This window comes from Mya arenaria, chromosome 3, assembly GCF_026914265.1.
Source record: "Mya arenaria isolate MELC-2E11 chromosome 3, ASM2691426v1".
NCBI classification, from domain to species: domain Eukaryota; kingdom Metazoa; phylum Mollusca; class Bivalvia; order Myida; family Myidae; genus Mya; species Mya arenaria.
In genome coordinates this window covers 88,435,076-88,507,164 of record NC_069124.1, presented here as the reverse complement: position 1 = coordinate 88,507,164, position 72,089 = coordinate 88,435,076, and the positions used below count along the sequence as shown (strand labels likewise).

Here is a 72,089-nt window from a genome sequence, read left to right as displayed (position 1 = left end):
GGGGGCGTTGTCCTGATGTAGGATGAGGCGTGATAGGTCCAACCCTGGCCGCTTGTGTAGTGCCTGCACAAATCGCGCCGTAACACCTCTTAATAACAAATATTATGATTAAACCTACATGATTGTAAATATTAATTATCATCATCATTATAATTATTATTACTATTATTATTATTATTATTATTATTAAAAGCTGGAGAGTATTAACCTTAGAGTAATAAGCCGCATTTACAGTCTGCCCGTATGGTATTTGATGTTGTAGTATCATGCCGCGCTGGTCCATGAAAAGCACAAACATGTGCTTCCCTTCAGATCGTGAGACACAAGCCTTCTTGGGTTGAGGTTCATCTGTAGTTTTCCAGATAGAAAACTGGAGCTTTGATCCAGATCGTAGTGCCATAGCCAGGTTTCATCTGTCGTAACGATCCTGTCCAGGAATTCCTCTCCTCTATGGTAGCGTCGGAGAAATTCCTGTGATGCTTCCATTCGTCTCCTCTTGTCATCATTAGACAGCAGACGGGGGACCCATCGCGCACTCACTTTACTCATACCAAGATCTTCCCATATTATTCTGTGTACAGTATTAAATGATGCCACGACCTCATTTGAAATTTCTCGTACGGTAACACGACGGTCACAATCCAGCATTTTAATGATTATCTCCTTAGCGTCAACGTAGACAATGTGTGGTTGTCCCGTTCGTTCATTGTCCTCTAATGTTTCGCGTCCATTCCTGAACCTTTCGTGCCACTTGAACACTATTGTACAGCAACATTTTTGTTTCTGACCTTATTGTAGCTTTTTAAATGTTTGCGTTGGTGTTAATCCCAAGTTGACACAAAACTTTATGTTTGATCGCACTTCCACGTCGGCTGTTGACGTCATTATTTTTTTGCAGCTTACGACACTTTTTTTGCTATAACTTGTTATAAACAACGTACAACATTAAAACTCAACGGAAATGACATAATGACGTTGTACATGAGCGTGATATTTTGACGTAATTCTACTTATACGGAATATATATAACATTTAATATTGGTATACTTTTTTAAAAATCGACGTGCTCGGGGTGTTGTTTCCACAGCTGCAATAGAAGCTACGTGTATGCTTAAAAACGACGCTTTATCCTAAGTTGTTGTTTTTTATTTATTACTTGGGACATTTATATTTGTAATGTGTAGCGTTTTCATAACTATACAATTGAAATTACGAATATGACACCACTTGTCCCTAAACTTTTCATACAGCCCTTGTATGTACCGTTATGTCTAATATTTCAAAACCAAATATTGTAAAAAAAAAAGAAAAAGAAAAACAGGATTCATTTCACAACCAAAAAATCCATTTTCTTGTATATTAATATTATGGTACATAGCACTGAATTTAATGTACATGGTATCCTAAGTTCAGTGTGTGTGTTTCAGACAAACAACTCCGATGACGGCTGGTATAACATAAAGACTGGCCAGGGCGACCCAAGCCTGTTTGGTGTGATACAGAAGTGGAACTGGAACAAGTAATCTGTTTATAACACTAACTTCTGTAAGGACAATTGTGGAGACAGATGAAAACTGATATGAATCACTCTCCAGTCCATGACTAGGCAGAAACCATTATAGCTTGTAGATTAAATCACTCTCCAGTCCTTGACTAGGCAGAAACCAGTACGTCTTGTAGATTAAATCACACTCCAGTCCATGACTAGACAGAAACCAGTACGTCTTGTAGATTGAATCACTCTCAAGTCCATGACTAGACAGAAACCAGTACGTCTTGTAGATTGAATCACTCTCAAGTCCATGACTAGACAGAAACCAGTACAGCTTGTAGATTGAATCACTCTCCAGTCCATGACTAGGCAGAAACCAGTACAGCTTGTAGATTGAATCACTCTCCGGTCCGTGACTAGGCAGAAACCAATACAGCTTGTAGATTGAATCACTCTCCGGTCCGTGACTAGGCAGAAACCAGTACAGCTTGTAGATTGAATCACTCTCAGGTCCGTGACTAGGCAGAAACCAGTACATCTTGTAGATTGAATCACTCTCCAGTCAATGACTAGGCAGAAACCAGTACATCTTGTAGATTGAATCACTCTCCTGTCCATGACTAGGCAGACACCAGTACAGCTTGTAGATTGAATCACTCTCCAGTCAATGACTAGGCAGAAACCAGTACAGCTTGTAGATTGAATCACTCTCCAGTCCATGACTAGGCAGAAACCAGTACAGCTTGTAGATTGAATCACTCTCCGGTCCGTGACTAGGCAGAAACCAGTACAGCTTGTAGATTGAATCACTCTCCGGTCCGTGACTAGGCAGAAACCAGTACAGCTTGTAGATTGAATCACTCTCCAGTCCATGACTAGGCAGAAACCAGTACAGCTTGTAGATTGAATCACTCTCCAGTCCATGACTAGGTAGAAACCAGTACAGCTTGTAGATTGAATCACTCTCCAGTCCATGACTAGGCAGAAACCAGTACAGCTTGTAGATTGAATCACTCTCCAGTCCATGACTAGGCAGAAACCAGTACAGCTTGTAGATTGAATCACTCTCCAGTCCATGACTAGGCAGAAACCAGTACAGCTTGTAGATTGAATCACTCTCCAGTCCATGACTAGACAGAAACCAGTACAGCTTGTAGATTGAATCACTCTCCAGTCAATGACTAGGCAGAAACCAGTACAGCTTGTAGATTGAATCACTCTCCAGTCCATGTACAGCTTGTAGATTGAATCACTCTCCAGTCCATGACTAGGCAGAAACCAGTACAGCTTGTAGATTGAATCACTCTCCAGTCCATGACTAGGCAGAAACCAGTACAGCTTGTAGATTGAATCACTCTCCAGTCCATGACTAGGCAGAAACCAGTACAGCTTGTAGATTGAATCACTCTCCGGTCAATGACTAGGCAGAAACCAGTACAGCTTGTAGATTGAATCACTCTCCGGTCCATGACTAGGCAGAAACCAGTACAGCTTGTAGATTGAATCACTCTCCGGTCCATGACTAGGTAGAAACCAGTACAGCTTGTAGATTGAATCACTTTCCGGTCCATGACTAGGCAGAACCAGTACATCTTGTAGATTGAATAACTCTCCAGTCCATGACTAGGCAGAAACCAGTACATCTTGTAGATTGAATCACTCTCCAGTCCATGACTAGGATGAAACCAGTACAGCTTGTAGATTTGTTTCTTGTTGAAAAATGAAAGGAAAAAAATATGTAAAAATTTTATTTGAATGATTCTATCCCTTGTTTCAGCACTTTGCCATACTGGACAACACCTACATGTAATATGGTCAACGGTACAGGTAGGAATGTTCAATAAATATGAACAATTTAAATTACACAAAAGTCTCTAATGGGCTATTGTATTCCTTGTGATCCAGAACTACTGTTATATTCATATGTAATTGTCGGCATCATATTTCTGTTGTACAACATGCTATCGTAGTATGACGTTAACATTACTTCCTTTCTATGTGTATTTAAATAAACTGTATGGGAGTTAGTAAAGAACTTTAGAAATGGGTGATATAATTATTTTTGTACTTAACAGCTAGCTTTAAAAAGGAAAAATATAATCAAGACCAAATAATTTTCAGATGGCACAATATTCCATCCCTTTGTGGACAAATCTGATGTCATGTATGTTTTCTCCACAGATCTTTGCAGGTAAAACCAAATATTTTTATGTATGGCATATATTTCTATGTCAAATTATTTTCTTCATTATATAGTGTGTTTTTTTCTCACCATATTGGGAAAGGGTGGGGCCTTTCTGAATGAAAAACGTGTGAAATGAACAAGTGTTTTGAAAATAGGCCATAAAGATACAAATATATAGATAAAGTTTGTTTCTTGAAGAATACACCAGCTCTTCAATACAAAAAGAGAAGAAGGGATGGCCAATTGATTCATTTACAATTCTAAAAAAAAATAATATCAAAGCATAAAATTTGGAATTTTATTTTCACATTAAGGTAAAAAAAAATATTTTTAAGCATACCCGGGTAGCTAATGCGGCAAAATATTGGCCCCAAATTGGTCAGAAAAAACACTTATTACACGTGAAAGCTCGTCCCACTTAATGTGAGAATATTTTAGTCCCCTACAAGTTTTTGCGGATGGGTCTGCAGTATATGGTCAATAAAATTACTATTACTATAAAAATTGTGGTAAAGTTCCTTATTGGATTCACAAATTTATCAGTGTTCATTCAATTTATGTAAAACTTTCCACCATAGTCTGAATAACTATCAGGTATTTATAGGTCAACAGTCCACAGTCTGAATATGGGTCAGCAGCATTTACTTTTTCCTATATAAACATACAATCTGCTGTAGAAGCACATTTTTCAAAATGAACAGTCAGTCTTTAATGTGGTTTCCACATTAACCCTTTGTGTTATATTGTGAGGCAAAAATTATGTTTGCTATGAAAACACAAATAGAGAAAATACCACTTTTTGACTGGATCGTTCAGTAACTTAAGAAGTATCCCAGCTAGGGTAATAACACTTGGTATGTTGATATAGGATATATTATTTATGTCTTGTTTATTTAGAGATTAATATATGGCCGCGCGGGGCCAATGAGTGATAATAGCCCCGGCATGTTGATAATGGCCCGAGGGCTTTAGCCCTTTTTAGCCCTCGGGCCATTATCAACATGCCGGGGCTATTATCACTCATTGGCCCCGCGCGGCCATATATTGAACTGTTTAATACACATGTTTTGACTCAAGTATTCAGTAGTCTGTCGATATGCCGATACTGGAAAAGCAAATTGAAATAAAATACATGTAGCACACATTTATTTCACGGGAAGTGAAGATAAAAGAACATTTTTCAACCCAAAAACATGTGAAATAAAAACAATATAATAATAACAGTGGATGAATGGAATAAAACATGTATGCAGAATAACTTTGTTCACTCATTCCAGTGCCTACAACTTAAGGAGGCAGTACCAGTTATGCATGCATACTGTATGGTTCCTAATTTCTCAAATTAATGCTGATAGGCCCATTAAAGGTGCAGCCATTAAACAGTGACTGAGTGTCCTTCATAATTTTTTGCAGGGTCAGTGTTCCACCTGGGCTTTGTTTAATGGGAAGGTCTAAAACTTGTTCAGCTTCATCATGTGTTGGTTTTCTTACAGGAATCTCTTCATATGTTTGGATGGAGGATAGCGCTTGCTCAATTTCCTGGGATGCTGCTACAAGTTCCTGATTGTCATCATCATCAAATTCCTCCATGTTAGTAACTGGTTCTGGTTCTGGATTTGTCACTGGTTTTTTTCTCTTACACATGTGAAGAATATTGGACATGTTTTGCTGCTTTTCTATATTGTTTGTATGGTAATGATTTAGAGACATCAGATTTTTGTGACCAGTCAGCTGTGCCACCTCAGTGGGGAAACAACCGGCATCCAGCAAATTTGTAATGCATGTTTTTCTTGCAGAGTGATTAACATGCCTAGCCTGAAATCCAGCCTGCTCACTCATGGTTTTGGCCAGTTGTCCCAATTTATTTTTTCCCAGGTTTTGGTTGATGAACCAGAGATCATTTGATTCTGTTACCTTTCCAAAATTTGGATTCAGGACTACATAAAACCTTGTTTCTGGGGCGGACATCTGAGGTGGTCTCTTTTCCTTGTAAAGCTGATATAACCTTACAGGGCACTTTGGGTCTCCTACAAATAATTTTAAAACACATTTAGAGTACTCAATCACATATTTATTTCTTTTTTACAAAATCAACATTTGAATTCTTATTTTAAATGGATTTTAGTTTAAAAAGTTTTGCTAATAACTGCAATAAATGAACATCATCTGTTAACAATAGAAAAAATAACCTTTTTGTAACAATGCTATTTTTACTTGGTTACCTGGCTGTTCAAAGAGCTTAGGTACATATTGCCTGTGGTCACCAGCAACTCCGTTTCTTGTTTTTGTCGCCCTCTCCATGAAGGCCAAGTAACTCACACCATCGGAGGTCTGGCTTAATTCCAAGTCCCCCCACAACATGGTCAAGTGCTCCTGTCTTCCTCGCAATCCAAGGTGCATGGTGTTGTTAAGCCAAATGGTATTTGTGAGGGAAATTGGAGAGGCTGTAATTAATTCGAAATTTATACCATTTGAAACAATTACACAGTTAAAATTGCTTGATTATTATGTTGTATAATGTTCTCTACTGTTTAACAATGTACTGCACTGTAAACTCGCTCTAAATGCATATAGATTTCTTTTTTCTACCTTAATATAGTAATGAATGTTTATAAAATATATATATTAGGTTAAAGAAATATAAAATAACAGACATAAAATCCATGAATTTCGTCATACAATAATAATTACCCATTATTCATTATTACCACGCAATACATATTATAAAGGTAGGCGTTTTTGAATACCGGGGACCGGCTTATATCGTTCTCTTTATGCTTTAGTTGTCTCCCTTGTCTTTGTTGCTTTGTGATATGTAAACAATCAATTAACTGCCAAACTTACCGGCTCCAAGAAGTTCCTTTTCGTAGAGTTGTTGAATCTCTGAGGAAGTGAAGGGATCGGCTCTCTGTTTTTTGTTGCCAAGTCCCTTTTCTTTCAAGTCCACGCATTTCGCTTTTAGCGTGTCCCGTGTGAGTTTGAACTCTTTTCCGCCCATGACATCGCCTTCGTACTCTGCAAAACGAGTTGATTATGATTAAAATAATCAAAGTCTGTGCATAAAATTATAGGCAACTATAAAATATATAACTATTAAGGTGTTTATATATTAATTTTAGTTGTTTTAGATAATAATAACAAACAGAAATACGCCTACCATTCTCGGACAGGTGTCTCTTTACACTTGACAAGATGCCACGCAGGGTAGATGGCTCGAAGTTGGTTGCAGCGGGGCCATTCGCCTCTGCCGAAAGCTTGGTCTTCTTGACACTGAGCAGGAATCTGGATAGAAGAAAATCTAGCTCCTTTGGTGGAATGTCTTTGATCTGCCGGGTCTCGCCGTCATCATTCAGCCAATCGTTCACCTTTTTCATGTCACTCCTAGTTTTTGTTACCGTAGCCTTGTTTTTCTTTGCTTCAATGAATTGCCGGGCTTGTGCCTCAGTGAAATGTTCATTTTTTTCGATGGCAGAATCCAGTTGAAGTAGCCTGTTGGCTAAATTTTCGAGCGTACGTTCACCCATGTCTACTCTGTCAGCCATCTTCAACAATGTGAAATTGCGTCACGTTGCACGTGCGGACAATCGCAGGGTCATTATCGGTCACGTGACTGATAATAGCCCCGGGGCTATTATCAATTTTGATGATTATGGTCCCGCCGCACCGATAATGACTATTCTGACAACGTTAAAATGTTACTATATATAGTAACATGTGTATTAACAAAATATAAATATCCTAACCCTGTATAATTGTTTGCAGATCAATATATTTCACATACCTGGAGCCCAGTTCCCAGCAGGGTATTGACCTGTACCGGTTCTCCACCCCTCCAGATGTGTTCATGAGCCACATTGACAACCCCGCCAACCAGGGATACTGTACCCCCTCTGATAACTGCCTCCCCTCAGGCCTTCTTAACATGGAAAACTGCCATGATGGTAACTTGAATTGTTTGGCTCTGCTTTGTCATAATTTCGTTTAAATGTCATACATAATCCTGGTAATGTGGCAGGTCTTGTTTTAAATTTTTCTAAAGTATCCAAAATAGGCTTTTACCATGTGTTAGTGGTCTTTTGTCTGTCTTCTGGCACCATATTATTTTTTTAAACATTTAGTCAAATTTGTTTCAGGTCAATATACTTAACATACAATGCACCATCATCAGAGCAGGGCATTGATCTGTAATGATTCACCACACCAGTACAGAACTGCAATTTTGGTGATACGTAGCCTTATGTATCTTGCCAGATAATGCAAGCAGCTATCAGTACTGGTACTCCCCTCTTGCATGGTGTTATAACCGAGAAACCTTTAAAATGATAGTTGTATTCATCATTGTGTTTAGAACTCAAACTTCAGCTGTTTACAACACATATCCCTATTTACATCACGCATATTTAATTCATTATGACAGCTCTTGTTTTTAATCTGATTCAAGTGGGCCTACTGGCGGTCGTATTGGTTTTTGCCTCATTTTTTATAATTATCCTTTTTATATTCATCATTCCATACATAACTTAGTTTATATTTTAAGAATTTTTTAACATTCACATCTATTTAAAGGGGCTATACACCATATGATGAAATAGCGAAAATAAAAAAGTAAATTGTCGAAAACTGACATAAACTTGGTATTGATGGGTACAATGCATTAAAACTGAAGTACCACATAGTTTACAATTAATTTATTTTTCACAGTTTATTTGTATTTTTCCATCAAAAAAGATTACTAGGTATGTATACCTAGTAGAATTCATTCTTATGTGTGATTGGCTAGTCGATGTTATCATTTGATATTACCAAGTTAGGTATATAGCTTAAATATTCCAAATGGTCATGGTAAATCTTCGTAGCACAGTGGATACAACACAGGACTGCAATTTTGGTGACACCCGTTCGAACTCGGTCTCTGACTCGATTTAAGTTTTTTATTTTGGTATTTTTAGCTCAACTATTCGAAGAATAATGAGAGCTATACTACTCACCCAAGTGTCGGCGTCACACCTTGGTTAAGGTTTTTGCGTGCAAGCACACAAAGGTTAATATCTCAGCAACTACTTGAGGTATTGCATTGAGACTCAAACATCCAACCTACTTAATTATCACATTTAGATAACTCTAGTTTGCACTTGATGCAAATAATAGGCCTTTTTTTTATTTGACTTAGAAATTCTGATTAAGGTTTTGCGCGCAAGCACACATAGGTTAATATCTCAGCAACTACTTGAGGTGTTGCATTTAGACTTGATACAATGGTACTCAACCATCCAACCTACTTACTTAACCAAGTTAGATAACTCTAGTTTGCATTTAATGCAAATAATTGCCCTTTATTATTCAACTTAGAAATTCTGGTTAAGGTTTTGTATGTAACCACCTTTAAGTCAATATCTCAGCAAATATATCATGTATTGCATTGAAACTTTAGATATGTACATGTATTCCCAACTATCTAACCTACTAAATTAATGAAGTTAGATAATACCTTTTGAATATAATGCAAATTATGGGCCTTTATTATTTGACTTAGAAATTCTTGTTAAGGTTTTGCATGTAAGCACACATAGGACAATATCTCAGCAACTACTTGATGTATTGCATTGAGACTTTACACAATGGTACTCAACCATCCAATCTACTTAAATAACCAAGTAAGATAACTCCATTTTGCATAATATTCAAATAATGGCCCCTTTTTAACCAGGTTTTCAACGAAAACCGGGTTATTAGAATGAGGTTGTCGTTGGGCGGGCGGACGGACAGGCGGGCGGGCGGGCGTCAAACATTGGTTTCTGTTCAATAACATTGGTTTCTGTTCAATAACTTTAGTTAGCATTGATAGATATTGATGAAACTTAGAGCGAAGGTCGCTTATGTGAAGAGCTAGCTTGGGAGGTGGGGTCAAGGTCACTGTTCCTAAAAATAGAAAAATGTTTTTCTGCCCAACAACTTAGTTAGAATTGATGGATAGTGATGAATCTTAGTGTGAATATAGCTTATATGAAGCTGCAGATTGAACTTGCTCATACAACAAATTAATTGGCTATAATTTCTGATTGCCCATAACAAAAACCTGATTTCATCGCATTGCGGCGCTTCTAGTTTATTCTACCTAGAAATTCTGGTTAAGGTTTTGCATGTAACCACCTTTAAGTCAATACCCCAGCGAATACATCATGTATTGCATTGAAACTTTACACACAGGCTCCCAACCATTTAACCCTCTTATTTAATCAAGTAAGACTTTATTCAATGGAATTCAACCACCCAACCTAATTGAATAACCAAGTTAGATAACTGTATTTTGCAAATAATGGCCCTTTATTATTAGACTTAAAAATTCAGGTCAAAATTTTGCATGTAACCACATTTATGTTAATATCTCAGCACATCATGTATTGCATTGAAATCTAATCTAACAGTGATCCATATATGTTTTGCCAAAACTTTTCAATCCTTACACTGAAAAGCGGCGGAATAGTCGAGCGCGCTGTCTCTGTGACAGCTCTTGTTTTTACAATTATGACATCAAAAAGTAAAACATTTTTTTAAATTATTGTCCTGAGATTCGTTTCAGAAAAGAACTTTTTTTGGGTGCCAATCTGTTGTATAGTCCCTTTAAACATGAAGAAATATGGATTTTTCTCCTTTTGTTATTTATATCCAATAAACTATTTCAGAGCAATCACTTGCCAGAAATCTTTGACCGTTCATATCAGTGATGCTTCACAAATATGGTTGTGGTTATAGTTGGCATGTTCAGATTGGATAGCTTTATATAGAGCTTATACCTCTATGATTTTATACATAGCTGCAAAATCAGTTTCTTATTGTAAATATACATGTATAGGATACCACTGATTTTTCTACTGCAATTTTAAAGGCAACATATCATTCCATACTGGCTGAAATATGGCTGAATCTAGCATGAGATGAAATAAGAGCACAGTGCTTACTGGTTGAAAATGCATTAGAAATTAAAACAGATCTGGATTATGTCTATTGGGAAATGGCTCTTCCATGCCATGTTTTTGCAGGATGGGTATCGTTATTGAAGGAAGGAAGAAAGATTGTTAAAGATGAACCCCAGATAAGATTTTGGAATTGTCAAATCCATATTAGAGCAAAATGCCCATTTTACAGTAGAAGTGATAGGGAACATATCAGGGATTAATTTGTCAAATTATTTTATTTTTAATAGAAAAAAAGAGCACAATGTTTGCTTGCATTGGATACTGCACTTTACTGGACCCTAGAACAGAAAATGGCATGTGATGAAGACTTTGGCATTACTCTCTCAATTCAAAGACAAGGACTGTCTGCCATTAACAGAGATTGTCAGGGGTGATGAAACATCGATCTCTTTTTTTAGCCTGAAAGCAAAGAAAATAAAATGTGGATTGGTGATTAAATTGAGTGTCCTGTGATAGCTAGGGGCAGCCGGAGTGTCAGATGGATCGTGTTCACATTATTTTTTGACAGCAGCAGGATTGTAGCCCGTGTCCCAGTACCTGAGCATAGTAGTGTTACATGCGAATTTTATAGGGATCCTGTTCTCTGCTATTATTTTCCTCTATAATACCCATCGCCCACATACCAGGGTGTGCAGCGTCAAGTTGTTGTGCCAAAAACACCTGCACAGCTCTCTGCTCTCTCTTGTTATTTATTTAGGACGTGTAAATGTATCTTGGTGTATCAGTATGTACAATGTTTATAAAACTTCAATCTTTATGGAATGTTTGAGTGTATGATTACATTCCAGGAGCCCCATTGGTGTTTTCGCAGCCCCACTTCCTAAATGCAGACAAAGCAGTCATAAATGGAGTGTATGGGATGCATCCCAACATTGAGGAACACGGCACATTTATTGACATCGAGCCAGTGAGTATCTCAATTACTAACATCTTACTTTGAATTGTCTGGGTGTGTGAAGATATGTCTATCTGCCATTTACGCTGTGAGGCAGCAAAATAATCAAGAGACCACAAAATTAATATGTACAACCAAAGTGAAATGAATACAGCAAAATGAATTTTTAGCTCACCTGAGCAAGAAGTGCTCAAGGTTAGTTATTGTGGTTGGTTTATGCTTTTAACAACATCTCCTAAACAGCTTGGACAATTTTTTGTTGAAACTGCATAGGAGTGTTCCTTTGGTGGTGCCTTTTAAAGTGTTCAAAGAAATTAATTCAATGTGCAAAACTTTGATTGTCTTGGCAACCGAAAGGAAAAACATTAAAACTCTTAAATCTTGTTGACAAAAACAGTATTTCCTAAAGCTTTGATGTTTGGTGTGTAACATTCGTCTAGTTATCCTCTTCCAAGACTGTTCAAATTAAGCCCGTTGGATAGAAATTGACTGCACTCTAGGGGTCACTTGTTTTAAAAGTGTGGTTTGCTGCCTAAAATGTCTGTGTGCTGTCTTTTGCATTTATTTATGTTTTATGATTTGCTTCAGAACATTGTTTCTCCTTGCAAAAAAATTCTTAATGGTATTATTAGCTTTTGGAAAAAGACTAGTCCCAAGTTAAACATAGAATGTGTGGTCCTCTGCACTGACAATTCCAAATTTCCAAATTTCTCTTCGAATGTTTTAACAAAGTACTAGAATGACAAACAATATAACACAGCTGAAATAAAGTGGCATTTGTCAGCCAGGACTTTTGTAAATTGATTTCTCCTAAGAAGAAAAATATTGGATATATGCATTTTGTTGTGTCAAAATCAATTTTATTAACCAGGTTTTATTAGAATGACGAACGTCATTGTTCGGGCGGGCGGCCGGCGTCAAACTCACCTATGAAACTGAATAATTTTAGTAAGGGTTGACATATCTTGACCAAACTTGGTCTATAGAAAGAGTTTATGGGTACCTTTCATGGGATTGTGTTTGGGGTCCCTAGGGTCAAGGTCAAGGTCACTGTTTCTAAAAATAGAAAAACAGTTGAAACTGAAAAACTTTAGTTAGGGATGACATACCGTGACTAAATTTGGTCTATAGGAAGAGTTTATGGAGACCTTTCATGGGATTGCGTTTGGGGTCCCTAGGGTCAAGGTCAAGGTCACTGTTACTAAAAATAGAAAAACGGTTGAAACTGGATGACTTTAGTTAGGGATGACATATCTTGACTTAACTTGGTCTATAGGAAGAGTTTATGGAGACCTTTCATGGGATTGCCTTTGGGGTCCCTAGGGTCAATCTCACTGTTACTAAAAATAGAAAAACAGTTGAAACTGATTTACTTAAGTTAGGGTTGACATATCTTGACTAAACTTGGTCTATAGAAAGAGTTTATGGAGACCTTTCATGGGATTGTGTTTGGGGTCCCTAGGGTCAAGGTCAAGGTCACTGTTACTAAAAATAGAAAAACGGTTGAAACTGATTAACTTTAGTTAGGGATGACATATCTTGACCAAACCTGGTCTATAGGAAGAGTTTATGGATACCTTTTATAGGATTGCGTTTGGGGTCCCTAGGGTCAAGGTCAAGGTCACTGTTACTAAAAATAGAAAAACAGTTGAAACTGAATAACTTTAGTAAGGGTTGACATATCTTGACCAAACTTGGTCTATAGAAAGAGTTAATGGGAACCTTTTATGGGATTGTGTTTGGGGTCCCTAGGGTCAAGGTCAAGGTCACTGTTACTAAAAATAGAAAAATGGTTAAAACTGAATAACTTTAGTTAGGGATGACATATCTTGACTAAACGTGGTATATAGGAAGAGTTTATGGATACCTTTCATGGGATTGCATTTAGGCTCCCTAGGGTCAAGGTCACTGTTAGTAAAAATAGAAAAACAGTTGAAACTGAATAACTTTAGTTAGGGATGACATTTCTTGACTAAACTTGGTCTATAGGAAGAGTTTATGGAGACCTTTCATGGGATTGTGTTTGGGGTCCCTAGGGTCAAGGTCAAGGTCACTGTTACTAAAAATAGAAAAACGGTGGAAACTGATTAACTTTAGTTAGGGATGACATATCTTGACCAAACCTGGTCTATAGGAAGAGTTTATGGATACCTTTTATAGGATTGCGTTTGGGGTCCCTAGGGTCAAGGTCCAGGTCACTGTTACTAAAAATAGAAAAAACGTTGAAACTGAATAACTTAAGTTAGGGTTGACATATCCTGACCCAACTTAGTATAAAGGAAGAGTTTATGGATACCTTACAATGGATTGCATTTGGGGTCCCTAGGGTCAAGGTCACTGTTACTAAAAATAGAAAAACAGACACAGGCTGAAGTTCATCTGTCAACTATAAAAACCTGGTTTCGTTGCATTGCGACGTTTCTTATTTATATATGTGGTCAGATAATGCATTTTGGTTCCCTTATTGTGACTTATTCCATTGTAATGGCTATCAAGGAATCTGTGTCCAGTATGTAAAACTGTGAGTAAACATCAGAAAACACATTGTTATGCATGTTTTGCTTTCATTTTGTTGCAAGAACTGTGTTTACGAGTTAGTATTGCTGGCCATTTTAAGCTTTTGATCGCAAATTGTATAGTTGTAACTTGTAAACTTTTATCTAAACATTCATTTCAGAACACTGGTGCAGCATTTTATGCAGCTAAGAAACTACAGGCCAACATAGCTTTGGAAAGAGTTCCAAATATCAAGTATGTAGAGATACCTCTGTAAAAATCTTGCTAAACATTGTGTGTGGAATGACCATTGAGTTTATAGAGAGGTAGTATACTTGGATACCTCTATGCATCATACACATAAAATAGTCTCAATATGACTGGAGTAGTGTCTCAAATGTTTTAAACAATGACAATATTCCGGAATCATTGAGACAGGGGTGATGTGGAAAATTCTTTAAAGGTTACCAATCATCTGAGACAGGTGTTACAATACTCAATGTAGTTTACCATTAATGAGGATACTACAAAGCCGTGTTACAATACTCAATGTAGTTTACCATTAAAGAGGATACTACAAAGCTGTGTTACATTCCTCAATGTACTTTACCGTTAATGAGTACACTGCAAAGCTGTGTTACATTTCTCAATGTACTTTACCGTTAATGAGAACACTACCAAGCTGTGTTACATTCCTCAATGTACTTTACCGTTAATGAGTACACTGCAAAGCTGTGTTACATTTCTCAATGTACTTTACCATTAATGAGAACACTACACTGCAAAGCTGTGTTACATTACTCAATGTAGTTTACCGTTAATGAGAGCACTGCAAAGCTGTGTTACATTTCTCAATGTAGTTTACCGTTAATGAGAACACTACACTGCAAAGCTGTGTTACATTACTCAGTGTAGTTTACCGTTAATGAGAACACTACACTGCAAAGCTGTGTTACATTACTCAATGTAGTTTACCGTTAATGAGTACACTGCAAAGCTGTGTTACATTACTCAATGTAGTTTACCGTTAATGAGAGCACTGCAAAGCTGTGTTACATTACTCAATGTAGTTTACCATTAATGAGAATACTACAAAGCTGTGTTACATTCCTCAATGTACTTTACCGTTAATGAGAACACTGCAAAGCTGTGTTACATTCCTCAATGTACTTTACCGTTAATGAGAACACTGCAAAGCTGTGTTACATTCCTCAATGTACTTTACCGTTAATGAGTACACTGCAAAGCTGTGTTACATTCCTCAATGTAGTTTACCATTAATGAGGATACTACAAAGCTGTGTTACATTCCTCAATGTACTTTACCGTTAATGAGTACACTGCAAAGCTGTGTTACATTCCTCAATGTACTTTACCGTTAATGAGTACACTGCAAAGCTGTGTTACAATACTCTATGTAGTTTACCGTTAATGAGTACACTGCAAAGCTGTGTTACATTCCTCAATGTACTTTACCGTTAATGAGTACACTGCAAAGCTGTGTTACATTCCTCAATGTAGTTTACCATTAATGAGGATACTACAAAGCTGTGTTACATTCCTCAATGTACTTTACCGTTAATGAGTAAACTGCAAAGCTGTGTTACATTCCTCAATGTACTTTACCGTTAATGAGTACACTGCAAAGCTGTGTTACAATACTCTATGTAGTTTACCGTTAATGAGAGCACTGCAAAGCTGTTACATTACTCAAGGTAGTTTACCGTTAATGAGTACACTACAAAGCTGTGTTACATTACTTAAGGTAGTTTACCGTTAATGAGTACACTACACTGCTGTGTTACATTACTCAAGGTAGTTTACCGTTTATGAGTACACTACAAAGCTGTGTTACATTAATCAAGGTAGTTTACTGTTAATGAGTACACTACAAAGCTGTGTTTCATTAGTCAAGGTAGTTTACCGTTTATGAGTACACTACAATGCTGTGTTACATTAGTCAAGGTACTTTACCATTAATGAGTACACTACAAAGCTGTGTTACATTACTCAAGGTAGTTTACCGTTAATGAGTACACTACAAAGCTGTGTTACATTCCAGTTTACCGTTATTGAGTATACTACAAAGATGTTTTTAAATACTCAATTTAGTTTACCTTTAATGAGGATAATACAAAGCTGTGTTACAATACTCAATGTAGTTTACCATTAATGAGGATACTACAAAGCCGTGTTACAATACTCAATGTAGTTTACCATTAATGAGGATACTACAAAGCCGTGTTACAATACTCAATTTAGTTTACCTTTAATGAGGATACTACAAAGCTGTGTTACAATACTCTATGTAGTTTACCGTTAATGAGTAGCTGTGTTAAAATACCCAATCTAGTTTACCATTATTGAGGAGAATACAAAGCTGTGTTACATTACTCAATGTAGTTTACCATTAACGAGTTCACTAAAAAGCTGTGTTCCATTACTTAATGTAGTTTACCATTAACGAGTTCACTGCAAAGCTGTGTTTCATAACTCAATGTCGTTTACTGTTAACGAGTACACTGCAAAGCTGTGTTGCATTACTCAATGTAGTTTACTGTTAATGAGAGCACTGCAAAGCTGTGTTCCATTACTCAATGTCGTTTACTGTTAATGAGAGCACTGCAAAGCTGTGTTCCATTACTCAATGTCGTTTACTGTTAATGAGAGCACTGCAAAGCTGTGTTCCATTACTCAATGTCGTTTACTGTTAATGAGAGCACTGCAAAGCTGTGTTCCATTACTCAATGTCGTTTACTGTTAATGAGAGCACTGCAAAGCTGTGTTCCATTACTCAATGTCGTTTACTGTTAATGAGTACACTGCAAAGCTGTGTTGCATTACTCAATGTCGTTTACTGTTAATGAGAGCACTGCAAAGCTGTGTTCCATTACTCAATGTCGTTTACTGTTAATGAGAGCACTGCAAAGCTGTGTTCCATTACTCAATGTCGTTTACTGTTAATGAGAGCACTGCAAAGCTGTGTTCCATTACTCAATGTAGTTTACCATTATTGAGAACACTACCAATATGTGTTACATGACTAGGTCTTGTTTGGCCTTTATTTATGTACAACAAACATTTTTACAATATTCAATGTAGTTCAGCCTGTGTTTAATTATTTCAGAAGCACATTAAAACTGCCAACTGTGGTGCTGCCAGTTGTTTGGTTGAACGAGGTACTGTTTATTTATTTTTTTATAAAAATTAGCAAACCAGGAGTTTGTTTTAAGTCACTAGCAAAAGTTTCCTCAACCCCCTTCAATAATTAAGGCCGTAAAATGCAAAATAAATGAGTCTTTATCTCGAATTATCATGACTTTGTGCGCTCTTTCAACAAAAGTAATACAATGAGGATGATGATCATGGTTAGCCAGTTCAATACTGTACTTCTGTTATTTTCAGAGCTCAAAGATCACAAAGTCTCTGGCGGATGAGTTTAAGTCTGAGCTGCAGACCCCATTGTTGGTGATACATGTTGGCACATACTTGGCCATCGGTCTTGGTGCCTTCCTGGTGCTAATGTCCCTCACTGTTGCCATCTTTAGGAAACTCCGGGAAAAACAGGTATACTGGTACTCACATTTGTGATGTGTAACTTTTGCTGAACAGATTTTCAGTTTCTAATTTTGCTTACATTTCCTTAAAAAAACAAACATTGATCAATTTTATTGTTGAATTTTTCTGCCTCAACATGGCTTATTAATTATAACCATTTTTAGCTCGACTATTCAAAGAATAAGGAGAGCTATACTACTCACCCAAGCGTCAGCGTCACACCTTGGTTAAGGTTTTGCATGTAGGCACTTTTAAGTCTTAATCTCAGTAAATACATCATGTATTTCATTGAAACTTCAGATATGCATTCCCAACTATCTAACCTACTAAATTAATTAAGTAAGATAACACTTATTTGAATTTAATGCAAATAATCGGCCTTTATTATTTGACTTAGAAATTCTGGTTAAGGTTTTGCATGTAAGCACACATAGGTTAATATCTCAGCAATTACTTGATGTATTGCATTAGGACTTTATACAATGGTACTCAACTATCCAACCTACATAATTAACCAAGTTAGATAACTCTTGTTTGCATTTAATGCAAATAATTGCCGTTTATTATTCAACTTAGAAATTCTGGTTAAGGTTTTGCATGTAATCACACATAGATTAATATCTCAGCAACTACTTGATGTATTGCATTGAGACTTTATACAATGGTACTCAATCATCCAATATACTTAATTAACCAAGTTAGATAACTCTAGTTTGCATTTAATGCAAAATTAATGCCCTTTATTATTCGACTTAAAAATTCTGGTTAAGGTTTTGCATGTAACCACATTTTAGTCAATATCTCAGTAAATACGTCATGTATTGCATTGAAACTTTAGATATGTATTCTCAACTATCTTACCTACTAAAGTCATGAAGTTAGATAACACTTATTTGAATTTATTGCAAATGATGGGCCTTTATTATTTGACTTAGAAATTCTTGTTAAGGTTTTGCATGTAAGCACACATAGGTTAATATCTCAGCAACTACTTGATGTATTGCATTAAGACTTTATACAATGGTACTCAACCATCCAACTTACTTAATTAACCAAGTGAGAAAACTCTAGTTTGCATTTAATGCAAATAATTGCCCTTTATTATCGACACAAAAATTCTGGTTAAGGTTTTGCATGTAACCACATTTTTGTCAATATCTCAGCAAATACATCATGTATTGCATTGAAACTTAAGATATGTATTCCCAACTATCTAACCTACTAAATTAATGAAGTTAGATAACCCTTTGTGTATATAATGCAAATTATAGGCCTCTATTATTTCACTTGGAAGTTCTGGTTAAGGTTTGCATGTAAGCACACATAGGTTAATATCTCAGCAACTACATCATGTATTGCAATGAGACTTTATACAATGGTACTCAACCACCCAACCTACTTGAATAACCAAGATAGATAACTGTATTTTGCCAATAATGGCCCTTTATTTCTGTTTTTAATTTTGCATGTAACAACTTTTATGTTAATATCTTAGCAAATACATCATGTATTGCATTGAAATCTAATCTAATTTTACAGTGATCCATGTTTTTCCAAAACTTTTCAACCCTTACACTGAAAAGCGGCGGAATAGTTGAGCTCGCTGTCTCTGTGACAGCTCTTGTTATTGATGATCATTATTTTTTGTGTATATTTCCATGTTCTTTGAAATGTCTAAAACACAGATATGTTAAAAAAAATGACCATGCTAGTTTAGCAACGTGTTTTCAAAGCAACCTGACAAACATTTAGTTAAATTTACATTGTTTGTTTGAGGATCCAAGAAGGAACTTTGCCAAACGGCATTCTTCCATGGCAATCAAACCTGATTTTAGATATGATGAATTTATTCCTGGAATTGTACTTATTTGCACTGCACATGTTCAATAAAACCTCAAGGCATTGTAATACCAGTCTATAAACCTTAACACATTGACTGATGTTTAAACTAAGACAATTCTGAAAGTTTCAAGACAATTTGTCTAACAAGAATTTGGATTTTAGGATTTTCCTAGTCAAATGAAGGCTGGATATTCAATAGAGAAAAAAATCCATTCAAAATAGGCTTTTGAGGGTGTTTTTAAATCAGGGAAATTATTTCAAAACTGTTCACCTCTTGAACACAAAAAGCGAATATGCCACTTGTCAAATATAAATTATGGTCTTCACTCTGTGAAATATATTATGGTCTTACACTAAAACAAACTAGTATACTCTTATTTGTTTCTTTTTTTTCAGTACAAAAGAATGACCGAGTACACTGATGCAAACTGATATATTGATGGAAGGATTCAGTAGTCCAAGTGATACTCCCCAACAACCACTAAATGCTCATGGATAATTTATTTGATCAACGATTGTGTCAGAAAAATGTATGATTAACTGTTTGTGTGTGAACAAGTTCCAAAGTCTTTCTTTGGATAAGTCATGATCTTCAGAGGGCAGGGCTTTTTCTGCCCATTTTGGGAAAAAGACCCTAGACATTTTGGGAAAATTTGCGTCGTGAAAATGCGGAAATTGGGAAATTTTTCAGTGAAAAGAAAAAAGCTGTCTAGTCTGCTGTGAATTAGGAAATTATTTAATATTAGTTTATTTTCCCTTAAAAAGACCCACAATGGCTGAAATATCAATCCTTGGGGTGTAAATATCTATTGCAATAAATCATGACAGATAATATTTCATATCTCTAAATGTGATGAAATTCAATGATTTCTGAGTTCATTTACTAAAAATACTTCACATCACATAATTTATTAGGATGTTGAAAATGAACCAGTACAGGTAAAAAGAATTTCTAAAAAAATAAATAAATTTGGATTGGGATTTTTTTCTGAAGATTGGGAAAAATATCTTATATTTTGCTTTGGGAATGGGTCCGATAGTCGGACCCGTGGGTACTAAAGAAAAAGCCCTGGAGGGACATGTGTTATATCCTCTCCAACCCGGACACATGTAACATCCTCTCCAACCAAAACATGTGTAACATGCTCTCGAACTGGAACATGTGTTACATCCTCTACAACCAAAACTTGTGTAACATCTTCTCCAACCAGAGAACATGTAACATCCTTTCCAACCGGAACACATGTAACATTCTCTCCAACCAGAAACATGTGTAACATCCTCTCCAACCGGAACAGGTGTAACATCCTCTTCACCAAAGATATGTGTAAAATCTTCTCCATCAGATGTTCCCTCTACCTCACTCATGCCTGATGAGTTTCTGTGAATTGTTGACGTTTCACTAAGTTCCGTTTGACTTTGGGATCTCCTTATTTTCGCATTCTCACTTACCTCTTATTGATGGTGTTCTTGCATGCAGATTACTGAAAAAAACAAGAGACAGGATCGTCCCAGATGTACACACTGTTAAAGGAAACAGTGAAATTAATGTGAAAAATTGATGAATAATTAATGAACTACCTAGAATTGAATTCACAGCGCTGTGCAATAAGGCCATTCAAAATCGTTTCTTTGTAAGCATCCTTTTGGGCTAACCAAGCAAAAAAACAAAACACACAACATTTTATATGATCAATGACCTTGCAGAATATTTCTAATTGCATTTTACTATAACTCAGACTGAAGAAGCTTATAAAAACATGCTTTATACTTTGTTCTAGTACTTGTATTCTTGGCATTTGGAAAAAATTATGCATTCTGTGTGATTCTCATGATCTCATTGTGCATGGAAATATTTCTTACCATTGCGAATGGACTATATATATATATATATATATAGGATGTCACTGATTTAGTATTCAGTTTTTTTTCGGGGGTCTTTTTCAGAATAGCTAGATAGGTTTCTGTACTAAATGTTGAGGCTAAACATAAAAACCGTTTTGGTATGGTCTAAATTGGTATACTTTTTTCAATCCCTGACAAGACAGAACAAAAAATTCATGCTACTGATGTATTAATGATTTGTAGCTGGGATTTTATTTTTGTTTTCATTAGTTGGGACTTAAATCTGGTGACTTCGCAGCCCACAAGATAGGAATGTAATTGCTTTCTTCCTATGCTGTGCCAATATGTCAATTGTTTGTAGAAGCGTTGTCTCCCGGAATATCCATAAGTTATTGAATTGTAACCATTGATGGCCATAAATATTCATTAACGTCTAAATGCATTTCTGAGTGTAAATTTTTCCATCAATAAAGGCAAGTATTCCAACCCCAGAATAACCGATGCAGCCCAAACCATAATCTTCAGATCGGTGTTCACACAGCCAGCCACATTCCCGAGACACTTAGGGTGCCAAGTTGCATTTGCCTCTCTCCAAACTTTAAGCTGTCTGTCAGGTTTTTAGTCCAATTTTCCAATCAGACTCGACTGTCCATGTGAAATTCATGCGACATAAATTACCGGTAACTCTCTTCTCTGTTGACAGTCGAGATGCCAATAGCTCGCTTCTTGTAACCCAGAGAAGGTAAATATCTTCGCACAGTTCATTGTTCAAAGTTTTTCCTTCCCCTGTTCACTAAACAATTTTGGAAAACCGCTTCTTGTTTGCTATTACCATTTCCATGTCTCCAAAATTGCTTTAAAGCACACTGATTGTAGATTTATTCCGTCCCAACACACTTGGTAATTTCCACAGCCCCAAAACCAGGTTCAATCATAAAATATGTTTTTCTGCTTTACAATACCGTGTTACTCATTTTCGATAATACATAGCAGTCGACTTCTTCCACCAAAGTTTATGTACACCACATGGAAAGTACATGCCAATAAGAGTTGCTTCCCTTATACATGACGTTCAGTCATAAAGTCAGTTATTGATCTTGAAAAGATGCAATAAAAATATCGAATAACACCATGGAAACAGTTTACTCATAAATGGCACGTTGCTGTAATTGACGTTTGTAATTTCAAAGAAGGCTTGTATTAGTTTGTCATCAAAGTTAGCAAAATGTGTGGAGAGCATCAAAATCCATCTCTCAACATGAATTAAGACAAACTTATATTAATCTGTTCCTTCTACAATTAAAATTCATAGATGCACAGTTTTAAATGCTTCATACTTACTTAAATGGAAATGCAAGTGACAGATAGCAAGAACAAGTAGAAATTTAATTTAAGACTTACCGGTACATTTACGGTACTGTTGTGTATGAAAAAAATGGAATTTGGTACTTTAATACAACTCTGCACTTGATTTCATAAAATGTATTATACACTATACAAACCATGCAAACAAAATATGCCTATGTGAATGTATCGATTATATTATTGAAATATTGTTGTGTGATATAATGTGTGATTTATATATATTCCTACAAGCCTCATTTGTCATGTACTCAATGTTTTTATTTTGAAAAAATATTGTAGTGTGACTTGTTGTTAGTCTTTCTAAACCCACAATGCATATAAGTGCTTAGATATATGTTTTGATAATTTTCTTGTATGTTTGTATTATTATTATTATTATTATTATTATTATTATTATTATAATGGATCCTGTGATGAAATCGCTGTTGCAATTGTGCTAAAATGACTAATAAGTGCCTCTGATTGTGTAGGTCCTGTCTGATTGTACCTGTGTGTGTAGTGCCTCTGATTGTGTAGGTCCTGTCTGATTGTACCTGTGTGTGTAGTGCCTCTGATTGTGTAGGTCCTGTCTGATTGTACCTGTGTGTGTAGTGCCTCTGATTGTGTAGGTCCTGTCTGATTGTACCTGTGTGTGTAGTGCCTCTGATTGTGTAGGTCCTGTCTGATTGTACCTGTGTGTGTAGTGCCTCTGATTGTGTAGGTCCTGTCTGATTGTACCTGTGTGTGTAGTGCCTCTGATTGTGTAGGTCCTGTCTGATTGTACCTGTGTGTGTATGCCTCTGATTGTGTAGGTCCTGTCTGATTGTACCTGTGTGTGTAGTGCCTCTGATTGTGTAGGTCCTGTCTGATTGTACCTGTGTGTGTAGTGCCTCTGATTGTGTAGGTCCTGTCTGATTGTACCTGTGTGTGTAGTGCCTCTGATTGTGTAGGTCCTGTCTGATTGTACCTGTGTATGTAGTGCCTCTGATTGTGTAGGTCCTGTCTGATTGTACCTGTGTGTGTATGCCTCTGATTGTGTAGGTCCTGTCTGATTGTACCTGTGTGTGTATGCCTAAATTGTGTTTTTCTTGTTCTGTATAAGTGTTACATCTCTTTACAAATATAAATACACAAATGGACTCTTGTTTCACTGTATGAAGGACTGCTATATATATTTGCATTTAACCTTTGAAGTTGCAACAACAATGTCCTAGTTACATGCATATTTGAAATATGTACTTTAAAATGAAGACATTGAATGAGTGTAGCTATTAAACGTTCAAGACATTATTATTGTGTCGGCTTAAAACATGGCATATACAATGTAGGTATTACTTTGGGCATTGGTTACATACATTGTTGGCAGACAATAACATCAAATCCTGTTGTAACTTGGTGACAGTGTCTGTTGGCATGTTTCAGTCAAGCTCGTTCTTTGGTTAAACTGCCTCAACACTTCACAGATTAATGCCTTTTAAATGTGAAAACAACACTAGGTTTATATCTTTTGCTGACAACAACGAAGTATTTATTATTCAATTATCATGAAATTGTTGACAGTATATGTTGGCATAATGTCTCAGTCAAATTGAATCGTGTGGGTAAATCACCTAAGTAATTTCAGAGGTATGGAAAATACATGTTGTTGGTTTATATATTGTGCTGTCAATAACTTTAGTATGTGTTTTTCCAATTCTGATGAAACTTGTTGACACTGTGTGTGTGTACAAACAATTCATTTCAAATTGATTGTGCAATAAATCGCCTCAATCACTCCAGAAAGTTATGCCTCTTTTACAGTAAAAAATATTTGTTTATTGTTTTTGCAGACAATTACTTCATATTGAAGTATTCAATCAGAATTTAACTTGCCAATGTTTGTTGGCATGAAGTTTTGACCATGTTCGATCGTATGATCAATCGCTCAAGTAACACAAGTGTTATGACTTTTATATTAAAATGCAGTTGCCATACCTAGCAGATATTGTTTGAGTATAATGATAAGACTTTCACGTTTTACTCAAGTTTTGGCCCATTTACATTAAGATTGGTATTTAAATTGGTTTGAATATGATGAGTGCTCCGTAGAGGCAATACAATTAATTGCACGGAGTTCTAGTTTCATAATAATACATATGCATAATTAATGTAAGCGTGGAGTTAATGAGTTCCAGTATTTCTTTTTATATACTTATTTCCCACTTCAAAAGTGAGTCATTTTTGGATCATGTTCTCATCATAATATTCGTTTGAATATAATTAAAAAGGTCATTCTCAACTGAATGACCAATGAAACCAATTCTTTAATAACCCACGCTGCCTTTTAGATTGCCGTATGGCCTTGTTCAGCATAGTGATACGCTGGCCCAATGTTGAAGGATGGCCAAGTATGTTGTATATGTTTGATCTTGACTGTTCGAAAATTAAGGAGGCTTTACTACTCGTTCCGGTGTGGTGTCTGCGTTGACATTTGCGTCTGCGTTTGCTTAAAGTTTTAGGGTAGGTTGGCATTTTCACCTATAACTCCAAAACCCATCATTTAATACTGCCCACAGTTTTTCAGAATCATCACAAATAACTCCATAGTATCCTCAATGCAAATTATGGCTCAATATATGCAGCATAACCCATTAAAGTCAAAGACTTATTTCCAATGTGGTCCTCTTGTCTTAAAACGTTGCTATAATACAATCTGTTTCATAATAAAGTAATTGAATGTTTAATTAACAGAAACCCTCTTTACTACCTATTATGGTCTATACATGCCCAAGAAGGGGTGCTTTATTCCCTTCTGATAGAACACACATTTTCCCCCTTAATTACTCACTGCAGTTTGTTGTTTTGAATCCGTAATCAAGTGTTTGAATCTAGATTATTTTTTTAACTTTAAGTGAAGTCCTTATATGTTAAATATTTTTATCCAATTTTATCATAAATAAATTTTTAACTTGTTTTACAGCATATTGTGACACATCTGAAGTCTAGATTTCAACCTGGAAGACAAACCATAATACCATGAGGAACAAGAGTAGTAAAATATAATTATATTGAATTAAAGAGTTACTTAGTTTTACGTCAGTGTATACCCAGCACATTATTTTGTCTCTACCGAAATCTCTAGTCTTCAGTTAATTTCTTTGATTATATCTTTAGCAGTTGATTCACCTTACTCACCATTATCAAGAACCTGTCTAAGTTTTTCACTTTTTGTTGCGCATAAATGGCATTGTCATAACAGACTACAGAAAAAGACTTGACTTTCTTTAACTTGTGTTTAGTTGCATATTTAATACACTGATTTAGATATATATATATATAAAACATGATTCATCTGCATATAACAGTAAGTTTACAGATTTTACTAATACTGATAGGCATCCCATTGACTTAAGATAAGAAGGAGAGGGCATAAAATAGTTATCAGTTGAAGAAGTTTCATTAACTTGTACAATTTAGGTCCTGCCAGACAGACAAGAAACAAACCAATCAACTGAAAACACTCCACCTCACTCAACTTCTTGCACAGTATTTTTAGGTCAACTGTGTCAAATGTTTTTTGTTGGTCGAGCATAATCACTCCTCTATAAAGGCTATTTGATGACTGTTATCACATAAACGAATTTCAAATTTCGTCAGTTTGGGCCGTGAAACCTTCCCTTTGCCAATGGGCAAACACTCGTTCTTCCCGATCTCTGTACTCTTTCACCTTGTTAACACCGTGACAGCTCGGATCCCTTTGGCGAAACCGTTACACACTTTTAGTAGCCTGGGTGCTGTACAGACATTCTACCTCATCTTTTCAGGGTATGAGATCCTCCACAGGACTAATATGACCTGTATAGTGTCACCATCCAGCCCATGGAAACACAGGGACTTTATAGTGTCTCCATCCAGCCCATGGGAACACAGGGACCTTTATAGTGTCACCAACCAGCCCGTGGAAACACGGGGACCTGTATAGTGTCTCCATCCAGCCCATGGAAACACGGGGACCTGTATAGTGTCTCCATCCAGCCCATGGGAACACGGGGACCTTATTAGTGTCTCTATCCAGCCCATGGGAACACGGGGACCTTATTAGTGTCTCCATCCAGCCCATGGAAACACGGGGACCTTATTAGTGTCTCCATCCAGCCCATGGGAACACGGGGACCTTATTAGTGTCTCCATCCAGCCCATGGGAACACGGGGACCTTTATAGTGTCTCCATCCAGCCCATGGGAACACGGGGACCTTTATAGTGTCTCCATCCAGCCCATGGAAACACGGGGACCTTTATAGTGTCTCCATCCAGCCCATGGAAACACGGGGACCTTTATAGTGTCTCCATCCAGCCCATGGAATCACGGGGACCTGTATAGTGTCTCCATCCAGCCCATGGGATCACGGGGACCTTTATAGTGTCTCCATCCAGCCCATGGGAACACGGGGACCTTTATAGTGTCTCCATCCAGCCCATGGGAACACGGGGACCTTTATAGTGTCTCCATCCAGCCCATGGGAACACGGGGACCTGTATAGTGTCTCCATCCAGCCCATGGGAACACGGGGACCTGTATAGTGTCTCCATCCAGCCCATGGGAACACGGGGACCTGTATAGTGTCTCCATCCAGCCCATGGAAACACGGGGACCTGTATAGTGTCTCCATCCAGCCCATGGAAACACGGGGACCTGTATAGTGTCTCCATCCAGCCCATGGGAACACGGGGACCTGTATAGTGTCTCCATCCAGCCCATGGGAACACGGGGACCTGTATAGTGTCTCCATCCAGCCCATGGGAACACGGGGACCTGTATAGTGTCTCCATCCAGCCCATGGAAACACGGGGACCTGTATAGTGTCTCCATCCAGCCCATGGAAACACGGGGACCTGTATAGTGTCTCCATCCAGCCCATGGAAACACGGGGACCTGTATAGTGTCTCCATCCAGCCCATGGAAACACGGGGACCTTTATAGTGTCTCCATCCAGCCCATGGAAACACGGGGACCTTTATAGTGTCTCCATCCAGCCCATGGAAACACGGGGACCTTTATAGTGTCTCCATCCAGCCCATGGGAACACGGGGACCTTTATAGTGTCTCCACTCAGCCCATGGGAACACAGGGACCTTTATAGTGTCTCCATCCAGCCCATGGAATCACAGGGACCTTTATAGTGTCTCCATCCAGCCCATGGAATCACAGGGACCTTTATAGTGTCACCATCCAGCCCATGGAATCACAGGGACCTTTATAGTGTCACCATCCAGCCCATGGAATCACAGGGACCTTTATAGTGTCACCATCCAGCCCATGGAAACACAGGGACCTATAGTGTCACCATCCAGCCCATGGGAACACGGGGACCTTTATAGTGTCTCCATCCAGCCCATGGGAACACGGGGACCTTTATAGTGTCTCCATCCAGCCCATGGGAACACGGGGACCTTTATAGTGTCACCATCCAGCCCATGGGAACACGGGGACCTGTATAGTGTCTCCATCCAGCCCATGGGAACACAGGGACCTGTATAGTGTCTCCATCCAGCCCATGGAAACACAGGGACCTGTATAGTGTCTCCATCCAGCCCATGGAAACACAGGGACCTGTATAGTGTCTCCATCCAGCCCATGGAAACACAGGGACCTGTATAGTGTCTCCATCCAGCCCATGGAAACACAGGGACCTGTATAGTGTCTCCATCCAGCCCATGGAAACACAGGGACCTGTATAGTGTCTCCATCCAGCCCATGGAAACACAGGGACCTGTATAGTGTCTCCATCCAGCCCATGGAAACACAGGGACCTTTGTAGTGTCTCCATCCACGTAACATAGTTACGTATAAACACTTTATAAAGTGTCACGTAACATAAAAGTTACGTATGAAACACTTTAAAGTAATAACAAAAATCAAGAGTAGAATTTAAAGTTTATTTGTAACAAAAAGCAAATATTTCATCATGATTATCAAATGTAGATTTACTTAGCTGTTGACAGTTCATGATAGCCGCTGGCTATAAGTCCAATTAGCTTGACAGTTCATGACTGTAGAATATGTTCTTTTTGTATATAACAAGAAATTAAATATGCACACCTGTCACAAGCTAGACAAAAAGTAGTATATATGAACGCATGTTGTATTGTTAGTAGAGAGTAGGTTTTGGGCATGGAATAGACTTATAGACGATATGATATTTAAGTAAGAACAGAATATGAATAAAGATTTTAAACACGGGAACTGTTGTTGGTTGTGAACTTAAGAACTATCACGAAAGTTAAGTGAACGGTGGCCCATGGAAACACAGGGACCTTTATAGTGTCTCCATCCAGCCCATGGAAACACAGGGACCTGTATAGTGTCTCCATCCAGCCCATGGAAACACGGGGACCTGTATAGTGTCTCCATCCAGCCCATGGAAACACGGGGACCTGTATAGTGTCTCCATCCAGCCCATGGAAACACGGGGACCTGTATAGTGTCTCCATCCAGCCCATGGAAACACAGGGACCTGTATAGTGTCTCCATCCAGCCCATGGAAACACAGGGACCTGTATAGTGTCTCCATCCAGCCCATGGAAACACAGGGACCTTCATTGTGTCACCATCCAGCCCATGGAAACACGGGGACCTATATAGTGTCTCCATCCAGCCCATGGAATCACAGGGACCTTTATAGTGTCTCCATCCAGCCCACGGAAACACAGGGACCTTTATAGTGTCTCCATCCAGCCCATGGAAACACAGGGACCTGTATAGTGTCACCATCCAGCCCATGGAAACACAGGGACCTGTATAGTGTCACCATCCAGCCCATGGAAACACAGGGACCTTTATAGTTCACCATCCAGCCCATGGAAACACAGGGACCTTCATAGTGTCTCCATCCAGCCCATGGAATCACAGGGACCTTTATTGTGTCTCCATCCAGCCCATGGAAACACGGACCTTTATAGTGTCTCCATCCAGCCCATGGAAACACAGGCGAACTCAATCCTACCGTTGGAATCTACTCGTTGTTTGGGATTCTGGTCGTAATATGTTGTTGCTGTAGGCTCATGACGCGGATTATTCTCCTCTCTTGTTTGTTCCTTGGTTTGCTCCTTCAACACCACAGTTATTGATAGAATAGAACAGAATTTAATTTAATTAAAATTTGAATTAGCCTATAATTTTTACATTGAGAAAGTCTCGTGATATTCCAATTTTGTAATGATCCTGTGTGCTCTAAATGAATATTATACGTTCGGTTATGTTGCATATTGTAAATGTATTTTTTTAACATCACGGGAGTTAAAAAATGTTAAAATGGTCAAGAGGAGTCATTTGGATAAACAGACAAAAAGTTTATATACCTAAAACATACTGGGACTTTAACTGAAATCAGTGTGTATGCCTGTTACGCCGTTGACGCTCGTACGATCGTACTGTGAACGTATAATTTATTTGTAATCAACTAATTATATTACATTTAAAGGATAGCTGTTCCCTTGAAATACGTTTGAGGGCTTTTTATAGGATGGTTGTCGCATAGATGTGGGAAACGCTCGGTCGAATACTATTTAGCTATTTGTCACCAGTAATAGTTATTGGTATGCTAAGAGTACAAAGAAATCAATTGTTTTGGCGAATACCGGTGTATTAAGCAGAAAAAACAACAACAACATTTTAGAGACTCTAGGTAGGTATTCGACCCACACAAAAATAACAAGAAACGTTAATATAGATAGATATATAGATCAAACTCGCAAAAAAATGTGCGTTAAATGTTATCCTATTCACCAAACTATTTTAAGCGGACATGGATTTGAAGTCAAAGTCAAAAGAAAATTATAAATTGCTACGGAACAAGAAAGGAAATAAAGTGTCCTATTTTTATCATGTGTTACATTGTTTCCAAGACATGTTCTAAGTGGTGCAATTAAGACCATGTAGCAAACAGATGTGATCTAACAAACTATAAATATATGTCACAACTTCAGCCGTTAACGTTTCGTATGGGCAATTCAGCAAGGCTTTACAACGCATGTAATTCCTTTCATTTGGTATAAAAGAGAAGAATGTTTCAATGAAGTCTATTCCACGTAGCATTTTTGGAGAATGCAGCCAGAAATTCATCCATGTCGGATGGCAATCATTGTTAAGCTCAGATTCGTCTACTGACAAGCTTCTGGGAGTCACTATTAGAACTGAGGAATCCGACCAACACTATTACGGCAGGGAATCCACGTGACGATATGGTTGGTTCCAGTTCAAAATGGCGTCGACAGGAGGCTCGTTTCAGGTTGAAGCTACGATTTTAAAAGAAATGAAGACTTTCAATCATCGAGACTGCTTTTTAGACTATCTGCGCATGCGCACAGGTAGTCTTAAGACCGCAAACTCCAAAGAACTACTTCTAGTCATGTCGTTTTAACCCATTTTTTGTCTCAATGCGCTCTATTTTAAACAGAATGACGACGAAATAATAAAGATAGATTAGTTGTATTGCGGTCCGAGTATGAGTTCTTGCTAGTTCGGTTATTTCCGCGCTGTATTTCTGTATCCCGGCGTTTTATTTTTAGCAGGATATAACTATCTTTAGATCGTTATATTTATCAGATTTATGGGTCAAAATAATGGAGGCTCTGGTAGGAAGGTATTGTACTGATATTCACTCTGAGTTTAGCCCAAGATGTTCTTGAAATTATTACCGACCGCAAGTGTCCCATCGCCTGGAGGGTTTGTTATTATAACCTGGTGTGACCCTGCAGCACGCTTATTTGTAATGGTGTGTTTTTGATATTACTTTTATGAGATAAGAAACAGAAACGATTATGTGAAAGTCAAAATAGTTGTATCTCAGGTTTCGCGTTGCTAATGCTTTAAACACAATGATTTGCCTGTTATACAATTACAAAATACTATTCATTCTATGATTTTTAGGCGTATACTTTTCCAATAAGATGTTTTCATTTTTTTTGCGTAATAGCTTGGTTCCGGTGTATTCTTAGCATAGTTTTGGACGTAAAGCTTTCAAATTATTCTAACACACATGCCCTGATACGAAGTGAGGTATGCATACGTTTGATGAAGATAAGTAGTTCGGATTTAACCTGTAAAACATCTAAAGAGTGCAAAGCATTCATAACAGCACAAGTATTATTTCTACACAGATACTTACAAAACACATACATAACATTTATCTATCAATAAAACTTGAAAAACCACAATCATATTCCCATTCTTAGAACAGACAGTTTCCGATAATCTAAAAATAGTTTTAACTACATTAACTGGCCGAATTTCTAAAAAAATTCCTTCATTAACTGACCACATGTTTGTCCTCACCGCGTGAAAACGACCATATGATAAGCTCTGCATTTTGATAGGAATTATTTCTAAAGTTCCTCGTAAAAATAACAACATTTTCCTTAAACAATTAAAACGTGTATGTTCATAAAACTTGCCTTACGTATGATATCTAAACAAAGCACCCACAACCTTTAGAAGCGATTGAAGGGGGCATGCATTGTAACTTTAAATACATGATGATACGTCGACTGAAGTGATACGCTGTGCAATTTGAATGGAATAATTGCTAAAGTTGTTTATAAAAAAATGATTTTCCTTCAACAAAACGTGTACGTTCATAAAAGGAAATATTCTATGTATGATGTATTGTATTTTCCTAACCTGTGATCTAATCAAAGCAACGAAAAAATCTTTAGAACGATTGAAAGGGGAGTGCATTGTTATATTAAATTCATGGGGAAGGGGGATTACGACGATTGAAGTGACATTAACACAAACAAAATGACATAAGACGCCATAAAATAGATATAGATATGTTTGTTTTCTCACCCAGTGTGGGCACAAGCGCTCTTGGCCCTCGGCACATTTTTTCACTTTTTTCTACGTGCCCTTCACCCATTCCCATAGTTCAAATGAAATTTGCAACTTTCACATATTTGCCCACAGATAGTCTTTCAACGCCCCGCGCTTTGATTATACTTTGGATCTGCTTTACAAGGCCAGAAATCGGTACACTTTAAGTCCGCTGCAAGTAGATCGCGAAATAATATATTTAAGCCGTTAAATGTCTACTCTTGGGCATCTTAATTTTGTTTACAATAATTCAATTCTGGCAATCAATTTAAAATTAGATTAATAAATACAAGTTAAAGCACTACATTTAATTAATGATATAATTCAAAATATTACGACCTATTTCTACTGATGTACCTACATATATCCGAGGTTGTTTTCGATAAAAATGGCCGATGAGTTCCGAATGCTGATTTCTATTGAATATAAGATCGCAACGGACACCGGCAATACCCACACACAGAAATGCTATTGTATACAGAGGGGAACGCTAAGTGTACGTTGGAAAAAGGCTAGATGCAATTTGCCAAAACAACTTCCAAACAAAGATCATTAGAATAACCTCAGATGTGTAATTTTCGTATGAAAACATAATCTATACGATGACAATGTACGTCATGGTGATGCGGTTTTAACAAAAAGTAACATTGGATATTAAAGCTTAAAGATATATGTTATAATATCAGCCATTAACGTGCTGTGTCAATTGTTGTATACAAGTTGGTGCGTGTCAAAAGCAACGTCCTATGAGCTTGCTTATAAATTCCCTACTCATGATTGACCTTTGAAAACTCTCTTTGTATGTCATACAAATTTGGTCGCCAGTTCACGTAAGCACTACTCGTGAAAGGTGATGTTTGTCTCTTTTCTTAGTTAATTATAACCTATAACTGAGTTGCTTACATTTAAACAAGACCAACGAATTATACATCTCTCCAATCGACTTACAGTGTCAATCTCTTACTTTGAAGTCATTTAAAGGTACAATCACACTATGCTTTTAAGAACTTTGACGAAATGCAGAATTATGAAGCAGTTATATGGTACTATACGGTATGGTACGTATAAAACATGCGAACATGTAATGGAATATACAAACGAAGGACTTATGGATCACACATCACAATAAATTACAATCCTTTAAAAAAATCATTTCGATTATATTGTTGAAATACACGACTGGATATTATTGTAATAACACACTTTTCATTGATACATGAAAAATAGCTCATCAGTTGCCGTGACTCCGTCAGTCCGAATGTAAGTACAATACACATGCTTCGAACATACACCAAGGTTCAATTACGAGTTGTACAGAGTAGCAATATATTTATAAGAATTCATTTTAGCGCCCATCTGTAAAATAATAAGAATATGCAATGAAGGTCGGAAAACGTCCGTGTACTTCATCAAATCTACAATGTCCGTGCACTTCAATTTTGTTTTTGCTCATTTTCCCTTTCGAAAAGAAATAAAACCATAGACTTTGAAACCTTCAAACTGCATAAAACTTACTGAAAATATGATTATCATTTAAATTACATAACCCCAATTTTCAACTCCGTGAAATCAGTTGGTCAAGATTTTCAGAAAAAGTTGAGGATTTTTATAGATACAGTTCTATATAACCGTTGTAAGAGTTCTATATAACTGTTGTAAGTGCTCTTAATCGCGGGGTTTATGGTCTTTATATGACAAAGTTATCTTTGAAAACCTACCTAAATGGAGACCTGTTGTTTACAATTTTTCCCGTGCACTTGACCACTAAGTCACGTGGGTTCTCCACCTTGGTATTGTTTAAACGCAGAATGGTGTGCTTTAAACCAAGCTTATGTCTTCATCGTTGAATTATTAAACTACATTTATCATAAATTATTGTGTTGAAAGCTAGTCCTTTTATAGCACAGCTAAATATTGAATTTTGACGCCTGGAGGCCCCATATATTTGTGTATACTCTGAAATGTATCTGCTAGCTGATGACTAATATGCAAAATAAATGACCGAACATACATTATACATAACGAGATGAATTAATAGAGTTATTTCAACCGAAATCGGACGCAGAGTGACTTATTTTGCAATATTTAAAGGCCCCAAATGAAATAATTTCCAGTTACGTTTCCTGGACACAAAAGCCCTTTCGCATGATACCAACATTATAAAGGGTCACCAGGCAACCACAATTCTCACATTTGTGGGCCGTATACCTAAATGAGCTAGGTTTCTCAATGTATTTTTGCGAATTATAATTGCATTTCGATTGATTTTTATCTTTTGAAAAACCACAAAGACGACTGTTAATCATGATTCAGAGATTTAAAAAGACAACCTGAGCGAACACAATTTTTAAGTGTATATTTATTATTTTTTATATATAGAGCTGATGGCAAGTGACAACAGATTAAAGAATAAGTTTCACTGAGAAAACAAGAAACCGTTCGGTACCAGTCAATCCGACCGCGTTGGTATACTGGGAGTAACGTTTTTACAGAGCTCACGAAACTACTTGTTTACGAACATCCATGTCTATGTGGGCTATGTCATCTCTATGTACATTGGACAATTTCAAAATGACAGTATCAGCATGACACAGTTACTTGTTTAAAGTAAATTTCGCAAAAGACTTTTAACCACAACTGCTAGTTTTAAATGTATGTGTATTAGTAATAACAACTTTATTTAACGAAGGTTACATACTAAGTGTACACTCAGACATACTACTTATTTCACAAAACACATATACTTACTTACATATTAAGCAACATACAAAACATACAATTACACTATCACTATCATGCTTTTCTCATTTAATTCAACATAATTATACATGTATTCAACATTTCTTTGACAAACACAACTCAGTCTAATTTGATGATTATAAATTACAATAAGTTCATCCTGTAAATAACGTAGATATATTCAGTAAACCTACATTCAATCAATATATTTTCAACATTTACACATTTGGTAGTATCCATTACTAGTTGTTGCAAGAATGTCATATACGTCATTTTTTTCATAAGTGATAATATTATTCTGCCAATAAGTAGTCTTTTAATGCATGTTCAAAGGCTGGAAGCTTATCTCCACATTTAGTGTATGTAGTAAGAGAATTCCAAATTTTCATTGCTTTATAGGCAAATGTATTTTTGATATAGTTTGTTTTAGGTTTTTCAACAAAAAGATCCTTGTTTTCTGAAGAACGCAAGCTATAGTGCTCATTTTTGGCAAATGTTAACACTTCTGTGAAATACGAAGGAGTCAAACATTTCATGCTTTTGAAAACAAGTAATGAAAGGTGATAATAGCACCTGTCTTCAAAAGATAGCAACCCTGACTGTTTGAATATGTTTCCACAGTGGCTAGTTCCCGACTTCATTATTAGCTTAATCGCTCTTTTCTGAATATTAGTGATTTTTGTGGTATCTGAGGAATGTGTAAGTCCCCAGACACTACAACAGTACTCCATGTTTGACATGATATATGCATTGTAAACTATCAATAGATTAGATATAGATATAGAATATTTAAACTGACTATGTGTAAGCCTTTATGATTCTTTTTGTCATTTTTAATTGGCAAAGTCGAAATATTATTATTAAAACCTATATTTCTTATCAAATCAGTTTTGGTTTTCACCGTACATGACGTAAATGGATATATATTTTGAGGCTGAACCGTAGGTTGTAACAAATAGTCAGAGTTACATGCATTTGGATTAGCACAATTTTGATTGCGATAACTGATTGAAATTCCTGCATTATAATATACTTGTCCATAATATTACAGAATTTACTATATATATATATATATATATATATATATATATACAATAATTGTAATGGTATCAGTATAAACGTATTACATGGAATAATATGAAAAACAGTTTCATTACTTTGATTGTGTTTGTCGGCGGACAAACTTCCGGTAAGAGCTAGAACTAAAATGTGTAATTCCAGCATGCCGCCTTCCTCCACAATCGCTGGTATTGTGGTTCTGCATTCTCCAGTGGGTACCCCATTTATTACGATCTACGGGTATATCTCGTTCTCTGTCAATGCCGGCAACATTTTGCCGAGGGGATTTACCGTTTATATTGCCCGAGTGCCTCCTTGTTCTTTCTCCGCGCTGTACGGCAGATTTTCTTTGACTATCTGTCCTATAAGCTGCTTCGGGTTTATGTGTGTTTCGCACTGCACCGCCGTTTCGGAGAGATAACTTCCTGCGTCTGATGACCTTCGAATTATTTTCACCGACGTGTTAATTACACGAACTAAAACACTTGTTCCTTTTTTGTTCAAATGAGTACCGTCGTGGTTATAACACTCCAGGATTGAGGAACCGTTACCGAATACAAACTTATTAAATGTATTAATAAGTTTGGCTCCTGTTTCTTCGCACAGCGGTGCCAGCATTTTATTAGCATGGCTGACGTCATAGTCGGCCCGGGGACAAATGGTGCAACGTACATTTCGCAGTACGGATTTCTACGTTGTACTTATTCTATTCCATATTTCAGTTGTTTATACATTTCGTGAAGATCCTGGCCATCAGATACATCGTTCCCACCGATATACATAATAACGTTTTTCAAGTCGTCTACTTGCCATTTTCCCAAGCTAAAACCAACATGGTTAACTTTCCCCCCTCTTATCATTCGAATTTCAACATTTTCTTGTCCTCTAAAATTTACATTTTTGAGAATAGAATCTCATATCAACAATGTTGTCTCTGGAAGCAATTGTACATCTTCACTGCAACTTGCCTCGTTATTGGTGTCTTTTGTAAATTCGGGATTTTTTTTTATCTCACGCCGACTCTCTGATTTTCCTTGACGATATTTTTAGTCTTTAAAAATTAGAGTTTGTATTCTCAATATGACATAGTAATATGTCTTTCAGATCGGCCACGTCTGCCTGTAAATATTTCAGTAGACGTGTTTCATTGTTAGGTTCCGTACATGTGTCTACAATTTCGTTTAATGTACTCTCGTCACACGAGTTATCCGCGCCAGTTTCTTCAAGTATTATAAGTTCATCTGGATCAAGTTCACTCAGTATTGAGTCTTTCGATTCAGTATTATCCTGAATAATTTGGGATGTGTGTTGCGAAGTTTTTTCTGCATAAGAAACTTCTGACAATGCTGTGATGATTTTTTGTCGTATTTTCTCATTAAAATCGTCGAGCGTGATGCCTTCTTCATTAAGTCTGTTTTCAAGTTTTGACAAGATTTCACACATGTCTTTTGTCATAAACTGCTGTACACCTTTTCCATTTTTAAGCATTGAACTAGTTGTATGGTAAAAGTTAATTGTGTAATGCTCGAAGTCATCAACTACTACTCTATACCGGGTTTCAACAATGTTCTGGGTTTTTTTATCCGTGGCATTAGTGCAATCTGCTTTCATTTCGTCTGACGTATAATACTGATAAGCTGTATGTTTAAAAAGTTCATACATACCCACATTCATATGCAGTCTTATTCCTGTTTGAATGATTGAGAATGTGGTACTATTCGCCGCATCTAACTTCTTCTTTAGAGCCTTTTCTGTGTTGAGTTCATACTGTTTTCTCACCTTTTGACCTTGAATTTTGTCTTTTTCTTTTGTCGCGTTCTCCTTGATTGTTTCTACAGTCGTTTTGTCCTTCTTTTTCTCGTCCTGTTTGAGTTTCTTTAACAATGATCTCGCTTCATTAAAATTAAATGCCGCCGTTGAACCCACTTCTGGTTGTCCCGGAGCCGTCACAGTCGATTTTTCATTCATATTTTAGCTGTTAGTTTATACTTTTGTATGTTTTTTGTACCAATACATCCAGAAAAAGAAGCGCCTTTAAGACGTATACGTTTCCTTTATTTATCTTTTGAAGCCGACATTTTATTTTTTTTACCTTTTTTAACGTATTCACGAACAAGTACACGCACAATTCATGTTTCGCAACCTCCCTATTGTCAGTTCAATGTAAACAGTTGTTTGTTTACGCAATGAAAAAATACACTGTACATATTGGTACAAACGAAACACTTTTAGGTTCAGCAGGGATTCTATGATCTAGTCACTGTCATCATTAGCTCCGTGTCATCATTAACTGACGTTAGGCAGTTGTCTTTTAGTGTACACTTGAGTATACCAGGAAAAAATAGAACAAAATAATGTCATACTATTCCAAGCATCATTTATTTTACTATTAAAGCTCCCCAGTCTTGTTATATTTCTAGAAGACCAAACATTTTGTCAATTTTCCGGCTTTTTTTTTCAATTTTCCGGCTTTTAAAAAACTTTTTGGTGTCTATACCGACAAAGCAAGGGTTTCCACACAAATTTACGAGAACTAACTGAAGATAACATTACTTACGGCACAGGACTAATATATACCCACGCAACAGAGTCCATATATATAACTAGTGTAATATTTTAACTATTCAAATTAGGTAACCGCATCACAGACAAATGTATCCATACGCGCTGTCAACAATATTAAACTAATATATGCATTTGACACTTGGTTAAAACATATCCTGTTGGTTTCATGAAACGACTGGTGAAGATAGCTGGGCTTAATCCAAACAAACGACTCTCTCGTCACAGCGCCAGAACATATCCGCGTTCACAAATTGAATGACAATGATGTTCCTGCGAACCCGATTATTCAAATAACGGGACATTGAGAAAAACATCGCATGTATTAACAGATATAGCCATATAAATCCAAAACAACTCAAGGAAATGTCCAACATCCTGTACTCCAGTGAAAATACCCCGTAAACTTCAATGAAAATGCTTAATCTAGGCAGATCCGAAGCAATTCAAGTTCAAACAGCCACTCAAATCTCACTGTTTCTGGTGGATCTTACAACTTTTTTAGTCTCCAATTCACGGGAGAAATATACATGTGCACATTTATCAGAAATAAAAACCCTTGTGGTAATCCACCAGCAAGGAAGCGAATTCTTACAATTTAAAGCGACAGTGACAATGATTATTTAAAGATCTTTTAAAACTTCAACCGCGAAATGACACAATTTATCGTACACACTCGCGTCAAACGTTACCTCGTAATGACGTTACGGATTGGAATATGTATTTATGTTGTTTTAAAGTTTAACTTTTGAAAATTGTTTTATAACTAAGACATGATTTATGTTCTTTATTGTAAACAAAATGTTTTTATGAAGGACTATTTTCCTACCTGCGGATGAAGCAGCCTAATAACACCTAAAGTAAATTCTTCACACTAGGACATGAGAACGTTATCCTAAATCATCTTTGACCTAGATTTCTACTGTAATTGAGTTATTAAAATCTCAAATAAGTGATAATTTTGTAAACATAGTTTTAAACGTTGTAAAATGAACTCGAAGTTCAAGTCCGTTCCTGAAGTGAAAAGGTCATTGACTTCAAATTATGATACACATCACATACCAAACTGAAAGACTCGTGATCATTCGCAATTATTAGAACTAAAAACGTATCCTCTTAAGGCTTAACAATTGTGCATAAGTGTGTTTACATTTCACCAAAAAGTGGGTAATGTGCTTGCAATAAACATAATCGGGGGTTAAGGTACAAAAACTCGTCCTGGAAACATGTACAGTTGAGTAATAACCATGAAGTTTGGAAAATAGGAATATATACATACAAGCACAGTTACAACATGCCCATATTTGCCGAGAAAATAAAAACAATGTGGATAAAATCAACACGTTTATTTGTAAATATTGACTCCAAAGCCATAATCTGTTCAATAACTTTTTTATCTTTAAAGTTATGAAACCAAACTAAGATGTCGATCGAAGAATATGTTTTTCGCCACATACTGGACGCATACATTTTTCAAAATTTTAAGAAAAAGCCCACTTACCAGGCAAAAGTTGGTACCAGAATCGGTACTTTTTGTTTGCCAAGAAACATTTTTCTCACTTAATGTTTGCATGAAACGAAATAACGTCCTCCCCCTTGAGTAATAAACTTATCTTTACCAATCTTTTGCGACCATTAAAGATGCATTACCTCTTCTACCGATGATTACTCCCACAATCATTCGATACTATTAAAGAAGAATAATCTCTACTGCCGATGATGACTTCCACAATCATTCAATACCATTACAGAAACATTGCCTCTACTGCCGATGATGACTTACACAATCATTCAATACCGTTAAAGAAACATTGCCTCTTCTACCGATGATGACTTCCACAATCATTCGATACGGTTAAAGAAGAATAACCTCTACTGCCGATGATGACTCCCACAATCATTCAATACCGTTAAAGAAACATTGCCTCTACTGCCGATGATGACTTCCACAATCATTCAATACCATTACAGAAACATTGCCTCTACTACCGATGATTACTTCCACAATCATTCGATACCATTAAAGAAGCTTTCCATCTACTTCCGATGATGACTTCCACAATCATTCAATACCGTTAAAGAAGCATTACCTCTACTGCCGATGATGACTTCCACAATCATTCAATACCGTTAAAGAAGCATTACCTCTACTGCCGATGATGACTTCCACAATCATTCAATACGGTTAAAGAAGAATAACCTCTACTGCCGATGATGACTCCCACAATCATTCAATACTGTTAAAGAAACATTGCCTCTTCTACCGATGATGACTTCCACAATCATTCGATACGGTTAAAGAAGAATAACCTCTACTGCCGATGATGACTCCCACAATCATTCAATACCATTAAAGAAACATTGCCTCTACTGCCGATGATGACTTACACAATCATTCAATACCATTACAGAAACATTGCCTCTACTACCGATGATTACTTCCACAATCATTCGATACCATTAAAGAAGCTTTCCATCTACTTCCGATGATGACTTCCACAATCATTCAATACCGTTAAAGAAGCATTACCTCTACTGCCGATGATGACTTCCACAATCATTCAATACCGTTAAAGAAGCATTACCTCTACTGCCGATGATGACTTCCACAATCATTCAATACCGTTAAAGAGGAATTACCTCTACTGCCGATGATGACTTCCACAATCATTCAATACTGTTAAAGAACCATTACCTCTACTGCCGATGATGACTTCCACAATCATTCAATACCGTTAAAGAGGAATCACCTCTAATGCCGATGATGACTTCCACAATCATTCAATACCGTTAAAGAAGCATTACCTCTACTGCCGATGATGACTTCCACAATCATTCAATACCGTTAAAGAAGCATTACCTCTACTGCCGATGATGACTTCCACAATCATTCAATACCGTTAAAAAAGCATTACCTCTTTTACCGATGATGACTTTCACAATCATTCAATACCGTTAAAGAAGCATTACCTCTTTTACCGATGATGACTTCCACAATCATTCAATACCGTTAAAGAAGAATTACCTCTACTGCCGATGATGACTTCCACAATCATTCAATACCGTTAAAGAGGAATTACCTCTACTGCCGATGATGACTTCCACAATCATTCGATACCATTAAAGAAGCATTACCTCTACTGCCGATGATGACTTCCACAATCATTCAATACCGTTAAAGAAGAATTACCTCTACTGCCGATGATGACTTCCACAATCATTCAATACCGTTAAAGAAGAATTACCTCTACTGCCGATGATGACTTCCACAATCATTCAATACCGTTAAAGAAGAATTACCTCTACTGCCGATGATGACTTCCACAATTATTCAATACTGTTAAAGAAGCATTACCTCTACTGATGATGATGACTTCCACAATCATTCAATACCGTTAAAGAAGCATTACCTCTACTACCGATGATGACTTCCACAATCATTCAATACTGTTAAAGAAGCATTACCTCTACTGATGATGATGACTTCCACAATCATTCAATACCGTTAAAGAAGAATTACCTCTACTGCCGATGATGACTTCCACAATCATTCAATACTGTTAAAGAAGCATTACCTCTACTGATGATGATGACTTCCACAATCATTCAATACCGTTACAGAAGAATTACCTCTACTGATGATGATGACTTCCACAATCATTCAATACCGTTAAAGAAGAATTACCTCTACTGCCGATGATGACTTCCACAATCATTCAATACCGTTAGAGAAGCATTACCTCTACTGATGATGATGACTTCCACAATCATTCAATACCGTTAAAGAAGAATTACCTCTACTGCCGATGATGACTTCCACAATCATTCAATACTGTTAAAGAAGCATTACCTCTACTGCCGATGATGACTTCCACAATCATTCAATACCGTTAAAGAAGAATTACCTCTACTGCCGATGATGACTTCCACAATCATTCAATACTGTTAAAGAAGCATTACCTCTACTGATGATGATGACTTCCACAAACATTCAATACCGTTAAAGAAGCATTACCTCTACTGATGATGATGACTTCCACAATCATTCAATACCGTTAAAGAAGCATTACCTCTACGGATGATGATGACTTCCACAATCATTCAATACCGTTAAAGAAGCATTAGCTCTACTGCCGATGATGACTTCCACAATCATTCAATACCGTTAAAGAGGAATTACCTCTACTGCCGATGATGACTTCCACAATCATTTAATACCGTTAAAGAAGAATTACCTCTACTGCCGATGATGACTTCCACAATCATTCAATACCGTTAAAGAAGCATTACCTCTACTGATGATGATGACTTCCACAATCATTCAATACCGTTAAAGAAGCATTACCTCTTTTACCGATGATCACTCCCACAATCATTCAATACCGTTAAAGAAGAATTACCTCTACTGCCGATGATCACTCCCACAATCATTCAATGCCATTAAAGAAGCATTACCTCTTTTACCGATGATCACTCCCACAATCATTCAATACCGTTAAAGAAGCATTACCTCTTTTACCGATGATCATTCCCACAATCATTTAATGCCATTAAAGAAGCATTACCTCTTTTACCGATGATCACTCCCACAATCATTCAATGCTATTAAAGAAGCATTACCTCTTTTACCGATGATGACTCCCACAATCAGTCAATGCCATTAAAGAAACATTACCTCTTTTACCGATAATTACTCCCACAATCATTCAATACCATTAAAGAAGCATTACCTCTTTTACCGATGATTACTCCCACAATCATTTAATACTATAAGGCATGTACACAACACCATACTAAGCAAAACAATGACTCTTTGGATAAGGTAAATAACATTTGTAGTTCATTGAGTTAAGTTGATTTAACTTGATACTTTCACGCCAAATTGTCTTTAGCTGTACATTATGCTTAGATCATTTTTTCAAAAACATTTGAAAAGAAATACGAATTAATAATTCCATGCACGCATCGTTTTTATTTAAGAGAAGAAAAGGGTGTGCGTAAATTAGCGAGATCAAATGTAAAAATGCGGTTTTCTATATGTGCGTGCCCTGTAACGTCACGTTTAATAGACACCATGAAAGATTTATCTTTTGCGAATCGTTATTTCACTACTCATTTAAACCAACGTTTGCCAAACTCGAACCAGTTTACGCTCTGGTGGCGGCCCGTTTCACATTCATGTTTACGTTAATGCAATAATATATTTTATACAATGAGGATCTGGATAATTTCTTTAGGTCTACTGGCTGTGATGGGGCCGGTAATGGCCAAAATGTTCACGATACAGGGAGACACCGGCAGGAACAGAGAAAATCACCCGATCTGGAGTCTCCGGAACGCCTCTAACGGAAATGCTGTCATCCTGGAACCCAACAAGAAGCTCAGCATTAATTTTTGTCTCCGCCGCGAGTCTAACATAACGATTCGCGACTTCCGTTTCTCAAATGGCAACCACAGCGAAAATGTCATGATAGAGGTGGACAGAGTGAATATCTACTCGTTTCTCTCGCCGGAGGACCCGAATCACAACTGGTCCAGATTTTGGTCAACAGGCAACTTGAACCGGCGACCCCTTTACCTCCACATGGGCTGGCACACGCTTTCGGTATGTAGCAACTTTAAAAAACAACAACTTTAATTACTGCATTTTACGGCCTTGTACAACAGACAACTACAGTTACTGGTGAATGATACTCTTGATTTCAGAATGTTGCGGTGTCGATAAAAGTCATTTACACATTACTAATTAACTTTTTAATCTGTTAAATATAATAATGTTGAACACCCAAGTTTTAAAATGTCCATTAAGTTGCCCTTTAATTACATTTAAGGTTCGGTTCAATGGTACCGCAGATGGACTGGCGATAGATCACATCCTCCTCGATATTGAAGATGAAAAGCTCACAGATGACATATTCACGTGTCAACTCACGTGCACCGCTGACCAGGACTACAACGTACGTCGCAATGACGTTGAAACTGAAGCGTCATTTCTTGTGCAAGAGTCTTACAAAACTACATGTCCAGAAGTCGACAATATAAACATGCCAATATTTAATCCAAGCGTCCAAGAGTACGAAATAACTGCAGCTCTACCCCATTATCGGGCCTTTACCAACTACCGCACAGAGAATACGACAGGCTGTCCGCATTTGTCACCGTTCTACTGGTCATTTAGTAATGTACTCCTACCATCTAAGAACGGGGAAATCCTAAACTCTAACAAAGCAAAATTGGTTATTACTCAACCAACGGAGAGCACAAATTCAAAGATCGCGGTCAGGATAATTTTGTTCTTCAAGTTAGAGGGGAAAAAGAACGGGATGATTGACAGCGAAATGGGAACGATTTTTAGGGTGCGATTCGATGGATTGACAGACTTAGTGCAACTTAAGTTTAGTTACAAAGGACGAATGGCTGAAACTTCCTCACCAGAAATGAGGCTGCTCTTACCGTCAAAACGAGAAGCTGAGTGGAACACACGTGATTTCAGCTGGACGAGCGAGGACTACAACGTAATCATAATGCATGTGGAATCTAACTCGACAAAGCCGCTGCACATGGAGCACTTGTCCTTGGAGCGGCGGCCAATGCTGGCGGACAAGGTGGAGCGGATCTACAAGGGCGACGACACTATCGTGGAGGTGGTCTTCAGCGACTTTTGGTGGCTCAACCCTGACTCAATGACTGTCCATCTTGCAGCAACGGGACGTTCATATCACAACGTATCCTACTTTCGCATCTACCGCCCGATTCCTTGGAACGGTGGTTATGCGCAGGTGTTTGTACTTTACCAGGACGGCAATGCCCGTCTCCTGCCAGTCCCACCAGAAGGACTCGAATGGATTCCTTTTGGATCATCTGTTATAATTGGTCAAACTGATCCGACTATGGTTCGGCCATACGCTTCTATTACTGACGCTTACATAGATGCTACAAATTTAGGGATCGAACTGCTTTACAAAAATGGCGGATCAAGTAAGCTTAAGATAAGCAGTAGTTTATCGGAAACCAGAGTGACTGTCTCGGACTTATTTCTTACCCAGGATCCTGTCATATTTCCGTTCACAACATTCAGGTCCATGTACGTAGCGGAAGGGAACTCAGATGTAGACAGTGTATTGGTGAACGGGGATCATCCTTTACATATCATGGGTAATTTCAACTACCTAATAGGGCGCAGTTTTGTCTTTCGCCGGAGGTGCATGTCTCGCCACCTGATGCTGAGCCCGGACATATACATTGACGTCCGACGGACGACCAACGCCGTTGACCGGCGAGACATAGTCAGCTCCCAACCCTTCCAGAGTCTGCTGCAGCGAATACAGAACACCCGTTACCGCCTCTGGACCCCGCGGCTTAGATACACTTACAGCAGGACATAACATGAAATACTTGTAATTCATTTCTTAACATGAAGTTTCTTTTGTACGTTTTTGTTAAACCTTAGATATCTCCATTAAGATATGTTTAAACTTAATTGACCAATTAGTATTGTGCCCACTAGTAACGCTGTTCTTGGTATATGGTACAGTTGCTTAAGTAATCTCCTCGTGGAAAAGGTAACATAGGGCAGCGGGGTTTGACCTCATTTAAATCACCGTTGACCACGGAACTCACCCTCAGTATTACCGTACACTTAAAGCTGCACTCTCACAGATTTACCGTTTTTCAAACTTTTTTATTGTTTGTCTTGGAATGAGCAATTGTTTGCGTAAATACCTGCAAACCAGTGTTAAAAGACTGCTGACAAAAGATCAGATCGCAGATTTTCATATTTCCATTCCAAAATTAATGTTTAATGGCTTAAACCGTTTCTAACCCACACACTCACTTGAAAAGAATGACGAATAACACAAACAATAACATAATTATACACTGATGAATTAAGTAAGAAAGCAGACAAGCAAATTGTTTATTACCGTTTATAAACGTGACTTGTGTTATATACATAAGTAAATGGAATTATAAAGACAAAAGGAGACCACCCGGCCCCATGAGAACACCAGGCCCCATGGGCCTATATGTCACGTAATGCAAAGTTAGCTATAAATGTACAATTATGGTCACAATCATTATACATATTACAGATACAACATGGTTACTATTGTGTTATTTATTTTAAATCTAAACATGTTTATATATCCTACTTCTCCTATTAAATAGCAAACGTTTTTTAAATTACTAAGAATTTTGCAGTTTTCCTAGTGCGCTCATTTAGAAGGTGTTTTAATTGTTCGTGAGTTGATGTTGTACTATACAAATGTTCGTCTAGTAAGTTGCCGTAAACCTCTCGTCTTGGTTCATTATACAGTTGGCAGGCGAGGAGAACGTGAATCTCTGACCCGATTTATCCGGCGTCGCACGTGGTGCATATCCGCTAGTCCACGGGCTCGTTGACGTAACGACCAGTCTCGATCCGCAAAGAGATGATTCCTCATCGGAATTGTGCCATAGTAGAGCGGTCTTGTTTTAATATATAAAGTGTCACATAGTTCTCAGCTTCTTAGATGTCTTTAAACAACTTGTATGTCTCCAATTTTGGCGACGACTGTATAGATTGGGCCCCGTGTGCGTTAAATAATTGTATCCTTGCTTATTGTAAGTCGACTGTAGATTTGGAGTTGTAGTGATTCGATAACTGAAGGTCATTCATGACTGATTTTATCTCACTGCACCAATTGTTTGTGTGCTGGTTATCATATTCAGTTTTAAACACCGTTACTTAAAAAAGACGTTCTTTAATATTCAAGACTGTGCGTCCACTTACCACTTATGAGCGTAACCCATCTTCAAATTAATTATTAAAAAGTATTATGATATGATTAACGCATGCACAAGTGTTGCTTTTTCGCAATTTTGTTTGATTTGTTTTAATAATTTATGGATATTATATTACAGTGTCTGTGATATATTTACCTTATTTATAAAAATATTTAACAATCTGATTTACATTTATTTTTGATCGTTGAAAGCGAGAAGTGCAACATGAGTGTTTTAAATTCATAAAAGTAGCTTGCCACATAGACCTTATATTAATTTACCTCGATAATTCTTAAACAATAACATATTTAAAACAATGATGTTTCCAATATACGTTGTGTTCTTACACTTAACGTACGTTTGACAGTAATAACTGCATGTATACTGCGAATTTAATAGGGTTAGAAACATATGCACTGTGATGTATTCAGTACTGGTTTAACCCAGGAAAGTTGTACCCCGTGTATCGGTGCTTTACACCGAGCACGTAAAAGAACCAAGGGGTCTCTTTGAAAAAGAGCTACGGAATCGCACTCGGACTTATTTGTATCCCACCACCTGTCTTTTCAGCGTGCTGTCCCTTCAGCAAAAACAAAGGCGCGTTCTCCGACATCCACTACAAAACAAGATCATACTTTCACGTAAAATCGTGCCAACAAGAGTAATTTATATAATGTTTTTTTTTCACAATCGTACTAAAATACATATGTTTAAACTAATATGTTGACTCATGTGCACGAAATAAAATGATACCGGGGAGGGTTTTTTGGTAGATGTCAAAAATCTGAGGAAAATAAAGGTTGCTTTTACTTTGTGCCTCATCATTATAAATAAATAAATGAAGGGTCTTCGCATTGATACAAAAAGATTAACAGCAGTACAAGTAGTTATTGGATAGTAAGTAGTTGGAGTAATAGCTGAAACTGTAGAAGTGGCAACAAGAACAGTATCAACAGCAGCGTCAGTGGTTTCAGTGGAAGCAACCTCATCACAATACCGGTGGTGGTTGTGGTGGTTGTGTTGGTGGTGGTGGCGGCGGTGCTGGTGGTGGCGGTGGTGGTGACAGTGTTTATAGCAGAAACAGTAGTGGTGTATGTAAAGCAACAAATGCAGCACTACCAGCTGTATTACTAAGACTTGAAGCGCACGCATTAAATGACCAAACATGTTCACCTAATATATTTATTTAAACTTCAATAAAACATAGTAGGTTTCTGTTCGGGGTTATATATACCTTTTTACAGACACGATCGTGGGAAGTCATGGGGGGGGGGGGGGGGTATGAAGACTATGCCAGATGCATCTGTTATACGAAAATGAATTCACAATGCCCCAGAATGTGTTCACTATGATGTAAACACAATTGAAGTAGATTTGACATTCGGAGTTCAGTTTCACCAATTTGATATATTTTCAAGTTTCGATTGTATTTTCCATGGTGTATACGTATATAGTGGAACCCCGCTGGCTCTAACTCGTTTTGCTCGAATTCCTCGTTTGCCCGAAAATGTTTCATTATACCGAAGGTAAGATTTACCGCTTGGTTCGTATTTTCCGAGGCTCGAGGTATTTTTGCCGGTCCCTCTGAGTTCGAGCCAATGGGGTTCGACTGTACTAACGAATTTAAAAAAAAAAATACAGTGAACTACAAAGCTTTTAAAATGAATAATTAAAAGAGTGTTTGTATCTTTTATAAAATGCGAAATCAAGCTTTCATTGTAAAATCAATATCTTTACGCTTAGTAAAGCATGTACCCCTAAATACAATTTGACCTATGAAACGACCAGATTCATATAAATCAATACAGGTTACGTTTACATTCCAAATAAAACGGTTGTAATAAGCATACCATTTTCACTAACAGCTGCCACATGTCTAAGACAGTTTAATGTTACTCATTAAAAAACAGCAACAACATATTGTATGTATAAGTTTATATAAAGTTTAACTTGTCAATAATTATGAAAACACTTAATACTTCTTCATGTTTTTCTTGGCAAAATTTAATACATTCTTCCAACCCAAACCGCAGCAATTCTCAAGGCATGATAACATGATAATTTGAACTTAGATTCTCGGTCAGTTAGGGGATTAATGTGTAACTGAAGTTGACTCTCGTGTAGAAATGAAAAGTGGAAAAAACGGCTGGTATTTCTTGGCATGATACATATATAATACTTCGTATCCAATGTTGTCAGATCGAAGAAAATTCAGTTGTGTCTAGCTTACCAAAAATGTTTTGTTTTTCCCTCACCCAAACCTGGGTCCGTGATAAAATGTATAGCCAATTGGATGAAGCAATCAATCAACCCGTGCCACGGACCGTGATCGTGCTGCGGAAAATGGATGGATAGTGCGGCGTGGGATTTTACAATAATATACATTCCGCAAGAACGTCATCAGTCTTTGTGCACTGCGTCAATACACATCACACACCAAAACAATGGCAGACTTCGACACAATTTATGAAGAAAACGACGAAGAATCAAATAATTCTGCCGAATACGTGTTACCAGTGCCAGATCCTATAATCATAAGAGGTGCTGGTAACATCACATTGTAAGTGGTTTATTTTGTATGTTCATGGTTGTTACTTAATCGCTAAATTCCAAGCTGTGATTGTGCGGTCCATAGAATTACCGGAATCCCCTTATTACCGGAATCCACCGGAATCTACCATAATCTAATTAAATTATACTTAAATGTTGTTTGTGGGTGTTTTTAAGCTTTAATATATGTAATGTACTAAGAGGTATACCTTTATAATCATATTTCCATATACAGAAAGTGACAAGGATTCCGGTAGTTTGCTGGTCGGATTGCCGATTATAACGATTTGACCAAGCTACCGGAATCCCCTGAGAAATAATAATTAAACTTTACTGAAATTTTGTTGGTACCAAAATCTAATTAAACTATACGTAAATGTTGTTTGGGGTATTTTTAAGCTTTAATATATGTAATGTTCTACGAGGTACACCTTTATAATCATATTTCCATATACAGAAAGTGACAAGGATTCCGGTAGTTTGCAGGTCGGATTGCCGATTATAATGATTTGACCAAGCTACCGGAATCCCCTGAGAAATAGTAATTAAACTATACTTGAATGTTGTTTGGGGTGTTTTTAAGCTTTAATATATGTTATGTACTAAGAGGTATACCTTTATAATCGTAAACTACCGGTATCCTTGTCATTTTCTGATTAAAATTTTACTTTATTCTATATTCAAGCATTAAAATACTTGAAATAGTATTGAAATTTAGTTATTTTAGTAATTCACAGGGGATTCCGGTAGTTTGGTCATAACATAACCAGCGGCAAACTACCGGAATCCTTGTCACTTTCTGATTAAAATTTTACTTTATTCTATATTCAAGCATTAAAATACTTGAAATAGTATTGAAATTTAGTTATTTTAGTAATTCACAGGGGATTCCGGTAGTTTGGTCATAACATAACCAGCGGCAAACTACCGGAATCCTTGTCACTTTCTGATTAAAATTTTACTTTATTCTATATTCAAGCATTAAAATACTTGAAATAGTATTGAAATTTAGTTATTTTAGTAATTCACAGGGGATTCCGGTAGTTTGGTCATAACATAACCAGCGGCAAACTACCGGAATCCTTGTCACTTTCTGATTAAAATTTTACTTTATTCTATATTCAAGCATTAAAATACTTGAAATAGTATTGAAATTTAGTTATTTTAGTAATTCACAGGGGATTCCGGTAGTTTGGTCATAACATAACCAGCGGCAAACTACCGGAATCCTTGTCACTTTCTGATTAAAATTTTACTTTATTCTATATTCAAGCATTAAAATACTTGAAATAGTATTGAAATTTAGTTATTTTAGTAATTCACAGGGGATTCCGGTAGTTTGGTCATAACATAACCAGCGGCAAACTACCGGAATCCTTGTCACTTTCTGATTAAAATTTTACTTTATTCTATATTCAAGCATTAAAATACTTGAAATAGTATTGAAATTTAGTTATTTTAGTAATTCACAGGGGATTCCGGTAGTTTGGTCATAACATAACCAGCGGTTAACTATCGGAATCCTTATCCATATTCCTTAAATACAGACTTATACTCATTATAGTCGTTGTATACTGACATGAAACTACCGGAATCCCCGTACCCTTTCAGATAGTATGTACGTACATACGCTCATAATGATATATAATGGGTAGTAAATAATTAAAACACCACCAAACATTTATATAGACTAAAACAATATTAAGTTTTAAATTTAAAGTTATTTCGCAGGGGATTCCGGTGGATTTTGGTAATTAGGGAGATTCCGGTAATTCTATGTACCCGTGATTGTGAAATGTTACAATATATTTTTTTACCTTAGACAAGGCTTGGTCGTGACTTGTCGTTCATACGGGCGTATGAAACGTTTGTTAAAAAAGAAAAAAAACTAAACAAAAGCTATGAAATTTTTGTACAGGGTGATTATAATAGAAAGATATGTCATAATTGTAATTAGTCTAAAATAATAGACGTGTAATACGGGATTCTTTCAATCCCTAACAACTAAAGTCTAAACAGGAATTTGCAAAAAACAGAGCTGTTTGAAAAATATTGAAATTGATGAAGTGATGTATTTTATGGTTGAAATGGATAATAACAGTTTATATTCACAATGCACTAAACAAGCATTTAATGCATTAAAACACATTATTTACCTTTCCAATAAAACGAAAGTTGACTGATACCGACAACAATTATGCCAAGCAGAACAACTCGACCCAGTCATAATAACTCAGCCACCTCCGAGAAGGTTCGAGATAAACTTGTAAATACAATCGTTACAACTAAGCAATGGCCAAAATGTTCCGATTGTTGTTAAATTGTGAACCGCAGCTTTGCAGGTGCCCGTCATGTATATATCATTATGTTTTGACAGAATGAAATGAAGAAAACCAGTCAAACTCATAATTATTCGTTGGATATTTTTTTGTGTACCATTATACAAAATAACATTATATGGTAATAGTTCTTGTTTTTATGATATTCTATAGATGCAATATGCATGAACCCGAAATCCCTATTGGAATATCTATCCACTTTTCTTACTAAACAATTTGTACATAAAGGATTTGCCATCTCAAAAATTGTAAAAAAAATCCGTCAACATGCAATTATTTAAACTAAATAGTAATAAGGTAGCGATTAATAATTATATATTATGAATGAATGATTGATTAAGTGAGACATACTGTAGACACAGGGGCAGGGTGCGTTGTTATGACACACTCTTTATAATGGCCACACCCCCTACCCACCCAAAAAATCAAAATAAGAAAAAAAACAGGCTTGTTAATAATGATAGGGACCTGTAAGAAGTAATAATAGTGAATTATCATCTAAAACTTTTATTCTATACTCTGTAAGGGGTGACAACATGCCCCTGTATTTCCTTAAATTTGCCAAGATGGCCATGTTCAAGAGGCCATAATTTTGTGAAAGGGAAGGCCCTTGTGCCTGATTTAAAAATGTTTTAACAGAATTGTTCCTGATGTGACTCTTTTCTTGAAATTAATAATTATTAAAAAATAAATAAAATATACTTAACCCTATACATAAAAACATGTTTTTAAAAGCCTGTTTTAAAAAACAGGACATATAATAGTTTCACCTGCAGCATATTGCCGGGAGGCGTCAAGTATGTTGTCCAATCAATAGCTTTAGAACCCTTTGTCCAATCAGGTGAGCGATATAGGGCCATCTTGACCCTCTCGTTTTATGAAGGAATTGGGCGCCTAAAGGCAAAACAGGCTTTCTGAAACATTTGTTATGAGACTGTCTCCCAGACTCTTGGTGATTATCACATGATGAAATTAATTTTCAATTAAATTTTTTATGTAAAATATATTTTAAGTCACAAATTTGTGTGATTTTCACATGGATGTTACTTTATAACTTTGATGGTAGAATATGAGACACTAGAATTTATTACAGGTGTCTTTTATGTATCTTGTGTAGCAATAAACAAATTCATGGTTATGTCTGGCATTAAAGATTATAGATTGTGTACATTATTCTGTTACCAAGGTGACCTGCACCGGACGCCAATTATATAACAATATTAGTGCACATTTTTATTGTATCTTCTAGCCCAATTTTAAAATAATTTAAAAAAATCTTCCTTAAGTAGGTAACCATCTATCAAATTCCTCCACCCCATGTTGATTCATAAAAAGACATGGCTACCAGGGCTACTATTCACTGTATGTCTATATGGAAAACTTTGAAAATCTCTTCAGAAACCATTGGCCCGATTTTAAATCATTGTTTTTATCGAAATCATTTATTAATTTTTTTATTTATTATTACAGTAAAACTGCCGTTGTTCGAGAACTTGTGGTTAGTCGAGGTTGAAGCTTTGTCCCGACCATTATGCCTTTATTTTTCATATAAAATATCCTGAAGCTGGAGCGAAACATAAATAAGTCCAGGAGTTAAGCACTATTGCTAGTCCCAAATACACAAATCATGTGCAAAACCTTATGATTACCTCTAGTTCATTATTTTACATATTTTCCCGAAAGCATGTTCTAAAATAAACAAAAAATTGCTAGGTGTTAAAATTTTTGCAATTCGATTATGAAATTGCTGTAGGCACCTGAGAGTTATTGCCCTTTAATTATAGATATTACCTATTGCTCTTGTTCAATCAATTACTTTACAAAACAATTGTCCAATCATCACCAAATTTAGTCAGAATGTGTATTGGCATAATTATACCTTGGACTAAGGTTTGATAACTAGGCAACGCTGTAGTCACCTGAGAGTTGTTGCCCTTTAATTATAGACATGTATAGAGCACCATTACAGTTATACTCAGGTGAGCAATATAGGTGTACCTTGGTCCTCTTGTTTATTTTATTGTTCTTAAAAGGCACATTTCATTTCTAAGACAAAGCAACGTATGGTCGAGCGAACTGTCCTAAGATTAGTGCTTGTTTGTGTTAAAGCTGACATCCATAGCCCTGGCAAAGTATGAATATGCTTTCAAATATACGTTTGAATAAAAGTTTTTATGGTACCAGTAACATTGTTAGTTACAGACCTGACGCTGTCAGGGAGGATTATTTGAATCTACTTGATAATCTTTCCATCACCAGTTTGTAGTATGAATTTCCCTAGCAATGATACAATTTCTGATAATGCATGGATTGTTGTTCTGGTTTGAACATAATGCAAAACTGTCTGTTATATAAACATTTAAAAATATGTTTTTCACTAGAACAAGAACTTTAATATTCATTTAGTCTTATTCATTTTATTTCTCATGCACAATACACTGCTTTTTTCATACGTTTAAGAAAATGTATGAAGGCCCAGAATTTGAATATTTTGATGTAAACCAGGTGTCAGACAAAATGGGTTCTAAAATGTTTTGTTTGAGCTGCAATGTTTGAAATAATTCCCTTGTTATTTAAATCACATGCATGCTATTAGGAACTTGTTTGTCTGATTAGCACAGTAGTTAGCGCACTGACTTTTCACCTAGATGACATGCGTTCGATTCCCGACCTGGACACATGTGAGTTTGGTTTGTGATCACCAAAAATCAGACAAATTTAGTATAGTTAGTTTTTTTGGCAATTTTTCATGGCCCATGTACAGCTTTTTTTTCATTATATTTTTCTGCAATTAGAATTCTTTCAAAAGATACCACAATACAAAGGGGCAACCAGGAATCCAACATTAATTGATTTGTGTATCTGATACCTTAACTCAGGCGGGATCTTTTTGTGAATAATTGAAATAAATACAGCTTGTATTAAAAAAGATAAAAACATAAATAAAAAAATAGTATCTACTGTACATTTGAAGCATATTGGATAGTATATTTAAATTGAGAAATAATGTTAATTCTTTCTTATAAATGTATTTAGTTATGTGAAAGATTTTGTGTATTTGCAGGTTTGGATTAAGCAACCGATTCAATGCAGAATTTCCCACCCACCTAAACGGAAAGGTACTGATTACGTCAAACAAAAAAAGTGATTTTTATGAATTGAATGAGTTAAATGTATTCCTCTACATGTTAACAGAAGGAAAGCAGTGGCATTTTGATGATGCAAGTTAAGTTTTATCTTGACTTTTCGAAGAAAAAGAAGACCTATACTACTCACCCTGGTGGCAGTGGCATGCCTTGATAAAGGTTTTGCATGTTAGCACGTTTAAGTCATTAATTCAATAAATCTATCATGGATTGTATTGAAACTTTGGATATGTGTCATATGTGCCTGTAATTAATTAAGTTTAATAACACTGCTTTGAATATAATGCAAATTACAGGCCTTTATTATTTGACTCAGAAATTCTGGTTAAGGTTTTGCATGTAAGCACACATATCTTAATATATGTAACCACATTTAATTCATTATCTTAGCAAATACATCATGTATTGCATTGAAACATTATACATGTGAACCCAACTATCCAACTTACTCTATTAATCAAGTAATGTAAATAATGGCCCTTTATTATTCAGCTTAAAAATAAGTGTTAAGGTTTTGCAGGTTAGCACACATAGGTTTGTATCACAGCAACTACGTGATGTATTGCATTGTGATTTTATACATTAGTACTCAACGATTAATCATACTTAATAATAATCAAGTTGGATATCTCTTTTGCATATTATGTAAATTATGGCCATTCATTATTCCACGTCAGGTTAAAATTTTGCATGTAATACTAATCCATGCATGTTTCACCAAAACTTTGCAATTCTAAAACTTAAATGGGTAGAATAGTTGATCACACTGTCTCTAAGGCCCCTCTCATTGCGAAAAAGTATCCTTATAGAGTTAGAATAATTGATCAGGCTGTCTCTATGGCAGCTCTCATTGCGAAAAAGTATCCTTATAGAGGTAGAATAATTGATCAGGCTGTCTCTATGGCCCCTCTCATTGCGAAAAAGTATCCTTATAGAGGTAGAATAATTGATCAGGCTGTCTTTATGGCCCCTCTCATTGCGAAAAAGTATCCTTATAGAGGTAGAATAATTGATCAGGCTGTCTCTATGGCCCCTCTCATTGCGAAAAAGTATCCTTATAGAGGTAGAATAATTGATCAGGCTGTCTTTATGGCCCCTCTCATTGCGAAAAAGTATCCTTATAGAGGTAGAATAATTGATCAGGCTGTCTCTATGGCCCCTCTCATTGCGAAAAAGTATCCTTATAGAGGTAGAATAATTGATCAGGCTGTCTTTATGGCCCCTCTCATTGCGAAAAAGTATCCTTATAGAGGTAGAATAATTGATCAGGCTGTCTCTATGGCCCCTCTCATTGCGAAAAAGTATCCTTATAGAGGTAGAATAATTGATCAGGCTGTCTTTATGGCCCCTCTCATTGCGAAAAAGTATCCTTATAGAGGTAGAATAATTGATCAGGCTGTCTCTATGGCCCCTCTCATTGCGAAAAAGTATCCTTATAGAGGTAGAATAATTGATCAGGCTGTCTTTATGGCCCCTCTCATTGCGAAAAAGTATCCTTATAGAGGTAGAATAATTGATCAGGCTGTCTCTATGGCAGCTCTCATTGCGAAAAAGTATCCTTATATGGGTAGAATAATTGATCAGGCTGTCTTTATGGCCCCTCTCATTGCGAAAAAGTATCCTTATAGAGGTAGAATAATTGATCAGGCTGTCTTTATGGCCCCTCTCATTGCGAAAAAGTATCCTTATAGAGGTAGAATAATTGATCAGGCTGTCTTTATGGCCCCTCTCATTGCGAAAAAGTATCCTTATAGAGGTAGAATAATTGATCAGGCTGTCTCTATGGCAGCTCACATTGCGAAAAAGTATCCTTATAGAGGTAGAATAATTGATCAGGCTGTCTCTATGGCAGCTCTCATTGCGAAAAAGTATCCTTATAGAGGTAGAATAATTGATCAGGCTGTCTCTATGGCAGCTCTCATTGCGAAAAAGTATCCTTATAGAGGTAGAATAATTGATCAGGCTGTCTCTATGGCCCCTCTCATTGCGAAAAAGTATCCTTATAGAGGTAGAATAATTGATCAGGCTGTCTTTATGGCCCCTCTCATTGCGAAAAAGTATCCTTATAGAGTTAGAATAATTGATCAGGCTGTCTCTATGGCAGCTCTCATTGCGAAAAAGTATCCGGATAAGTAAGCATGAAACAAATGAATAATTATGCATCTATGGTAATGCATATGCAAAATAATTAGACTTTTAAGGGGTACTTTAAAATGTAAAAATGCAAATGGTTGATTAATTGATATTTTAGTGAAAAAAATACTGAAATAAACTCCCACGGTGCTTTGTTATACTTTTGTATTTGTATTATTATCGTCATGTTTTTATAATGTAATTATTATGTTTAAAAAAAATGATACAACTGTGTAAATTGATATTACATTTCATATTAGATTTCATTATCTAAGTTCTGACAGTTAAGGTTCTCCCATTTGGCAGGTTGCCCCCGAGGAGTTTCGTGAGACAGTGTTGCGTATCAACAGCACATTGAAGAAGGCGTTGCCGGTGAACGTAAAGTGGCTATTGTGTGGATGTATTTGCTGCTGCTGCACCCTTGGCTGCTCCCTCTGGCCCGTTGTCTGCCTTAACAAGAGGGTATGCAGTTAACATAGCAAATTGGCATTCTGTACATTGTATGTTATAAAGAGATAGAGGCCAGTTTTACTTGAAACAGTTCATTTACTTATCCAGAATTTTGCACCATTCAATGAAACATGCCGACCTCTTGTTCAGGTTTAACAAAGTTTGATATACGAGGGAGCATTTATACAAAAAGCAAACTTGTTGGAAACTGTATTGTACACAAGTATTATCTTCCAAATATATTGTGTATTGAAATAATATTGTTGTAAATACAACTTTATTTATTCTGTTTGAACTTTTTTTTTACATCTAGCAGCAGTCTGTCTACAAAGGACTGAGATGTTTGAAATGCTATGTTTATATTAAAAGCTTATGCGTTCCTATTTCAGCTGATCTGTTGGAGGTTATCAACCTTAAACACATTCTTTATTTTTTACCCTTTTTTTTGTAGAATAAAACAAACATGACTATGTTAAAATATTATCTGACAGCATGACCATTATTTTTTTATTAAAAGACACAGATTTCTTCACCATATTGAAATTACTTCAACATTATATAGCTACATGGGTAAGAGTGGTATTATTTACAGATATTGATAAATTGTTTCATATTTGATAATTTATTGGCTTCATCTTTATGTCTAATGTGCTTTTCAACACTAACACTATTGGCATGTGAAAATGTGGAATTTTTGGAAATTGCCATTTTAAGCACTTCCAAAAAAATACCCCAGGGGTGAAATTGCCCATTATGGTTTAGTTCCTCATGGCCAATTTTTAGCATTTAAATGCAACATATGGAAATTAAGCTGTGTAATAGGGCATTGTTGAAGCTTTAAAATGGGGTTATCTACTATCTGTATAATGTACCGTATTTTGATTGTAAAAACATGCACAGTAATACCAGCCAATAATAATTGATAAATGAAATTCTTATCATGGAATATTTTCAGACGAGACATTCAATGGAGAAAGTTCTGGACTGGGAAAACAGCCATTTATATCATAAGGTAATTTGCCCAAGAATGCCATTATGTGATAAAGTCAAGGGCCCATTAGATTGTTCTTGATTTGGAATTAGGTGGACTGTGCTCTTCAAATCACATGTATTTTGCCTGACCTTGTTGTCTGGTGTACGGTAAAATGTATCACCATGTTTGTGTTGTTTGGTTGTAGTTATGGTATTTTATTTGTTGCCTTCTTGGTTTGACTGTATTTCATTGTTGAGACAGCCATAACACTTTTGTTTGGCTTTGGATATTTTTAGCTCAACTGAGCACTGCGTACTCAAAGTAAGCTATACTCTTGCCCTATGTCCAGCATATGGCATCAACATGTTTAACCTTCTTGTCAGAAGCCATAAGATCCATACCCTAAATATTTTGTATGCCTTCTCATAAAATTATAGTGGTTCTTAATTAAGATTGTTCAAATCATGTCCTTCGGGTCAAAGTGACCCCTATAAGTTTTCTTTATGCTAAAATATTTTTTTGGAAATCATTTCTGAAACAGCATGGCTCATATTTGGTATGCAGCCTCATGAACTGGTTCTTCACCAAAATAGTCCAAATAATGCTCCTGGGGTCAAAGCTGGCCATGCACCTTTGTTCTCAGGTTTTCTATATACTTATACAGTAAAATCTTTTCCTTGGTCCTTGAGGACCGTCCAGGAGGATTTTTCCATCCGAGTTAGTCCCAAGACCTACCATGTTGGCCCCAGAAAGGTCTGTAGTGGTATCGTGTTGATCCTGGCTTATCCAGCATGATGAATGCTGTGGTGGTACCGTGGTTGACTTAATTTTACCCCGGATCAAGTTATCGCTTGTTCCGGGGTGTCCCGTGTTCGGTCCAGCTTCTGTGCGACTGTAGCTTAAGCTACCACTTTCTTCTATAATAGCCAATGACATTCTTGGCACCAATGACTTCCTTAGCAACCAATGACTTCCTAAGCAACCACTGACTTTTAAGCTGCTGGTCCCATGTTGGTGATTGTGATATGTTTGTCCTTGTTTACTATTGGTATTTAATGAATAGGAAGTAAGTTAAGACAATGGGATTTACATATTCATGACTGAAACGTCCAATTAGCCAATGGCAGAACAGTGTGATAAAGTCATTTGTTCTCACTCAGTGGCATGACCTATCATAATCAGTCAGCCATCCCCAGCAAGTGAAATAATTGAGCTTTCTGTCTTGTTCTATTTTAAATAATTATCAGAGTGTGACCATGTATAACTGTGTAGTGTATATTTTCATGAATTATTATATAACCATGCCACTTTACATAGAGCAGTATAAAGCATAGTTTATTGAACTTTTAAACTTTTGTTTATTTTTTTGTTCTTTCGATAAAACCCACTCGGGAAATTTAGTGATATTGAATTAATTGCACTCACAACTCAAACATTTCTCACATTTTGGGAGTATGCAAGTCCAAATTCAAACTCTGATATGTTCCAGCCATAACATTGAACATTATACTTATGGGATTTCACACAAACTTGATTTGTATGTGAGTGTGGCCTTCAATTATTTAACATATGGGATTCAAATTGTAAGTATTAAAAATCTTTCTGATTTTGTTACTTGTGTTTAAGATACAAAGTACCTTACCTTGTTTAATAGTGAACCAATGGCTGATTATTGATTAAACTACTTAAGTTTCTTAAATGAATACAGTCATTAGTTATTAAATGAAAGCCAAAGGGTTTGATATTATTAATGTTTTACACTTTGATAAAAAGCCTCATTAACTAGGATAGATTCAGTCTTCTTCCTTTATGCACATCAGTCATTGTCAACAATGTTTCGGATTCAATCATCCAATAGATGGTGTTTAAATGTTGGTCTCCAGCTCACACTCCCATGTTCCTTGTTCTACTACAATGTACTTTCTTTTGATTTTCAATAACACTCATTGTGGTTGCTTGACAATTAAGTTTTTAAATCATTCATCAATTGTTTATTTCTGTTCCCAATTAATTTTATGATCTTCCCCCAAAACCCTATGTACTGGTATTTTGTACATTGACATTGATATTTCTGTTACTGTTGTTCACAAGAATGTGATCTTTCTGAAATTTTGATGTAAAGAACTGAATGTGATATTTCTGTTAATGTTGATGAAAAGATTGTGATCTTTCTGTAAATGTTGATGAAAAAAATGTGATCTTTTTGTAAATGTTAATAAAAATGTAATCATTCTGTAACTGTTTATTGTTTCAGCTTGGTTTACACTGGCGATTATCAAAGCAAAGATGTGATAGCAGCAGCATGATGGAATATGTAAGTTGGTCTCATCACAAGTTGTTATGCCCCCCTTTGAAGAAGAGGGGGTATGTTGCTTAGCACATGACGGTTGGTAGGTCGATCTGTGGACTTCAAATTTGACTTGGAGGTAGGGAGTGACCAGAAAATGACCTGTATTGATTTTGATGTCATATGGTCAAAAATCAAGGTCACATTAAATTGTCTGAGTCATATATCAACAATGCCTTGACCTGTGGACCTTAAACTTGACTTGGAGGCTAGGTTTGACAAGAACATGACCCCTTTTCATTTTGAAGTCATCTGGTCAAAAGTCACAGTGACCTTGAAGATGAAAAGCTTGTCCGAGTGATAATTTGACACATCGACCTCAAACCTGACTATGAGGTTGAGCATCATGACCAGTAGATGACCCCTTTTGATGATGAGGTCATTGGGCTATAGGTCAAGAACATTGAACGCAAAAACTTATCCGACTGATAACTCGACAATGCCTGGACCTATGGTCCTCAAACTTGACATGAAAGTTGGATGGGGACAGTAGATGACCCCTATTGAATTTGGGGTTACCGGATCAAAGGTCACTATGATTGTGACCGCAAAAAATCTTGTCTGAGTGATAACTCGTCAATGCCTGGACTGATGGCTCTCAAACTTGAATTCGAGTTTGGGCATGACCAGTCCATGACCCCTAATGATTTTAAGGCCAGAGTAATAACTGCGAAATGTCTGGATCTATGGTCCTCAAACTTAACTTGGAGTTTGGGCATGACCAGTAGATGACCTATTGATTTTTGGGTTATCAGGTCAAAAGGTCGAGGTGTCTGCCTGTGAATGCAAAAAACTTGTCCAAGTGATAACAAGACCATGCTTAGACCTATGGCTCTCCAACTTGACATGGAGGTTGGGCTTGACATGTAGATGACCAGTGTAGATTTTGGGACATCAGGTCCAAAGGTCAAGGTCACAATGACCTGTACCAATGGTCCTGAAACTTGTCCCTTGGGTTGAGCGTGAATTAAGATGAGTTTTTTAGCTCGACTATTCGAAGAATAAGGAGAGCTATCCTAGTCACCCGAGCGTCGGCATCGGCGTAACCACTTATGTTAAAGTTTGGATACCACCTCAAATATTTTCAAAGTCCATTGACATATGGCTTTGAAACTTTGCACACTTGTTCACCATTATGCCCCCAAACTGTGCACAGGAGGAGGTAATTTTATCAAGCATTTTGACAAAATTATGCCTCTTTTTATGCCCCCGAAGGTGGGCATATTAAAATCGCACCATCTGTCCGTCCGTCCGACTCAATAACTCAGAATATTATGGACAGATTTTAAAATAACTTGCCACATGTGTTCGGCATACCAAGACGACGTGTTGCGTGCAAGAACCGTGTCCCTACCTCTAAGTAAGGTCAAGGTCACACTTAGGTGTTTATTCCTAATGGAATGCTGCATATAATGACATAGAGTATAGGTTGTCGTGTCCGGGCTGTAACTTTCCTTTGTATGGACAGATTTTGAAATAATTTGCCACATGTGTTCGGCATACCAAGACAATGTGTCGCGTGCAAGAACCGTGTCCCTACCTCTAAGGTAAAGGTCACACTTAGTGTTTATTCACAACGGCATGCTGCATATAAGGACATAGAGTATAGGTTGTCGTGTCCGGGCTGTAACATTCCCTTGTATGGACAGATTTCAAAAGAACTTGCCACATGTGTTTGGCATACCAAGATGACGTGTCACGTGCAAAACTTGTGTCCCTACCTCTTAGGTCAAGGTCACACTTAGTGTTTATTCACAATGGAATGCTGCATATAAGGACATAGAGTATAGGTTGTCGTGTCCGGGCTGTAACTTTCCCTTGAATGGACAGATTTTAAAATAACTTGCCATATGTGTTTGGCATACCAAGACGACGTGTCGGGTGCAAGACCCGTGTCCCTACCTCTTAGGTCAATGTCACACTTAGTGTTTATTCACAACGGCATGCTGCATATAAGGACATAGAGTATAGGTTGTCGTGTCCGGGCTGTAACTTTCCCTTGTATGGACAGATTTCAAAAGAACTTGCCACATGTGTTTGGCATACCAAGATGACGTGTCACGTGCAAGAACTGTGTCCCTACCTCTAAGGTCATGGTCACACTTAGGTGTTTATTCACAATGGAATGCTGCATATAAGGACATCGAGTATAGGTTGTCGTGTCCGGGCTGTAACTTTCCCTTGTATGGACAGATTTTAAAATAACTTGCCACATGTGTTCGGCATATCAAGAAGACGTGTCGTGTGCAAAACTTGTGTCCCTACCTCTTAGGTCAAGGTCACTATTAGTGTTTATTCACAATGGAATGCTGCATATAAGGACATAGAGTATAGGTTGTCGTGTCCGGGCTGTAACTTTCCCTTGAATGGACAGATTTTAAAATAACTTGCACATATGTTCGACATACCAAGACGACGTGTCACGTGCAAGAACCGTGTCCCTACCTCTAAGGTCAAGGTCACACTTAGGTGTTTATTCACAATGGAGTGCTGCATATAATGACATAGAGTATAGATTGTCGTGTCCGGGCTGTAACTTTTCCTTGTATGGACAGATTTTAAAATAACGCCACTTGTGTTCGGCATACCAAGACGACGTGTCGCATGCAAGATCAGTGTCCCTATTTCTTATGTCAAGGTCACACTTTAGTGTTTATTCACAATGGAATGCTGCATATAAGGACATAGAGTATAGGTTGTCGTGTCTGGGCTGTAACTTTCCCTTGTATGGACAGATTATAAAATAACTTGGCACATGTGTTTGAATTACCAAGACGACGTGTCACGTGCAAGAACCGTGTCCCTACCTCTTAGGTCAAGGTCACACTTAGGTGTTTATTCACAATGGAATGCTGCATATAATGACATAGAGTATAGATTGTCGTGTCCGGGCTGTAACTTTCCCTTGTATGGACAGATTATAAAATAACTTGGCACATGTGTTTGAATTACCAAGACGATGTGTCCGGTGCAAGACCCGTGTCCCTACCTCTAAGGTCAAGGTCACACTTAGTGTTTATTCACAATGGAATGCTGCATATAAGGACATAGAGTATGTTTGTCGTGTCCGGGCTGTAACTTTCCTTTGTATGGACAGAATTTAAAATAACTTGGCACATGTGTTTGAATTACCAAGACAACGTGTCGCGTGCAACAACTGTGTCCCTACCTCTAAGGTCAAGGTCACACTTAGGTGTTTATTCACAATGGCATGCTGCATATAAGGATACAGAATATTGGTTGTTATGTCCGGGCTGTAACTTTTTCTTGTATGGACAGATTTTAAAATTACTTGCCACATGTGTTCGACATACCAAGACGACGTGTCACGTGCAAGACCCATGTCCCTACCTCTAAGGTGAAAGATACACTTTGTGTTTATTCACAATGGAATGCTGAATATAAGGACATAAGAATGTAGGTTGTCAAGTGTGGGTGGTATTTTTTTATGTTCAGAGGCAATTTAAAATAACTTGCCATATGTATTTGTTTGATCTTTAACTTTTCATGTACTGACCTTGTTCATAGGTCAATGTCACATTCGGGGGCATTCGTCACATACTGTGACAGCTCTTGTTCTACTTAGAATTTTCGTTTAAGTTTGCGTACCACCTCAAATATTCTCAAAGTCCATTGACATCTGGCTTTTAAACGTAGCACGCTTGTTCACCATCATGCCCCCAACCTGTACACAGGAGGAGGTCACTGTATCAAGCATTTTGACAGAATTATGCCCCTTTATCGACTTAGAATTTACATTAAAGTTTGTGTACCACCTCAAATATTTTCAAAGTCCATTGACATCTGGCTTTGAAACTTCGCACGCTTGTTCACCATCATGCCCCCAACCTGTACACAGGAGGAGATCACTGTTTCAAGCATTTTGACAGAATTATGCCCCTTTATCGACTTAGAATTTACATTAAAGTTTGTGTACCACCTCAAATATTTTCCAATTCAATTTATGTAAATATCTCAGCACATCATGTATTGCATTGAAATCTAATCTAACAGGACATTGACAGTGATCCTGCTACCAGGAGCATTCATGTTTTTTTTTAAAATGTGAACGAAACTCTTTCTTTCTGTAAGTTTGGTGAAAATAACTTTGATCAACTTTGATTTTTATATTAAACCATTATATATTTTGATTCTCTGTATGTTTAGTACTAAAGTATCGCCAGTTTTATTTGATAAGGATGTTGCTCATTTGAGAATTAGAAAATTGATACTGTCAAGGATTTTTTTTAACTCTGTAAAGTGAACAGCATTTTCAGAACAGAGATTGGTTGATTTAACTTAGAAAAAATAGGCAACTGAAACGTATTTAGATCATTTTAATGTATGTGAGTAATTGCTGAATCTGCTATGCTACATTTTTACTTTATATTACAGAGGTACATGTATTTATGAGGATGAATAAACAGGTACTGTATGAAATGATTATTTTCTCTACAGGTGCTGGTTGTAGAATTCATTCCAAAAGTTTCCATATTGCGGCCTGACTGAGGACTGTCATTGCCATGGAGCTGTTGCCAGGGTACTGCAGCATGGTTGCCATGTCAACCATTGTTACAGTAGTGTTCATTCTCCACTGCCTTGTGATGTAGACAAACCACCGGTTCCAAGCTTTACTGGGCTGGGCCAACACAATCTCAGAACTTTTTTGTAACAGTTCGCTTTCAGGTTGACTATAGTATTTATTTCTGTATTTATCTTTCTTGTACTTTATTGAACAGTAATTTTATGTTTATGCTTCAAATCTTTTGAGAATGTCTACATTTTGTTATGTTATTGTTACATGCTATTTTATGTGATATGCATCCCTCCATTTCATAAGATAAGATTAATTCTATCAATCTATGAGAAATAAATGCATGTCAGTTTGTGGCTTAAACTGAAGGATTTTCTGTTAGTCTTTTAAACTGTTCATGTGACACATACATTGACTCACCTGGAGTTATGTTCTTTCAAGACATTTCAAAAAAGAGAAAGTTAAATATATAGATATTTGCATGTTTATGAATTCTATTTATTCTTGTTTTATATTTTCTTGTGTGTTTTTTTCTTGAATCATAGAGGTACTAGCTTTTTTAAGATATATAAACAAAATTCAATTGTATGAGTTGATCAGCAGCGCTGCAACCCCCATTATTTGGTGAAGGTGAAATTTATTGTGATAGAACACTAAAACAAATCATTTACTTTTTTTATTATTTGCTTAAAAAAGATCAAGAATGACAATTAATTGTCCTGTTTCAGAAAAGGGCTCAAATTGTATGGGACTGTAGAGTATGTACATTTCGTATATGACTTCATTGACATTTTGTCCAAGCACTGTGTGCGCTCACATTTGATCTGGAGGTCGGTAGTGGGCTAAACTTTCAAAACAGGGAAAAATATCAAATTAAAATTTTCAGTTTTTCACTGTTTGAAACAGAAGGAATTTTGTTGTCATAATAACCGAATTGTGACCATTTAATTGTTGTTTGTGTTTGTATCATGAAATTGTTGTAACTTCATTGTTTTTTAAGGTTGACTGTTTTTTTGGTTTAACTCATGACTTCTGTGTTAAGTTTAAGTATCAAGTTTTATAATGTTACTCATAATACAACAAGAAACAAAAAATCATTCATTTTCTTCAGATACAAAATGACATTTGGTAAGCAGAGATTTTTTTTTATTTCGGCCTCATTAAAGTTTGTATCGGGAGCTAATCAATCTCCATTCAGTACTGTTTATGTCCTTTGTGTTTCTTTCAAGTGAAAGTACAAAGCTTAAGTTTACCTTAAAAGGTTGTAGCTCATGAATTTAAAATATAAATAGTTACAAATGTGATAACAAGGATTTGTTCATAGTTTTGATGGTTAACAAGTGCAATAGAAATTTACAATCAAATTTTGAAACAAAAACAATGGCTACTAGATGTCGATGATTACTAATCCAAGAATGAATTTCCCTAAACAAACACTTTATATATCCATGTTCTTCAAACTGTATGTATGTTATAATAATGGAAGGTTGAAATTATTTGTCTCAATGATTTATGTTGATCTCAGTGTAAGTTTGGACCAATATGTTTAGGGTTCAGTGCAAAACTGTTTTATCAAGTAAAAAATGTCAAAACAGTATAGTATAGTCTTCACACTTTTTGCATAATAGTCTCCCCTTTTCTCTAGTGTCAGCATTGTTAGAAAACATAATTACCTGCTAAAAAGCTGTAAAGATGTAAGACATATGATTTGTCATATCCTCTCGTCATACGGAACTTAAATTTAATGTAGCCAATATTTTTTTTCTGAAGTTCATTTGTATAAGAAATAATTTGTTAAAAAGGAATGATCACTTCAATGCCTTTTTTGGTTGTATGTTCATGAACAACATATTTACTGCATGGTTGGTGTTATTATGTGGAGGTTAGGGCTGTGTTATGTTATTGATAACCGATATGTTTGCAATACGGAACAGGAGTGATAGGTACTATCACCTACATGTACAGGCAATCATATCAATATTTTATTTTGTGTTATATGACATTTGTTTTATCCATTTTGAATGTATTCTAATAGTGATAGATATTTTCATTGACATTTTCGTTATTATGAACAAAATCATAATTTTGTATGTACATGCATTAACTTATTAACACTTTTCATCAGTTGAGGAAATTGCCCAATCAGAAAACATGGAGATTCCCTTTCTCTGATTCCCAATCGTGAAACATTTGTGAATTTGTTGCCCAATCATTTATTAAAATTGTTTTATTAGTGAGGATATAAGTATACAGACAATCCAAAACCATGGTTGTATACTAAAAGGATTGATCTAAAACTTTAACATTCAGATTTCTTTTTAAATTTACCCATACTTGAGATATTGGGGACAAACATGCGATTGTTTTTAAAATTTCAGTAGTAATAGTAGAAACATAAAACTGCAACATTTCCAAATTGGGAAACACTGAATAATGATTTGATTGTGCTCTTATAATGGCTATCAGTCCAACAAGGCCCTTTGGTTGCATTTGTCACATGACTGTGACTCTTCTTGTTTTCACCCTTGTTAGGTTTTCCTTCCCCATTGGGAAACAAGTGCTTCAAAATAATAAAACATAGTGAAAAAGTCTTGAGATATAAAAAATAAATAAATGAATTGTATAATGTTTGTTCCCGATTGGGAAACTCTGAAGGGGAAGCCCCTTGGTTTCCTATTGGGCAATTTCCAGCACTGTTCATTAATTATCATCGTCAATACAAATATGCAAAGTCTGTAAGTACAAATAAATTAATAAATTACTGATATGCCATATTTTCAGGTAATCAAAAATTTGAAGTTGATAAAAACATGGAATCTACATTAATTGCCATGCATTGTATTTGTTATTTTCAAACAAAACGCTGATCAAATATCGTGATATGTGCACGCCAATAATTGTAGAATACCAATCCATATTGGATTCTGGGAAAACCACAAAAATGGCTTACTAGTCAGATTTTGCATCACATGTTGCAATACTTAGCGCATCGTGCATTTGTGTGTGCAGTGTGGAAATTTTCAATATCTCCTTGATTCATGACAGTTTTGTTTGTATTTTAGTCTTCTTGATAGTAGATTTTGCTGAATTCAATGCAAAATGAAAATTATGAAATATTAAATGTTAAAAATGCATTTAGCTATGTTTTTAGTTTTTCCTTGTTTATTATTTGAATATAATTATGAAGTAAGAAAAAGATATGAATCAAGTGAAAAATGATGATTTGATAACTTGATTGTTGTGGTTTTACCAGTACCTTAAAAGTTTTACCCCCCCCCCCCCCCCCCCCAAAGATTGTACATTTGATAATTCAACAATGCCTGGACCTATGGTCATCAAACTTGACCCGAAGGTTGGGCCTGACCAGTAGATGACCTCTATGGATGTTAGGGATCATCGGGTCAAAGGTCAAGGCAACAGTGGCCTTGAACACAAAAAGTTTGTCTAAGTGGAAACTCGACAATGCCTACCTCCATAACCCTCAAACTTGACATTTAGGTTGGAGGGTGGCCAGTAGATGACCCCTATTGATATTGAGGTCAAAGGTCAAGCTCAAAACTCATATTGGTCAATAAAATTTACGTTTTATTTACTTATTCCCTGCTGCTAAGAGGATACATGTTTGTCTGCAATATCAGTCATCATCTGAACATGATTAAAAACTGTACCTACTCTCCTCACACTTTGAATGGTCATAATCTTAAAATGTTTCAAAGGCATCCAATGTCAATGACAAATCGCCCGTGCCAAATAAAAACGAAGCTTCATAAAAAGCACAGCTTTTTCTTTGCTAAAGCTGCGCTTTTTCTCCAAAGATGCGTTTTTTTTCAAAAGCTGTGCTTTTTCTTTGCTTTCTTCAAAAGCTTCGCAAAAGCTGTGTTTTTTTTCATGAAAGGTTCATTTTTTGTATAAAAGTTTCGCTTTTTGTAAAAAAAGCTTCACTAAACCTTCGTCTTTTGAAAAAAAGCTTCGTCTTTCTCTTTAAGCCATATTTACCGTAAACAAAAGCTTCATCTTTAACATAAAAGCTTTGTCTTTTGCATAAAAAGCTTCGTCTTTTTGAAATTTAAGATGGCCAATATTTATTGGAAAAGACAAAGCTTTTCAACCAAAGAAGAAGCTTTGAAAGAAAAGACTAAGCTTACTTTTTTGTATCTATTGCTTTGTAGGTGCACTTTTTTGCATTTTAAGTGTGTAATTCAAATAATAAGTGCTTTTTCTTTGCTGAAGATTTTTTTCTATTAAAAATTCTGCGTTTAATCTCAATTATTCATGTTCAAGTTAAGGATTTCTTTTATCAGCAGTAATTTAATTGTTTCAGTTTATCCATGTGTAAATCTACAATAACATAAAAAAATATTCAGTCATTCATGAAATTCATACTTTCTATCCCTTGATAAATGAATGAAATATGGAAAAAAAAGGGTTGAATCCAAAAATAAATTTATACATGGATGGATGAATGATTGATTGATTGATTGATTGATTGCATAAATGAATGACTAAATGAATGATGAATGTATGTGAATGTTTGATTGATTTACTGATTTATTGATTGATTGACTGGTGGATTGATTGATTGGTTGGTTGATTGATTAGTGATTGAATGAATGAATGAGTACATAAATGAATGAATGAATGAATGAATGAATGAATGAATGAATGAATGAATGAATGAATGAATGAATGAATGAATGAATGAATGAATGAATGAATGAATGAATGAAGATTTGAATAAATAATTGAACGAAGGAATGAATAAATAAATTAATAAATAATTAATAAATTGATTAATTAATTTACTAAATTAGTTACTTTGAAATGAATGGATGAATAAATGAATTACCAATTAAATGATTCAAATTAAAATAAAGAAAAGATATTTTTTAATTAATCAATGCAATAAATCATAATTATATAATATTATGCAAAATAATACACTTACCAAATAAACAGTTGTTATTTGCATGTAACTGAATATTCACATAATTCATATTACTTTAATTTCTATACATGTTATCATCATAGATCTTCATGCTTTGTTCATAAGTCATTCCCATGATAAGCCATATTTGTACAACAACCAATCAGAATCTCAGAACCAAATTTGAAATAGAGGCGGCCATTTTGTTGGGATTTCAGCAGGAAGGGTTGGATGTTTTAAAGGAATTAATGAATTTACCCAAATAACAACTATTGATAATTATAGGGATAAATTAAATACATTTATGATATAACTATCATAAGATCAGATGGACTATGATTTGGAATATGACAATCAATCTTTTGATATTTTGTAAAAGATGACTTGCACTACTGGTGAGTTCTTATAATATTCTGATCTTATACTTATTTTAGTTGTTTATCAATTACTTAATAACCTCAGTGACTATTTTCTTTAAAACTATGCCACTCTTTAACATGTTGGACTTATATTTCAAAATGATATCCAGTTCATAAAAATACAACGAAATTTATAAGATGTAGTTTTAAAACTCATTGATTTCTTGTGTTTACCCTTATATGGATAGATTAGAATATCTATCAAAATTTGCAGAATGTTTTTCCATTAAATGTATATCTGATAAGAATCAGTGTTGTTTTCAAAGGGGTAATAAAACTGCCATCTGCCAGATGGCCGACCAGATATTGAAAATTGGATTGAACAATTATGTAAAGTATTAATTAACAATCTGGTAGTTCACACTGTGTAATTTTATAATTGCTTCTACACCAACTAATGTAGTAAATAATTAGAAGATCTAAACAAAAATAAACATTGAATATAAAGTATAAATATTGATTTCAAACATTTAGAATATGCTTGCATGTGGTTTAATAGAGACTAAAGTATCAGTGAATAAAAATTGATATTCAATATCACATTTTAACATAGCAATAAAAGATCATAATGTTGTTTTTTTAATTCTTTATTTGGGAAGTTTTGCAATAAAAGGAATGAGAGTAAACTTGATTACTGTATATGTGATCTATCTTTATTAAAATCTAT

At 36.3% G+C, this 72,089-nt stretch overlaps 3 protein-coding genes across 4 annotated transcripts in view; all 3 read left to right on the top strand.

Annotated features, from left to right (window-relative positions):
* LOC128226881 (lysosome membrane protein 2-like) overlaps positions 1-23,923 on the top strand; it is a 36,149-nt gene extending 12,226 nt beyond the window's left edge. Inside the window, exons 5-13 of the mRNA XM_052936984.1 lie at positions 1,428-1,519; positions 3,270-3,319; positions 3,614-3,683; positions 7,440-7,618; positions 11,443-11,561; positions 14,227-14,300; positions 17,172-17,223; positions 17,450-17,611; positions 19,841-23,923. Of these exons, the coding sequence (XP_052792944.1) occupies positions 1,428-1,519; positions 3,270-3,319; positions 3,614-3,683; positions 7,440-7,618; positions 11,443-11,561; positions 14,227-14,300; positions 17,172-17,223; positions 17,450-17,611; positions 19,841-19,876 (834 nt within the window). The 3' untranslated portion in view covers positions 19,877-23,923. The remainder of the gene's footprint in view (positions 1-1,427; positions 1,520-3,269; positions 3,320-3,613; positions 3,684-7,439; positions 7,619-11,442; positions 11,562-14,226; positions 14,301-17,171; positions 17,224-17,449; positions 17,612-19,840) is intronic.
* Positions 23,924-43,954: 20,031 nt separating this feature from the next.
* On the top strand, positions 43,955-47,792 carry LOC128227271 (uncharacterized). Of its 2 annotated transcripts, XM_052937641.1 has the most exons (3): positions 43,955-44,449; positions 44,676-46,241; positions 47,159-47,792. In XM_052937641.1, exons 1-2 carry the CDS (start codon positions 44,057-44,059, stop codon positions 46,227-46,229), a joined length of 1,947 nt encoding a protein of 648 aa, XP_052793601.1. In that variant the 5' UTR covers positions 43,955-44,056; the 3' UTR covers positions 46,230-46,241; positions 47,159-47,792. The 2 variants fall into 2 exon arrangements, with proteins under 2 accessions (XP_052793601.1, XP_052793600.1); XM_052937640.1 differs by lacking the exon at positions 47,159-47,792 and having other exon boundaries at positions 44,676-46,275.
* A 2,224-nt stretch (positions 47,793-50,016) lies between these two features.
* LOC128227272 (cysteine-rich hydrophobic domain-containing protein 2-like) lies at positions 50,017-69,213 on the top strand. The gene is made up of 6 exons (XM_052937642.1): positions 50,017-50,167; positions 55,561-55,615; positions 58,082-58,237; positions 59,181-59,237; positions 61,453-61,512; positions 66,004-69,213. The coding sequence occupies exons 1-6, from the start codon at positions 50,052-50,054 to the stop codon at positions 66,052-66,054; spliced, it is 495 nt and encodes a 164-aa protein (XP_052793602.1). The 5' UTR covers positions 50,017-50,051; the 3' UTR covers positions 66,055-69,213.
* Positions 69,214-72,089: the final 2,876 nt, after the last annotated feature.

Bases quoted from the DNA above. Each gene is read 5' to 3' on its own strand.
- LOC128227272 (XM_052937642.1), top strand. From the start codon at position 50,052: ATGGCAGACTTCGACACAATTTATGAAGAAAACGACGAAGAATCAAAT. The intron at 55,616-58,081 runs GTACTGATTACG...CCCATTTGGCAG, and splicing joins CCACCCACCTAAACGGAAAG to GTTGCCCCCGAGGAGTTTCG. The intron at 61,513-66,003 runs GTAAGTTGGTCT...TTTTCTCTACAG, and splicing joins GCAGCAGCATGATGGAATAT to GTGCTGGTTGTAGAATTCAT.
- LOC128227271 (XM_052937641.1), top strand. From the start codon at position 44,057: ATGAGGATCTGGATAATTTCTTTAGGTCTACTGGCTGTGATGGGGCCG. The intron at 44,450-44,675 runs GTATGTAGCAAC...ATTACATTTAAG, and splicing joins TGGGCTGGCACACGCTTTCG to GTTCGGTTCAATGGTACCGC.